The sequence below is a fragment of the Sarcophilus harrisii genome, chromosome 5 (assembly GCF_902635505.1).
Source record: "Sarcophilus harrisii chromosome 5, mSarHar1.11, whole genome shotgun sequence".
Taxonomy (NCBI): Eukaryota; Metazoa; Chordata; class Mammalia; order Dasyuromorphia; family Dasyuridae; genus Sarcophilus; species Sarcophilus harrisii.
The window spans coordinates 12,515,069-12,586,088 of record NC_045430.1 but is presented as its reverse complement, the minus strand read 5'-3'; the positions used below and the strand labels follow the sequence as shown (position 1 = coordinate 12,586,088).

Here is a 71,020-nt window from a genome sequence, read left to right as displayed (position 1 = left end):
TGGATGAACACCAGTGCACCAGGGGCTGCTACGATCCCACCTGGAAGGGACTTCTGTGATCGTGGGATCCCAGTCCCGGAAAGCTAGAAGGGATGTTAGAATGTCTAGTCCAATCCCCTCATTTTACAGATGGGGAAACTGAGGCATGGGGAAGTGACTCCCCCATGTTATACGGGTAGCATTCAAGATGGGATTCAAATCCAGAGAACCCGTCCTCTATTCCCACTTTGATCCAACCCAGCTCTGTAATGGGCCAAGTACCTAATGTGGGGGATGCTGGGGCTGGGAGCTGAGGGGGAAGCAGAGACCGGGGAAACACGGTCCGGCTTCAGGGAAGGTCTGACTTAGTAGGGGAGCACAAGAGCAGAGACTGAGTGTTCATGGGAAGGCCCTGGGAAGTCTGGGAGGACTGACAGGAGCTTCCAGAATAGGTCCCACCTGAGGGTTGGAGGGAAGATTTCAACTGGAGGAGAGTTGGGGGGAAGCATTGTGGGTCAAGGACTCGACGGGAGTAAAGGCAGAAAGGGGGAAGTGTGGGACAGTGTGTGGACGGATTTGTCTGAAGTGAAGGGCATGGCCAGGGATGGGGTGGGAGAAAGCCTGGCAAGGGAGGCTCAGGTGGACCGTGAGGGCCTCCACCACTGAGCAAAGGAGGCTGAACTATCTGATGGATCATGGCTGTCATTGAAGAGAGAGGAACAGGGAGATAAGATGGGAGCTGTGGGGATGGGTGAGAAAACTGCAGAGGGGCCTGTCCAGGCAGGAGACCAGGTAGATGACCCTTCTCATCCCCCAGGGCAGAGGGAACAAAGGCCCGGAAAACAGTGGTAGTCATGGGAATGGAACAGAAGGGATGGCTGAGAGGGGTTTTGAATTCAGCATTGACAGGACTCGGTGACTGATAGATGTGACAGATGATTAAGATGAAAGAGGCAAAGCTGACTGGGAGGTGGCTGAGCAGGGGCAGCGTTCACAGAGAAGGGGGAGTAGGACGTCCCTCATTTCTGCCACGGATGCCCAAGACCATCACATCTGGGCTTTACCCATCTTGTTGCCATCCATCCTTCACTTGAGATATCACAGCATAAGGAGCGTTATCCTGGGAGGGGGAAGCCAAGATGGTGGAGTAAAGGCGGGGACTCAGGGAGCTCTCTCCCAAACCTCTCCAAATTCCTTTAAATATCGACTCTGAACAACTTTTAGAGCATCAGAACACACAAAATTTTCCAGGCGAAGACAATTTGGAAGGTCAGCAGGAAAGGTCTGTGGCACAAGGGTGGGAGTTCAGGGCCAGTCCCGGCCCAGGCTGTGCCAGCCAAGCAGGAATGGGCCTTGGGGCCTCTCAATCAGCCGCAGCACCGGCTATTTCTAGACCTCTCAGCCCAGAGACACAAAAGACAACTTGGAAGTTTGGCAGGAAAGGTTTGTCAGAGGGATGAGAGGGCCTTGGGAAGCCAGCAAACCAGGAGTGGGCAGTGGCCGTGGCAGCTCTCAGAGGGAGGTCTCTTTACTAACACTGGGGAGGGACTCTTGTTTCAGTGCATTAGATTTTACAGCTACCGTGGGGTAGGACAGAAAGGAGGGCTGGTGGCAGGTCCCTAGAAGGATCTCTGGAATAAGCTGCACAAAGCTCCTGAAGCTGGGGATGGTGCACCCTCCACCCTGGAAATGCAGCCCTCATTTATTAACAAAGATTTGAAAGTTGAGGAATAGACTGGGAAAATGAGCAAACAACAGAAAAAGATTCTGACCATAGGAAGTTAGTATGATAACAAGGAAGATCAAAACACACACTCAGAAGATAACAAAGTCAAGCTCCTACAACCAGAGCCTCAATGAAAAATAGAATTGGTCTCAGGTCATGGAAGAGCTCAAAAGGAATTTTGAAAATCAGGTAAGAGAGAGAGAGAGGAAAAGCTAACAAGGAGAAGAATGTCTTTAAAAAAAAAATTGGCCAAATGGGAATGTACAAAAACTGACTGAGGAAAATAAGTCTTTGGAAATTAGAATTGAGATGATTGAGACCAGTTCCAATGATCTTGTAATGAAGAGCGCCATCGACATCCAGAGAAAGGACTGCAGGAACTGAGTGGGGATCACAACATAGCATTCTTACCCTTTTTGTCATTTTCTTGCATTTTATTTTCTTTCTCATTTTCTTTCCTTTTTTGATCTGATTTTTCTTGTGCAGCAAGAGAATTGTATAAATGTTTGTACATATTGGACTTAACATATATTTAAACATATATAAAATATATTAGATTGCTTGCCATTTAGGGGAGGGGGTGGGGAAAGAGAGGAAAATCTGAAACACCAGGCTATGCAAGGGTCAATGTTGAAAAATTATCTGCGTATGTTTTGAAAATAAAAAGCTTTAGAAAAAGAAAATTAGAATTGAGCAAATGGAAGCTAATGACTTTATGAGAAATCAAGAAACAATAAAACAAAACCAAAAGAATGAAAAAAATAGAAAACAATGTGAAATCTCTCATTGGAAAAACAATTGACCTGAAAAACAGATCCAAGAGAGATAATTTAAAAATTATTGGTCTATCTGAGAATCATGATTAAAAAAAAAGTATACATCATCTTTCAAAACATTATCAAGGAAAACTATCCTGATATTCTAGAACCATACGGTAAAATATAGGAAAAAACACACTGATCACCTCCTGAAAGTGATCCCCAAGCACACTCCCAGAAATAGTATAGCCAAGTTCCAGAGCTCCCAGGTCAAGGAGAAAATACTGCAAGCATCCAGAAAGAAATAATTCAAGTATAGTGGAACCAGTCAGGATAACACAAGATTTAGCAGCTTCTACATTAAAGGATTGGAGAGCTTGGAATATGATATTCCAGGGATCAATGAGGAGGTGTTCAACAGCAAAACACTTTTGAGGAGGGTCAGAATGAAAGAGAGAATAGAATGAACAGGGGATAAATAGTTAGCAAAAATAACTGAGGAGTGTTATCCTGGTTTGGCTCATGGGCTAATAGTTTCTTCACAGATGCCTCCGCCCCTGAAGGATCTTCAGCTTCCCTGGAACCCATCATCCCAGGAACCTTTTCAGCACAGCTCCCAACCCAAACTCAGAAGCATAAAGACACAATCTGTTTCTGGTAACTTTAATCATAAAAACCAAAAACATCCATATAAATAAAACTGTTGTGTAAAATACAGTTAGTTCTTCTTTCTACTAAATCCCCTCTCCAACCCACACTCAAAAAAATCACATAGAAAACCCAAGACAGAGAAATAAGTTGTACAAATATACAGGGTCCCTGATGACTAAGTAGCAGCAGCCTTGGGGGCCCAACCGGGAGGGCAAACCAGGCCACTGGCGCTCCCTCCGTGACTCGGGAGGGTTTCCAGCCTCCCCCCCTCGGCGGTGGAGGTGTGAAAAGGCTGACCTGGCCTCCTGGAGGGAGGCGAGGAGGAGGGGGGAAGGCCCCCAGAGGGGGTGGCTGCTTCTGCTGCCAGTCTATTTAAGATGCAGTGGGTGAGTAAACTAGGAGGTCACGTGGGGAGGTCCTGCTACTTCCCTTCTCGGGGGACAAGAAAGGGCAGTAATCACTTGTCCGCCCAGAGGAGAGATTCAGTCTTCACTGGCCAGTGAAGACGGCCTGCAGGCAAGGGGCCCAGAGGCGCCACTTGGAGGGACCCCGAGCCTCTTGAAAGGCTGCGGGAAGGGAAGCTGGGAGGAGCCCCGGGCAGCTCTGGGCCCCCCTCCCTTCCCAACTGGCTCAGGCTCCGCTCTGGGGGCTCCTTCCCTGCCCACTGCCCCGGAGCCTGCTGCCCCCATATCCCAACTCTTGGAGTGAGACGGTAGACACTCGGACACACACACAAGCACAAGTAAGGCACCCAGGTGCCAGGGGAAGTGCCCACAAAGACACACAATACACACACGGAGAGAAAGAGAAGGCCCCGGGGCTCCCTCCCAAAGCCAGGGCCGGCCTGAGGCTGCCCTGCCCAGGGAGAGCCGCGGGGCAGGGCCGGGCCGGGAGGGGCTCGGCCTGTGTCAGGAGCACTTCCAGACACACACGGCCAGCGTGCCGCCAAAGTACAGATACAGCAGGTTCTTCACCTCGTGGGTGATCTCGAAGCCGAAGCCCTCGCCGATCACCACGTGCCAGGAGGAGCCGAATTTCTTGTCCATGGTCTCTTTGATCATCTTGGCGGCGCTCTGCGAAGGGCAGGCCGGCATCATGCGAGGGCAGGGCAGCCACGGAGGGCTCCCCAGCCCCCCTTTCTACAGCCGGTCACCCGGTTTGATAGAAAAGCGCAGAACCGTGAGGCTGCCCGGAGGCCCGTTGGGGGGGAGGGGAGGGAAAGGCACTGGACCTTTCTGTTTTCCTCCCTGGCCGGGCCACGGGCCTGTGTTGACCCTGCCTGCCCATGGACAAGGTGAACCAGCTGGTTCTCTCGGGGATCTTTCCCTTCAGAGCTCCCACCCACGGGCCTGTGGTCCCAGTCCCCAAACCCTCCCCAGCTTCCTGGTGACTCTGAAGAGAGGCTGGCTGCCACGTGGGGGCCCCCGCTGGGCCCGGCATTGGCCAGGGATCCCCGAGGTTACTGGAACTTGCTTCAGAAGAGCCTGGCTCCAAAAGCTACCTGAGAAAGAGCCTCTCTCCTTTCCCCCATTATCCCCACCGCCCACCTGAGAGCTCAGGGGCCCAGCCTCCCGTTGGGGCCCTTCAGGGACAGGTACCTCATTGTTGTTGGAGTACTTCTCACAGGCGGTGACACACAACTCCATGGTCTCCAGTCTCATCTCCTCTGGCATGTCCGAGTGCTGGGGGAGGAGGGAAGGACAGACAGACAGAGCTCAGCACAAGATGCTGCCAGGCTGGGCCAGGTTAAGCCGGTTGGTCAGCTACTCTGAGCACAGCTGGGGAGAGAAAGCCCCAAAGCCTGTCTGCAGAGATGATGCAGGGAGAGCCAGTGAAGCCCTGTGGGGAGACTGAAGCAAGGGCTTCCTGATTCAGCCAGGGTCACAGATGGCCGAGCCAGGAGCCAAGCCCAGCACCTCACCCATAACCTCTGAGCCCGTCCTGAATCCTCCATCAGAATGGAGGAAAAATCTCTCAGCCCTGAGGAGGCTCCCTGGAGACGGAGAAGGGGATGTCCCTCAAGGTCGTTCTGAGAGGGCCCGTCCCCAAGGCTGCCCTTTGAGTGGCCTTTCTCCTCCTCTAGCACAACTTACTCTGACCAGAGGAAAGATCTGTAGTCTCTTGTAATCTGCGTCATCCTTCTTTGTTTCTTCTCCCATGATCCTTCCACTGTGAACAGCTGATGAAAGAGGAGCACTCCTGGGGAGGTGCTAATGGTAGCAATTAGGGAGAACCAGGAAGGCTAAGGAGGCAGGCCCAGCTGTCTCAGAGGCAGGAGAGAATGCTCCCCCCAAGGGGATGCTGCTGAAAACAGGAAAAACCAGACAAAGAAAGTTGATTTTAAAACCACAAATCACAGATTGGAAAGGGGGCAGAAACTCTCTGATCCCCCGCCCCCATCTGAACGCCTCCACCGTCCCTTCCCAAATGGCCAACTTGTCTGCAGATCGGAGGATGATTCAACACGAGATGCCAAGGCCCGAGGAAGAACATACTGAGACGCTGCTGTGAGCCCACGCTCTGAGGAGACAGAGCTTGACTATCAGCCAACGGCACTCTAAGCACAGTCTAGGTGTCAGTATGGGACAATTCATCAAGGAACAAACAAGCCTCCGATGTGCCGGGCACCGTGACTCCACCGGGAGACTTGGTCCTAATTCCTGTTGGCAGAAGCCATGGGCAAGGAAGAGCAACTGGAAGTGCAGCTGGCTCTCTGGTGAACTCTTCAGCCCTCCTGGTCCAGCTGGACTAATGGGGGTGCTAGATCTGGCTCCACCGTGGGTGTCTGTTAGTCAAGTGGGGATAATACGACCTGTCCCGAATGCCTCAAAATAAGGGCAAAATGAAAGAGTGTATGTGAAAACATAATGGAATCCTGGCAGGCAGGGGAGAGACCAGAGCTCTATCTCCAGCCCCATCACTTACCCAACTAGGGGATCTTGGGAAAGTATCTTATCTGGGCCGTATTTGTTAAAAGAGGAAGCTTGACAATATATCTTTAGAAGTCTCTTTCGCCTCTAATGCACTCCAGAATTCCATGGTTATGAACAGCAGGAGCAGCAGCAGTAATACTTATCCAAATGTTTCTTTGAGTGGACTGACCTGCATCATCTCCACCTTCTTCATCAAAAATGTTGCAATATATATTGGATTTAACATATATTTCTACCATGTTTAACATGTATTGGACCACTTGCCATCTAGGGGAGGGGAATGGGAGAAGTGGGGAGGGGAGAACTGGAACACAAGGTTTTACAAGGTAATGTTGCAGAATTATCTATGTATATGTTTTGAAAAATAAAAAACTTTAATAAAAAAAAAATGTTGTGACAACCCAATGGAGTCTTTTCCTTAATCTCACTATTATTGCTCATGGGTTCTTTACAATAATAATTCCTGAAAAATTGATACATACATGGCATTTTATGGTGACAAAGCACCTTCTCTTTCTAACCCATCCAGCTGCCATCCAACCCATCTCTGTCCTCCCCTTCACTGCTAAATTTCTTGAAAATGTCATCTACACTGGACGCCTCCACTTTCACATCTCTCATTCTCTCTCTGATGTTTTACCACCTGGCCTTTTCAGATTCCCTTTTCCTTATCTCTGCAGAATCACACTGTTGACCACCTCGTGTGATTCAATGCCCTCTCCTCATAATTCTGGACTCATTTAATAAATCTGGACTTAGCGCTTGCATTGTATCCGACTCTTCTCCAAGTGCCACTTCTTCACTTCCATGGTGACTCCCTTTCTTTTCCTCAAGCCACTCCTGGGTCCTTTTCTCTCTTTTTGCTCGCCTTTAGCAAATGCTGTTTGGTTTCAGTGACCATCATTATGCAAATGACTTCCCAAACTCTTTCTCTAGCCCTTCTGAGAACTTAAATTCCCATCTGTCTACAGAGCGGCCGTCCCAATGGTACCTCAACACATCCAAAACACAGCCATTCCTCCTCATGATGTCACTATTTCTGCCTGGGATTTGGCTATTATGTCCCTCACACATGATGCCCTCTCTCTCCCTCCCTCCCTCCTTCTCTCTCTCTCTCACATTTCCCAGATGATCAGCTACCAATTCTTCCTGCACAATGTTTGTTGCTGGCTGCTTCTGCTCAATTCCCAATTCCAATTAGCCTCATGCTTCCACCCATCTTTCTAAGAGCCTTCTAGGAGATCTCTCGGCCACCAGTCTTCTCTCCAATCCAGTTTTCATTGTGCTTTGAGACTTATCTTCTATCTGCAAAGATCTTGTCACATCCCTGTTCCAATGATCAGTGCTTTCTATTCTGTTTTCTGAATAAGGACTTCTGGTCGGCATTCCAAGCCCTTGGAGAATGGGGGCCGCCCAGCTCTCCACTCTTACAGGGTCACCCAAGTCCTGTCTAACTCTCTCATTACATTTTAGGCAAACTGGATCACTTTGTACCCTTAGACATCACCTATACTTTGCAACATTGGAGCTTTTGTTCACACTGGTCCCTGTAACTCTCTTCTCTTCATTTGCTCGATTCAAAAATCCTTGGACCTCCATCAATAGCAGTCTTCCCTGTCAGACGTTACACAGCACACCATGTGTAACTCTGATGCTCTTGAGTGCTGTGCTGTATGGTGGAATGAGTTAATGTTCGGGTTCAACTGCAACCTCAAGACACTCAGCAATCTCTGTGTGCTTCCATTTCTTCAGATATAAAATAATGTTGAGTCTGATAATTCTTATGGTTCTCTTCCAATCCCAGGTGGAGCATTCCCTCCATCCACGCAATCTGCAATCCCCTCTATAACTTGGTCTGTGGTCCAGTTGGTGTCAGAGTTTAAACACTGTGAGCATAATGTTCTAAGTTCCAGCATCCTCTCCCTACTATCCCATCAGGTGAGGTCTCTAGAGAAAGATACTGGTCTATCCCTGCTAGGCTGCGAACCAATCTAAATTTTCTATCTTCCCCAGGCAAGCCATACTATAGTCCTACATACAGTAGGCATTTGAGAACTCCCCAATTCCAAGAGATTCCGGCCTTCCTCGCTTTACCCTCGTTGACTTATCACTTATCCTCCATGTTGTTCTAGGTCCTCCACATCTTTCTCCCTCCCTGCTTTCCAGATTCCTTTTATGTGCCATCTTCCCCCATTAGAACAGAAATTTCTAGAGGATATGAATTATCTCATTTGTGTTTGTACCACCAGTGTTTTGCACACAGTAAGTACTTACTTCTGTGTCCCCTCCTCTCCCTCCTCCTCCCTCCCAATCTATGAGAAGTCTCTGAAGTGGCCCAGCCTTCCCAGCAGGAAGGATGCATGGGGTGGGGGCCCACAATAATCTTGCACAGTGGCTAAGCAACTCATTCTGGCTGCGCAAGACAAAGGGTCAACCAAGTTGCTTCAGAAGGGAGAGTTATTAGGCTAATATACTCCAGGCAGGGAATTGATTAAATAGCCTCCTCTCCTCCTTGCTTCCCGCTGACCTCCTGTGCCATGATATTACTTGGCTAATAAAGGACCATCCTGAATGGCTGGCTCCCTCCTGGATGCTCCATCTTCTCCCTGGCAACAAGGGAACAGCCCAGATTGTGCTTGGGAGCCTGGCACAGGGAGGAGGCTTCTCCAGCAGCTGATTCTCTCCTTCTTCTTCACTCACCTGTGAACTCCAAGTCCACAGGCGAGTACCGTCAGCTCTGCTTTTTCTCCGCCAATGCTCTAGGCCAAGTCTTCTGGATGGAGCCCGGGACTGTTGTCTGTGGCCACTTTCAAGGCTGGTAATTTCTCAAATAAAACTTGCTTGACTTGGCTCAGGATTCTCATCTCACCAAAGCTTTTGTCTTCATTCATGTTAAGTCACGTCTCTCAGCCAGTCTCCTAGCTCTTTACCTCTACCTTCCCTTCATTAATAAAGGTTCCACCCAAGACTGACGTCAAGGTTGGCAGCCTGCTGGTGTTCCTAAAATGCTCAGGGCCATCCAGACATCTGGATACTGGGTATCCTAGGAAAGAAGGCATTGCAAAGATGGCAGCTTCCGTTTCTCCTCCTAATAACTCAGATTTGCTTATATTTAGCATGCCAAAATGTTGATCTCACCACTCTAGGAAGTACAAGGTGCTACTCTTACTATCTCCTTTTTAAAGACAAGGAAACTGAAGGTCAGAGACATTAAGGGCCTTGTCACACGGCTGTAAAGAGGGTGAACTCCACTTTCTTCATCTATAAAATGGGGTCGTTGACATGGGCTCTATCTCACTCACAGGAGAGTTGTAAAGAAAGCACTTTGTAAAACTTTAAAAAAAAGTGTTGTCAAGATATCAGCTATGATGATGATCGATACTCCCTGATTTTGGGCAAGTATCAACTTCTTTGACTCAGTTCCTTCATCTGTAAAATGGGAATGTTATGCTTTTGCCTCACACATTGATGATTGACTTACTGACCTTAGGCAAGTATCTACTTCTTTGACTTAGTTTCTTCATCTGTAAAATGGGAATGTTATGCTTTTGTCTCATGCTGGTACGAAGATAGCACTTTCTACACTGTCAAGTACCTGGGATAAAAAGATCAGGCCATGATAATAAGATGGAGTCATTTATGACTTTCTTTCAGTCCCACTGAATGATACTGGATTTAATTTGGTTTAACAAAACAAAACAAAATTTCCAGTAAAAATAAACTTAGGCCTCCACACAGCACCAAGGTGAGAAAAGGAACTCTCCAAAGCCCTTTGGGTCCTTCTGTGTAACTAGTTCTTATGGGCAGAGCAGGCCAGAATGGAATCAGGTCAGGCTTAAAAGAAAGCACTTGAATAATTTAAAACCTAACCGCAGCCCTAATCCCCATTACTTCAGGCTCTCCCAGAGCCAGTCTCGACAGAATCCATCACTGTGCCTGAATACCAAGCCTCCATGGGTCCTCATCTTCTCTCCTTTTGATCGTTCTCATTGACAGAGTCTACCCCAGGAGCTCTTTCCAACAATCCTGGCAATCAGTGCCCCATAGAAAGGCTTCTCCTAGGCAACAGGAATCAGGAGATCAGACTCTACGAATCTCAGACACTTCAAATTGAAATCTAGCTCTCGTAATTGGGGAGATGCTTAAAACACTGCTTAGTTTTGTTTCAGAGAAACATCGGGCAGACAATATTGCAAATCAGAACTGTTAGAGGAGCTAAAAAGGACCTGGGATACCCAAACATGTAATAGAAGCAGCATTTATTAGGCACCATTTGTGGCAGAACACACAGACCACCTACTTCAATTCCATCAGAGAACAGGAGAGAGAGCAGAGGCTTGGGGGTGGTGAGCACTAGGCAGATACTCAAGTACCCAGCAAGGGCCAGAGGGTGAGCAGCCCCCAGGGCTTTTGGTTGCCCATCTCTGGTTCTCATTCAGTCATGTATATATGGCAGCCAGAAATGAAATGCTTCTATTTCAGAACAGCCTTTCCTCCATTTCTCTCCATTCACCCCAGGGCCAGGCAGCAAACATACTCAACCTCACTGACCATTCTTAACTATGAGAAGAAGGATATTCTTATATTTAGATCCTTAGAAGCTCTTGGAGCACACTGTCAGCACACACACACACACACACACACACACACACACACACTCACTCTCTCTCTCTCTCTCTCTCTCTCTCTCTCTCTCTCTCTCTCCCTCTCTCTCTCTCTCTCTCTCTCTCGCAGAACTTCCAGAATCTCTAGGAAGTGATAATCTGATCCTTAAATAAAATACAGACAAGGCTAGCCCAGGTCCATGTCCATTCTCGTCCATCTCCCTGGAACCACATATTCTTATACACAAACCCATAATTCCATCTCTGGCGATATGTCTCCTCCCCTCTTCCCATCACCCTCTGATTAAACATTAGGGGATGCAAAGAAACACAGGACATTAAGGTTGACACACCAAGGGTTCTTCAGAATTTCAGGATCCAGACAGAGTTAAGCAAAAGATGACCTTCAACTGCCAGTTACTAGTACTGGGCAGTTGGAGGAAGGGGGATAACAGGACTACCCACTGCCATAACTGTCCCCTTTACATCATCTTTTTGAAGAGCATAAACAGTTGTTAAACAGATGATCGGTAGTTCTACGCCCCTGTGCTGGGGTGAGGTGAGTGAGAGCAGTCTGAAGTTCATGCTTTTCATATGCAGTCTACCACTGCGTCAGAAGGGGCTGCCCCGGGAGCTATGAGGTTTCCTCTCCACTTGCTAGTCTGTAAGTCCAACATAGATGACCACTTGTCAGAGATCAAGGGAGCATCAGTTTTGAGAGGGACTTTATTGGGGATCTAGACCAGGGATCACTAAACCATACTTAAAGATCCCTACCAGCTCAGGTACGCTTTACTCTGGCTCAGGTCTCACCCCCAGGAGGCATTCAATGGGCCACATCAGTGACATCTCTGGTCTAGCCCAATTCTCTCATTTCACAGATGGAGGACAGCAATGGCTTGGCTGTGCCGATTCCAATTCCAACACTTTCCACCGAGGCAGAGCAGTCTGCCGAGGGGCAGATTGGGCTGGAGGACATCTGAAATCTCTCCTAGCACTAAAACTCTGGGAGGTTGGGGGAGCTTCTTCCCTCCTTCTAAGTGTTCTCCTTCCCTAGTCAAATACCCTCCCTGGCTCCCCACCCCATCCTGCCCTGTGCTGCCTCTTCACTCCCAGAGCTGCCTCTCCTCCACCTGCTTTTATCAGAACAACACTGATTGGGCACAGTTATGTGCAGGGCCCTGTGCCTCCCCACTCATGGCCTGGTGCACTTTCCACTGCCCACAAGCTCTGCTTCTTATGGTTACTTGTATAGAAAAGCCACATATAACCCAGACACAAGGTAGACCGTGATTACGGGAACTGGAGTAAGAATCAGGAAAAGTACAAGCCAAAAGCACAATGAGGATTCATAGAAGTGGCGTTATGGCCAGGCCTTGTGAGGTGGAAGGGTGGGGAGGGGAGAGCATCCTAAATGCAGATAAAAGTAGAAGCAAAGCTCTCTGACAGAGGGAGACCACAGGGGAAAGTCAAGCAGATGCACTGGGTTTTTTAAACAGGCAATGGGGAGCCCTCAAAGGCTTCTGGGTAGAGAAATCACATCATCAGAGTGATGTTTGGGGATGGATTCCAGGCAGAGTTGGGGGTTATTTTGACAACAGATCGGAGATAGGATGAGGACCTGCCTTCAAGGGATGGCAGGGGGACAAAAAGAACATCTTGGGGAAGGGGTTTCCTCTTCAGAAATGGACTGGATCAGATGGTTTTTGAGATCTCTTCCAGTTCTATACTAGCTTCCCCCCACTCTGCGACTTCCCTCATGTTCCTTTGCCCAATTACATGGAATTGATCACTACTCTTTTCTCACCTGCTTTCTTCGGTCTTAGCGTATTATTAGCATTAGGATTATTTCCCCATGGTAGAAACAACCATCTCTTCCCCCTGTGTACCAAGGGCATACAACACGTATATGGAAATAAATATGTGAAAGATACATACAATGTACTTCGGAGTTCCTAAGAACTTGGTGAATTAGGATCACAGATTTAGAGTTAAACCTTATAGGCCACTGAGTTCAACAACCTGACTTTGCATATCGAGGAAGTGAGGCACAGAAAGGCTAGGAAAATTGCTCAGTCACAGAGCCAATAAGTAGCTGGGGCAGGATTTTGAACCTAGCTCTCGCTGACTTCCCAGCATTCTCTCTCTTCTACCTGCCTGCTGAAGCAGGTGGCCCTTGGGCTGATCAAGACAGTTACCAGGGATTCTAAGAAGCTGGCAAACAGAAGCTAGAGGGGACGGGTTGTACAGTCCTAGAAACGGGGGGTGGGATGTTGTGGAAGGGAAAACGGTTAAGTAGGCCAGTCTGGCTCAAAAAATCTGTGAGGGGGAGTGATGTGTAATCTGCTGGAAAGACAGGCTGCAGTCTGACTGTGAAAGGCTTTAAATGCCAAACAGAGAAGTTTGCATTTTATTCTCAAAGTAATAAGGAACCTTCTTGAGCCAATAGTGAGACTGGTGCTCAAGGAATATCAATTTGACAGCTGTCAGAAGGATGGACTGGAAGGGACAGAGATCGGATACAAAGAGACCCATTAGGAGGCTCTGCTGAAAGTCCTAGGAGTGGGAGAAACTGAACTGGGATGGCTGTGGTGTGAATGGAGATGCAAGAGAGGTGCTAGGGGAAGAATCAGTTGTATTGACAACTGATTGGATACGGAAGGTAGTAAGAGTGAAGCAGTATCTTCAAGGCTTTGTAGGTGGGTCACTGGGAGACTGGTAGCATGTACAGCAGGAATAAGTCAGTCAGGAGAGGTGGACTGGGGGGGAAAGAATATGCTCCATTTTGGTGGGTTGCATTGGAGCTCCCTAGCTGACAGGAAGAGATTCAAGCCTCCTACTTGAGGGAAATGAGAACTGGGTTTGCAGATCAGAGTCTTCTGCAGAGATGATGGCTGAACTCATGGAAATGGATGGGATCATCAAGAGAGACAATGGAGAGAGAGAGAGAGAGAGAGAGAGAGAGAGAGAGAGAGAGAGAAGAGAGCAGAGGCCAGAGGCACAAGGAGAGGGAGAGAATGCAAGAGGACGGGATAGAAATGAGGGGCTGAACAAGGGAGGAGGGTTTATTGGATGAAATGAATTAGGCAAAAACCACAGCGAGGGCATCTTTGGGGAAGGCACCTAAGCAGCGCTCTGGACCCACGAGAGTCTCGGGGCCATGAATCTGGAGTCCGAAAAGCGGCTAACCCGCCCCTCGTGTCACAGCCGAGGAAACTGAGGCACAGAGCGGCGAAGGGGCTCCCGGGGGCGCACGAGCGACTCGCCCCGCAGTCCGAACCCGGCCACGGATCTGGGGACGGGCGGGACGCTGGGGGGCTTCTAACCCGCCCCTCGTGTCACAGCCGAGGAAACTGAGGCACAGAGCGGCTCTCCCGGGCAAGCGGCCCTGGCCAAGTCGGGACCCGGGCCGCGGATCGGGCGCCGGCGGGCCGGGCCCCGACGTTTGCAGACCGGTAACTGCGGCCCGCCGAGGGGCGGCGCCAAGCCGGGGCGGTCCGCGGGCGGCTGGGGGTGCGGAGGGTCCCCCGGCCGCCCGGGCCGGGCTCAGGGTCGGCGGGCGCCGGGGCCTTCGAGCGAGGCCCCGCAGCGCCGGGGGCTCCGAGCCCGGCGCCGTGCACGTCCGGGGCGGGGGCCGGACACGGCCGCGGGGCGCCCTCCCCCAGCCCCCCGGGGCCGCCCTCACCTGCTCCCGCCGCCGGGGCCCCGCACCGCTGCAGCCGCCACCCTGGCGTTGTCAAGGAGGGAAACAAGATTGTCTTAGCAACCGGCACAGGAAGTCCCGCCCCCGAGGCGAAGCTTTGGCAGAGGCCTGACGGATTACTGGTGTCCGGGACTGCCAATCATCCGCATGGGTCCTCGACTTAGAAGGCCGACGCTTAGAAAAGGGGAAGGGGAGGGGCTTCTCTCAGAGCTGCCCCGGCGCGCCTGAAGAAACGGGCGTTAAGTCTCCAACTTCCACTAACTTCCACAGCCCTTTGTTCGGAGCGTTCCTTGCGCAAGCGCGGCCCGGGCCCTGCCCTCAGAAGGCGTTCCTATAGGTCCCTGAGCTCGGACCTAAAGGACTCGATTCCGAATCCCGGCTTTCTCCCGTGCTGGCCCCGAGGCCCTGGCGGGTCTTTTAACTTCTGTGGCCGCCGTGCGCTGTCATCTGTAGAAAGGGTCTCTAGAATGATCCACGGTTCTGGAGAGCAGCCGGGCACTGCGCATGCTCCGTGGTCGGGCGGCTCTCTCCCGGGTCCGGTCCCAGACGCCCTCAGGGCGGGAAAGGGACGCCACGTGCGAAAAGCAGCCGCCCCGGGAGGGAGCCGGGAGCCGGCCGAAGCAGCGGCGGTGTGCGAGGCGGCGGGCCGCTAGCGGCCTCTGAAAAATGACGGGCCGGCCGGTTTCCGGAACGCCCGGAAAGGGGAGCGCGCGGGACCCGGAACCCCGCGGGTACAGCGGCCACATGGGCGACGGGCCAGGCCCGGCTCTGAGCCATTTAGTGATTCCAAGCGCTTGTGAGGAGCTCCGGGGGAAACGGCGCCGGCGCCCGGAGAAAGAGCGCTGGAGGCGGCGCGCGGCCTCTATATACCTTTTTTCTTGTTTTTTTTTTTCTCTCATGGTTTTTCCCTTTTGTTCTAGATTTTCTCCCCCAACACGGCTCATAAAAACGAATTTATGTGTATAACTATATATATATATAAAAGAAACAACAAAGGAGATAAAAAAGAAAAAATAAAAGATTTGTGTATATAATATGTAATTTTATATACATAGAATCTTAAATATATATATATATGTGTACGTATGTATTTTAAAGGGTCTCTAGACCCTTCCAGCTCTGCCCTGGGTTCTTTTGATCAGGGCACGGGCTCCCCATCCAATTGAACCTAGAGTGTGCACGACATGCTTTCTTAATGCAGTTTTCTTGCTCGTAGAATGTAACGATTCTACCCGTATGGAAGCATGACTAACCCCATGACATGGGGGACCAGGAGGAGCACCTGGAGTGATTTACAGGGAGTCTGCTCCAAGAGGCTCGTTCCTTGTGCCCCCGCGCCCCAGACCCTGCTGCTGGGTTGCTTAGTCCTGGTTCCTCTTTTTCTTTTTTCCTCACGCCTCCAATTTCTTGGCATTTTAGTTGGCGAGGAGACAAGCTGGTGCTTCCTGTAGGTGACAGTGGCTGATGATGGTAGTGGTTGTTCTTGCAAGTTAGGCACAGAGTGGACGTGGTGGGGCTCAGCTCCATTTCCGTGGCTTTTCAGGTGGTGTTTAATACACTTAGTTCTGGGGTTCTAGGGAAACAGCAATCCTGCTTCGGGTGCTGGACCCAGAGTCAAGAAAACTAACTGGCCTCGGGCACTTACTAGCTGGGTGGCCTGGGCAAGTCACTTCTTACCCTGTTTACCTCAGTTTCCTCATCTGTAAAATGAGCTGGAGAAGGAAATGGCCACCCCTCCTGTACCTCTGTCAAGAAAACCCCACGTGGGATTACAAAAGGGTTAGACGTGACTGAAAAAAAAACCTGCCTTGTGAAGACAGAAGGATATAGAACGTATTAAACATCAGCATCATGTCAGGACTTGTGCGAAGATCTGGAGCATAAAGAAAGGCAAAACTACTAGTATCTACTTTCTAATGGGGGAGACGTTATGAAGGTACCCAGGTACATACAGTGAAATCTCTCCCCCAATTCAGTAATGTATCAAATAAGTAATTGTGTTACAATATGTGCATGTATGTGTGCATCTATGTGTGTATATATGTATGTGCCTGTAAATGCACACACACATACATGTATGTACTATTGACACAGTTATACCCTTAATTACGATCGCCTACACAGCGAAGTTACACAAATAAGATCCGAACTCACATGGATTATAATTTCACTCTCCAGACACTCCCTAAACTCTAACTTGCCAGACACAGATGAGTAGTTATCACTGGTCCAATGGAAAAGTAGGAATAATACGGTAACTTGGTATTAGTTTGGAGGTCAGAAGTCCTAAACTTGAATCTTGACTCTGACACAGCCTTCCAGCCATGGAGTACCTCCCAGGTCTAGTCACTCTAATACTGAGGGCACTGCTCACAACCGATGGTTCTAAAGTGCCAGAAGTATCACAAAGCATTTTATGTACATTAATTATCCTAGAAGGATTTCTAGGTTTCCTCATCAGTAATGGATGACCACTTGTTAGAGATTATAGGTTCAGAGATTTGGACCTGAGAAGGATCTTCAAGGGGCATCAGAGACTTAGAACCTAGTCCTATCTCCTCAGATTTGCAGCAGGTTCTCCTCTTCCTCTCTCTCTCTCTCTCTCTCTCTCTCTCTCTCTGTCTCTGTCTCTCTCTCTCTCTCTCTCTGTCTCTCTTATATATATAGATATATATAGATCCCTTGAATTTTTGAACCGTGTTTTCCCAAAGTCTAGGTTATGCATTGGGTTATGTCCAATCTGTACTCCTTACATCATTGAGCTTCAATAAATGAATAAACAAGCTTTGTTCTGGGCACTGGAACCATAAAGGCAAAAATGAAATAGTCCTTGCACCAAAGGGAATTAGCATTGTACAATGCAATACTACAGGTCGTCTCTTGGATCCAAGTTTTTTCTCATTTCTACTTTAGCAACCAATGCCTTGTTCCGGGTCAAAAATCCAAGTCCAGAATAGCAGATCCCCTCATCAAATCTTTCACCTTCTGAAGGATGGAATTATCACTAAAGCTAGTTGAGAAAGTCCTCAGCTCCTCCGCTTTAGCCACACACACAGAACTCCAACATGTCCAGATAAAGTCCCCTGCTTCCATGCCAGCTTGGGGTCTGTTGCCAGAACTCAAGATCTAATTATCACTTCTGGCTGGGTCTCTGTAACACATTCACTCTCTCCCTCACTTAGCCTTCACCCAAATGATCCCCAAGGTGCTTCTCTCCTTCCATTTGATGGATTTCTTCCAAGGAGCAGAGCTCTTAGATACACTGACTGCCCCCATTATCTAATGTGTTCCTTTTCAATAAGTCTATCCTTCTATCCAGGGACTCTGGGACCTGCCATTTCCCTTATTAGTTTCTTTGTTGTTGCTTCTGCATAGGAGTTCTTTCACGATATTAATATTCCTGTGGATAGAGGCATTCAGATTAATTCTCACTAAAGTAGAAGTGATTCCTTCTTGTTGAACCCATCAAGATTTCTAGCACCGATTGACTAGGGAATGGGAATAGTAGAAAGGAATATTAAAAGGGAGAATAACGGGTTTAAAAGGGGAGAGCTTGGAAGCCATATTGCTAGGACATAAAGGAGTTGTGATTGGAGTTAAACATGACTTTCCTTCTTTCCTCAATCTTAAACTACTTTAAAAGAAATATCTTTATGAGAAGGGAAATGGGGATGCTGTCTGCGTTTCCTGAACCACTTTTTCTTTTCTTTTAAAATACGTTACAAGGGGGGACTCTTCAGGTAAAAGGGATATATTCTGAAATGAAAAGGATATAAAACAAGATATTGACATATTTTTTAAGGAAGGAGGTAATAGTGTCAATCTCTTGCTTCTTGGTCAGATCTTTTGGTAAATTTGGGTGTTACCTTTGAGGGATTTGGCAAAGGGCGATGGTTAATGTGATGGTAGAAACCAGGGACCATTTCACATGAGAACTGGTGGGATTTCACAGCTTACTTTTTAAAAAAAGGAAAGTCTTCAGGTTGGAAGAGGGCTTATACTTATTCTTTCTGGCTCCAGAAAGCAGAATGAGAATGAGATAGGTGGAAATCACAAGAGAACAGATTCCTTCAAGGTTTAATGAAGCTTCCCAACAGTTACAAAGAAGTGGAATGGGCTGGTTTATACAGGAGCACTGTTTAAGGAACTTCGATTTAAGGAGTGGGACTAAATGGGTGTTGCTGTATTGCTTGATCACTTCTGAAATCATAAGAGATTAGATTTAGAGCAAGAAGGATGGGAAGCTTCACCTTCATTTTACAGAGGTAACTGAGGCCCAAGGAGATTTGCTTACAAAGGTAGCAAATACCAAAGTAGGATTTTAATCCACTTCTTCCTAATTGAATCCAGAGCCAGGGCTCACTCTTCTATTTCATACAACTCTTAAGATCCAAGAGTAGAGTTTGGGGTTCACCTTTGCGAATGGGAGGCCCTGAATGTAGATCAAAGAGAAAAGGCAGCAGGATATTCCAGTACTGGAGTAGGAGGCTGGATTCCTTGGATTTTATTTGCCTCTTTACTTTTCCCGCTCCCAAGGGGAGCCCTTCAAGTGGTCCCTTTGTACTCTGAAGTGAAGAATTACAAGAGGCCACGTGGAAAGAGCTGGAGTTTACTAGTTGTGTGACTGGACAAGTCTGTTCTTCTTTCTAGATCTCGGTTGCTCATCTGTCAGTTGAGTATGATAATTTTTTTTGAGTCAATTGGGGTTAAGTTACTTGCCCAGGGTCACACAGCTTTGAAGTGTTAAATGTCTGAGGTCAAATTTGAACTCAGGTCCTCCTGACTTCAGGGCTGGTGCTCTATCCACTGCACCAATTAGCTGCCCTGATAATTCTTGAATGGCTTTTACTTCCCAGGGACATTTGGTGGAAGAAATACCTTGAAAAACCTGTGTATGACATTAAAGAAGTAAATGTTCTCTCTAAAGTCCCTTTCAGCTATAGGTCCATGATCTGTGTGGAGCAGAGGCGGAATGGGGTTGTCCTTGGGAGCACGCATCCGGAACTTCTGGAGACTCTAAGTCCTCGGTGACTCAACGCTGGAGGCATTTGTTTCTGGCCATATGGTATTCCAATGCCAAAAGGAAACGGTAACGCCTGAGTGGTCCCTTGCCCATCCCCCATCTCATGACATTGATAGAGGAGACAGGTTATGGCATCAGAAACAGGGCTACAATTCTCCCATGTGATGAGCAGGAACCTCTTTTATTTGACAAAAGCATGTGTAGGAGGGCAAAGGGGCAGGGTGAGGATGCACTGGCTGTCTCCCATTACTCTACTTCTGCCTTCCCCACCCTTCCCCCCAACCAGGAATCATGAGCTCAACTAGGTGAGCCTATCCCATAGGTCTTTGCTCAGCTTTTTATCTCATTTTGATTCATTTTGTGTTTCGTTCCTGATTAGGCGACTGCCCATCAATCCCACAGTGGGCATATGCAGGATTACAGGTGACTGGGAGTTCCAAAGGTCTAAGGAGAAAAGCAGGTGAGAGTGGTTGACTACGGCAGGTGCAAGAGTATGGGCAAAGTTGAGCAGGAAGTCCAGAAGAGGTTTGGTTTGGAAAGGAATGGAGGTGAAATGTAATCTCTTTAATCAGCAGGCTCACCAACTGCTTCATGGTCTTGTGAATGAATGAAGGAAGGAAGGAGTGAGCGAATGAAAAAGCATTTCTTGTGCCCTTACTACGCTCATGGCACAGAGCTAAGCTCCGGGATCCAAACCGAAAAGCAAGACAGTGTATGTCCTCAAGGAGGCTCATATTCTAATAGGGAAAACAACACATAGAAGAAAGTCCAACTGTCATTAGATGTTAAAATCCTGTGCTTGTAGTTATGTGTGAATCTTATCCTGCTAATGCATACTTATGTTTTTAAAATTTATTTAAATACACATTGCATTATGAATCATGTTGGGAGAGAAAAACCAGAGCAAAAAGAAAAACCATGGGAGAGACAAAAAACCGAAAAAAGAAGTGAACATGACATGTATTGATTTACATTCAGTCTTTTAGTTCTTTTTCTGGATGCAGATGGCATTTTCGGTCCAAAGTCTATTGAGATTGCTTTGGATCACTGAACCGCTGAGAAGAACTGAGTCTTTCACAGTTGCTCATCGCACAATCTTGCTGTTACTGTGTACAATGTATTCCTGGTTCTGGCGTATAGGTTTTTAAATATTTAGTTTTCTCATGTTTGTAGGAGCAAACACACCTAATTCACGTTATATACCGAATTCCTTTTTTTTATTCTGCTCCCTTCCACCACTTTTTGGAGAGGACCCGGACATGAGACATAATCTAATTTAGGAAGAAGGAGTGGGCTTGTGATTTCATTGACATAGAACTCCCTAAAAAGGAAACTTCCTCTGCCAGTGCAGGTTGGCACTTTTTTTGGGAACTAGTCCTGGAGACTTGTTCTAGTTCACAGGGACACTCGAACCCAGGTTTATCCAAGATAAATTCTTCATCTGTCATGTGACAGAGTTTTTTATAATTTGTGCCTCTGAGCCACAGAGCTGAGTAACTTAATGAGCCAATGAGTGTAAGAAAAGGGAAGTCTTTGTATCTTGTGTTGTGCTCCAAACTCAAGCCTCCACAAAGGCAAGTGCTCCACAACTCAAGTCACTTTCAGTCTGGATGTAGAACAGGGGCTCCCCGGTTCTGGTGGATCCAGTCTTCTGATAACAAAAGTGCCTTTGTGTCAGCTGCCTCCCATTTCTAGACAGTGCTCCCTCTTTACCTTGTAAAACCCCAAGTTTAAGCTTAAGTGCCACATTCTACATGAAGGTTCCCCCTTCCTCCAGGCTATTAATATACCCTTTCCCTCAAATTATCCTGAATTTATTTTGTATAGACTTGTATATGTATATGCATTTTTGTGTGTGTGTGTGTATATATATATATGTATATATATATATATATATATATATATATATATATATACACACACACATATCCACAAAATGTATTTTGTACACATACATGTATTTTGTATGTAGCTGGGTAGTAAAACTAATCTTCCTCCGAGTGGGAAGAGACTCTGCAACTTAATCGCATGAATTCTGGGAGATGTAATCGCAAGCAGCTAATGCTGATTCCTCTCACCTGGAGAGAAATTATTGTGAGAGGTGGGCATCTATCCAGAGGGTTGAAAGAGGAATGGGGGTCAAAATGTCAGCTGGAGGAGGACAAGTGAGCTTAAGATGAGCTGGATGCATGTTTAAATGGACACCAAAACTAGGAGGTTGAAAAGATGGCCAGAAGAGTTAAGCCCCTGCCAGTTCTTCAGAGCTGCAAGAAAGGCAGTGGTTGAGAGAGCTCAAGCCTGCTGAGTTAGCTCTGACCTGAGGCTGAGAAAGGCAGAGATTTGATTTAGCACCACCTCCCTGCTTCTTCCCAATGATGGGGAGCATTCACGCCAAGATCCTCTGTGAAGTTGCCTGTAATTCCTGATTTAGATAGTACTTTAAAAACTAGGTTACTGTGGTTAAGAACTACCCTTTTTAACTGCTTTTGATTCAGACATGTGGTTAACGGCTACAGAAGGGAGGAACAAAATTGGTATGGGGGGAAGGAGGAGAGACAGAGACAGAGACTCAGAAAGAGACAGAGACAGAGATATAGAGCAGAAAGAGAAAAAGAGAATGAGAATAAGAGAGAAACAATGAAAATGAGAGGAATAACAAGAAAAAGGAGAGAAGAGGAGAATAAGAATAAAAAATAGGAGAGAAAAAAGAGGAGAGGAGACAGAAAAGAGAGAAGGGAGGGAGAAATGAGAGAATAGAGAAAGGATGAGAAAGAAGAGAAGTGGAGAGAAGGAAAGAAGAAAGAGAAAGAAAGATTAAGAGAAAAGGGAGAGGGGGAGTCAGAGATTACTGTTTTTGTCTAGTTTGGTGGGGTAGTAAAGGAATGGACCTTCATGCAAAGGCTGATGGGGAGCTTGAGCCACATGAGGGAAAATCTCAATGATTCTTTTACAAGAATTTCCAAGATGGTGCTAGGATCTTCTCTCAGTCTAGTGTGAGTTTGGTCGCCATCATGGCATGGAGGGTGGTTTTCTGCTGTTACGGAATGATCTGGTGGGAGGAATTGAGAAAAAAGGGCTCTGCATTGCCTTCCAGATGGTGCTTATGATGAATCTTCCAACTCCCAGAACACTTTGGATTACATTCCTCATTCTGGCTCTCCCCTTGCCTTATTTTCTGATTTTGGGCAAGTCACTTTACTCTTAATGCCTGTTTATTCTTTTGTAACTTGAGGCTAATTTTGTTTATATCAGGTATAGGGGACCTTTCTAAAACAGAGATTGTGTGTGTGTGTGTGTGTGTGTGTGTGTGTGAGAGAGAGAGAGAGAGAGAGAGAGAGAGAGAGAGAGAGAGAGAGAGAAACAGAGACAGAGAGACAGAGAGAGACAAAGACAGAGAGAGACAGAGACAGAGATAGAGACAGAAACACAGACAGACAGACAGACAGAGAGACAGAGAGAGACAGAGACAGAGAGAGACAGAGACAGAGATAGAGACAGAAACACAGATAGACAGACAGAGACAGAGACAGACACACAGAGACAGAGAAAGAGAGACAGAGCCAGAGCCAGACAGAGAGAGAGAGAGAGAGAGGAAGGTGGACTCTGGTAGTCTGGAAAAACCTTTAGACTAATTCTCAAAATAATATTTTTAAGAAATTGAAGGAAATAATAAATTCCAATTATAAATTAATGAAAAGAAAGGTGTGATTTTTCTCTCCCATCCAAATTTACGAACCCTATGAAATCTATCTATAGACCATCCCCTGTTCTAAGACTGTAAGATGTAGAGGAGGTGATAATGTATACTGTAGGGCTTTCCTCACCTGAGAGTTCCCTATCCCCCAGCTTCTTAAATTATAGCTTGCAACACTCATATGGAGTCTCATAATTGAATGTGTCATGAAATTATGATTTATTATCAGTAACTATTGATTTGTATACCTGTTGTATATACCATCCTGGAGCCTGGGTCATTGCACACAGTAGGTGTTTGGAGGTTTGTTATTAGTGATATTGGCCCAAGAGTGGGGGTGTAGACCTGGGAGGAGGGACAGGTGGTGCTGGGATGGGCAGGTATTTGGGGCATTTGCCCACTTTGGTCCTCCCTCCCAGCCCCAGCCCCAAAAAGAAGAAGCAGGAAGTAAACATCACATTTATTGTCAACAATCAGATTTACCAAACAAAAAAAAGAACCACATGTTAATAAATATGGCATCTCTCTCACACACACACACTCGCACACACACGTGTCGTGGCTCATGTCACAGATGTACAAAATAGGGTGATGGGAGGGGGTGGGAAAGAGGAAGAAAGAGCAGCGTGGAGGAGCCAGGGCGTGGTCTCAGTGATGGGCACGAGAATCACAGTGTTGCACAGCTCAAACACAATTGTCTCACAGGCTAAGTCCCATGGGTGGTGCCTGTGGAGACACCTCCCAATGGGGGTGTCTGGGGGGTGAATAGAGTCACACTCAAGGAGAGGGGGTAGGGCTTGGGAGGAGCCAGAGGGCAGCAGATCAGGGACAGGGCAGGAGTCATCTAGGACAATGGGACATCAACGGGGCCAGGTTTTGGGGAGGAGCACAGGTATGGTTGTTGAAGGTGAAAGCCTTTCCTTATCTCCCCACTCCCACCTTGAGGACTTATGTCTCAGAGAGAAGGTGGAAATTTGGTTCCTTGGCCCTTTCTGATCCTGATCTTTGCAGAGTTTAAGGTAGGACCCACCAAGCTGGTCACATCCCTGCTTGCCATGGCACAAGGGCCCACAGGGAGAGAACCCCTCAATCTGGTAAGAATGTGGGGGTCTCAGAGGAGATGAAGGGGGAAAATATAGAGAAAAATGGCTCAGAGGGGGGAATTGCTCTAGTGACAGAACAGGCTCAGTCCTTCTCTTTCTGGAAGGATCTGAGACTCCCTATTTTCTTCAAGCCTCCCTATGGGGCCAGCCTTGGATTGCACCATCTTCCTCTGTGCTGCCTTCTTCCTGTATCCCATACTCTTGGGAAACTTGAGGGGCTGACATAAGTCACCCCACTTTTCTTTTCCCAGAACAGGTGTGCATCTTTTCCCGCTTTGTTCTTTTTCACGTGGGGATGGGATAGGGACAGAATCCATACCACGTAAATAATTCCAACAATTCCCTTTCATCTGACACCTGTCAAAAGGATGGCTGAGCTGGGAGTGTTCAAGTCCCTTTCCACTCAATACAACTTAAGTTCTTTGAAGGCAGGAACTGTCTCCCTTTTTATCTGTCTCCTCAGCACATAGCAGGCACTTCATCAGCACTTGTGGATTGATGGGCTGCTTTGCACTCTCAAAGAAATAACCACCTCTGCTATCTGCCCTCGAAGGACAGAGTCAGGAGAAAAATTTGGGGACAAAAAGGATTCAGATTTGGAAAGATCCTGTGATCTCAGGTTAAATATGGAAGAAATCTTAATCCAAGGAGCATTTAATCAAGTGGTATGTGGTCAGGCCCTAGAGAGACAAAATTAAAATTAAACCCTTTTGCCCTCCAGGAGCTGACATTCTTCATGTAGCCTGAACCCTTTAATTTACAAATGGGGAAACCAAGGTTGAGAAGGATCAGTTGATTCTGGTACAGGTGAGAAGTAGCAAAGGTGAGCCTTCACTCCAATCCATCCTTCCTTCCAGAGTATGAAAGGGAGTAGTTCTGGCTACTCTAGGCAGTAATAGTAACCGAGTCCTTCTTGGACATGGGGCTGAGGAAGTGATGTCCTCAGAGAACTTTCCTTCTTGAACAGAAAGGCACAGATGGAGACACTGAGAAAAGGGTACAAGTCCTAGTCCTAACCTTGACCTACTCCAAGCTCGAAATTTCTCTTGCTTTCTTTTCCTTCCTTCTCTGGGAGGCTGCACTGGCAGCTGGGGACTCAGCCAAGAGGGGTGAGGATCAGACACTGCCTAATGCATTGTCTCGGTAACAAGGCCGGAGCCTTGAGCATAACTCAATTTAATTGGCTGTGACCAATGGCAAACATCACAGTTCTGAAATATCATCCTTAGGTACTCCTCTTCCGTACACGATTGTCACAAAAGCTTTATTTTTCAAGAAGGGGGAGGGGATGTTCTGGGTTCTGCTGTCACCACGGCAACAAGACATGGCATTATTGATAGAGCTCTTGACCCAGAGCTCTTGCTGACGTCACCGACCGTTACCAGGGCAACTCAGGCCTCTGCTGCTTCTGGCTGAATAACGACCATGACATCACTGGGTCTTTGGGGAGGGTGGCTATAATCCGGTGGTGGAGAAAAGAGGGGAGGAATGTTTTCTGTTCTTGAAATTCAAATGAATTGGTGAAGAAGAGGCTGCAGAGCCAGGGGATCTTAGAATAATGACAACTAGGGTGAAAAAAATATGGCAGGGCCAAGTGTCTGCCTGGGGGGGGGTCAGAAGGGAAATAAGACTGGGGGACACCAAGAAATGGGGAGAGAAGACTAAGCTTTGTATTGCTTGTGATTAGTCAAAGTACAGTCAGCCCCTCAGCAGGGTTCCTTTGTGGCAGGGTCCCTGGATTCAATCAGCCTACCTGCATTATGCATTCTTCCCCATCAATGCCTCAGTTTCCCTTGTCCAGTGGGACAGTGCCGCGGAGGTGCTTCCCAAGGGAGGCGGGAGCCAAGGTTTGGGGTTATACTATAGATAAATATTTTCCTGTTGCTAGGCACTCTGGTTTCTTAAGATCACCATTTATCCAAAAGTCTGCAGCTTCATGAGTAGGAAAAGGAACTGATCAGCAAGTTTGAGTGTGAGCCCTGATATAACCCCAACTCACTGTTAGACCTTGGGTGATCTAACTCATTTTGGTCTTTTCCCTTTTCTATAAGGCAAAGGATGAAGTTCCCCAATCAGCCTTTTGGCTTCCCTTGAGGGGCCAGCCCCAAGTGAGACCACAAGACCATGGGAGATCTTTGTCACCTCCAAGATCCTAGATGTGGATTTAAGGTTCTCTAGTCTAGTCCTACTGTACCTCTACATCCTCATCCTGTACTACTTCCCTTTAGTCACATCAGGCCATATTAATCACCAGTCTACAAATTCATTTCGTCCTTTCTCCATTCCTTTGCTCCTGTCCTTCCTTCTGCCTACAATAAAACTTCATCGCTCCACTTTTCACTCGTTAAAATCCTCCAAGGCCCAGCTCAGAAACAATCTCAGACCAATGCTCCCAGCACCTTATTGAACTCTGTCCAACAAACATTTATGAGATCTCTGCTGTGTGCAGGACAGCAAGGTACAAAGCCAAAACAAAAAAGTCGTTTCTGTCCTTAATAAATTGGTGATGCTTCCCTTATTACGGTTCACTTAGTTTATTTTTCACTAGAGATATTTGCATATATATTTCCCACCTTCTAGACTTTATCCTATATGAGACAAAGACTACATCTTATCTTTACATCTTCCCCCCACACTTAACACAGCGCCCTGTATATAGCAGGTGTTTAATCATTGTTGGATGAATGAATGGATGGATTCTCTCATGGCATAGAGATGAAGGATTGGGATCCCTTTAAGACAAGTCCAGAACCAATGGGGTCGGCCTAGGGCTGAGAATAGAACAGACTTTGGCCTTAAAAAGAGCCATGGCCTTTTCTCCCCCCTCCCGGAGCTATCCAGGGTGCTGACCAGACTTCTGCCTCAGGCCGGGCTGCAGGGAGCAGAATTCTCTCTTTCACAGCCAGACCTCAAATCTCTGTCCACTTCAAAGAGTTCTCTCTTGACTCTGACAACTTCTGGCATCTGCCCTAAGTAAGTCCGACCTCTCATATCTGATAGATCTTTGTGTTGTAAGATTGTAGGTTTTATGAAGGTGGAATCTATGTCTTGTGTAATCTTTAAATCCAGACTTTGTGTGCTTTGTACAGACAAGATGGTTGGAAAATTTCATTATTAGCGATGTAATCGGTTTGAGTAACCCCCATCACTATCACCAGATTTCAGTCAAGTAAAGAAACAGGCCTTTGAGGAAGATAAGACAAGGATGTCGCCCACTACCACACCTGGAAGTTATGTCGAGAAGCTGGCACCCTTTCCTATTACTCAGGTACCTTCTACATGTTTGCTCAAGTGCTGTATCGAAAAGAGCTGGCTCTGAGTGATCGATTATGGCAAGAGTTGGGTGAGCCTCTTCCAGATGAGCTTTGTAAAACACAGGTTAACTTGATATATTATTGTCTTTGAACTGAGGGGCAGCATCACTCTAGGTTATCCCCAGACTTCATGGTAGGATGCTAGTCTCCAATTCTTGACCTTACCTTCCCATTCAGGAGGTTCAAGGTAAAGACTTTGGAAGAGCCCACTCCAGACTGATTTCAGTGAAAGATCCCTTTCCAATCCAAAATGTGATCATCCTGTGGTCTACCTGGGGCTCTACATGTACTACTTCCCAGTTAAATATAGGTCCATTTTGAGTCAATCTGGAAACTCTAGTTTTTCTGAAGAGGGAAACATGAATGATTTGACCCTAAACAGTAAGATGGATGCCAGTCCATCTTTATTTCTTTCAGTAATGCTAATATTCCTCACATCAAGATATTAGTCTAGACCATGGTGGTTTCTGTGAATTTAGGAAACGTTACGAACCACAATTTTGTAACACAAACCAGCATACACATATGGGCAAAAGATGAGCCAATAACTAAGGAGATAATAACTAACCAAATGCCTTTAGGCCAGACACCCTAGTGCCTACTGGGGGGCAGGACACGGTCTTATTGTACACTGAACACAGTAGAAATTCTTTTGCCTGATTTTTAAAGTTCTACACCACCTGGTACCATCAAACCTTTCCATCCTAATCTCCTAATACTCTCCTCCATACAGTCTATGTGTCAGCTGCTTTGGATAGCTCTCCATTTGTTATACATGGTAACAGTCTTTATCCTAAGATTTCTTCCTTTCCCTCCTAAATCCAATGAATTCCTAACCATCTTCTGAGACCCTACTCAAACGCCAGCTCTAATATTTTATTTTATCTTGTCTGTTGTACTTAACAGCTGATATTGTTTATTATGGTTATCTGTGAGTCTCCTTTCCCTGGTAGACTATAAACTTCATGAAAGCAACGCTCCCAAACCACCTAGCACTGGACAATATACATGGAAGGTACTCAATAAGCTATTATGGGACTGAATTGAATGTGACTCCCTCAGACAATTTCCCTGTCCTCTTGCCATGTATAGTGAATATGATGTATCAAAACTATGGTGTCCCCAGTTTGTGTCTCTCTTCCTCCCATATGAGGTTTCAGATGGACGTCTTTCATATCGCTTCTAAAATAATCTTCCTATTGCTTGGGTATGACCAGGTTCTTTAGCTCAAAAACATTGTTTCCCAGTTGCTCACAGAAAAATATATAATCTACTTAGCTAGACATCTTGGCTCTCCACAGTGCATCTCCCATCTACCCTTGGTTTTATTTTCCACAGTTTCCCTTTATATATTCTACAATCCAGCCAGAATGGAGTCGTTGGGATTTCCCACTGCATCTCCATGCATCCACATAAGGCTGTGACCAATTAGACAGGATGAATTTCCTCTTAGTCTTTGCCCTTTCTTTGAGATCCCTTGAGATCTTTGAGATTTCCTTCAAGAACTATCTCAGACACCAACTCTTCCATGAAGCTTTCCCTGATGCTCTCAGCTGAAAGCATCCTCCCCCTCCTCAAATGTTCTTAGATCACTTTGTCAAGAGAGACGATGATAATAATGGCAACCTCCCTAAAGTCCTGCCAACTGACCGACAGAATGACAAATGCCCTGCATTTCCCACAATGACGGACTCAGTGCTAGAACTACCCATCCCTCTTTTTTCTTGCATACATTTCAAGATTCCTCTGAACTCTGGATGCTAAAAATCAGAAAGCTAATGCCCTCTCTGTTTTATTATATTTAGCCTCAAAGGAGGATTTTTTCCTAATACACCCTCCGTAAAGTAGTTTCTTCCCACCACGCCCCAGTTCCTTCTATGTAAAATGGGGGGAAGATTTCATTCATTCATTCTTTGTATTCATATCCCCAGTGCCTGGCACCTAATAGGCACTTAATACTTACGATAGATAGACAGATAGTAGATGGTCTAAGGCCTGAGGCAGCTTGTATCTCCGTTATTCAATTTAAGTGGCAAAAAGAGCTCTTCACCTGGGAGCGGTTCAAGCCCACAATCAAGCCCACATCCCCTTTTTGGCTCAAGATGGGCTTATAGATACTGATAGATAGGAGGCCCCGCTCAGGCATACCTGTGGATCCTGGCTGTTATAGGTCCTTGAACTGGACCTCAGAACCCTGCCTTTGACTTCTGTCTGGTCTAACACCCTTCAAGTAACAGCCTGGGATGCATGGTGACTGAGAAGATGGCAGAGAAAGTAGATGCTTACTTGGTTGATTTCAGGGGCACTATGAAGGGAACAGACCCTAAGTCTTGACACTCTGGTTGAGTGATGCTTGAAATCCTTTAGAGTTATGATCTGGTATGAAGGCAGATCTGCCTGGGATGGATCCAGAAGGAAGAGGGATTTGACCAAAGTTACAGAAAAGCCCTGGACCCTGATGCACCAATTCCTGTTCCTATAAATGCTTGGTCCAGTGGGAGGCTGCATCTGTTGGCAGTGCTCAAGGGAGCTCATGGGAGTGAGCTCCTTGGGAACGGAGGGATGGGGGGGGAATGACCCCTCCAGTGCTCGAGGCAACATCCCCTGCACCACACAGTGGTGATGCTGAGACACCATCTGATGCTTTGTGATGGGGGGGATGGCAAATGAATGGAGAACCCAAGGAGGGAGACAGAGTGGTACCATAGGAGAGGCAGCTGGATATGGAGTCAGAACTAGGATTCAAATTCGGGCTGTGCCATTTACTACGTGGGAAATAATTTAATCTCTCTGGGTCAAATTCCATCTGTCAAATGAGGGGTTTGGGCCAGATACTAAAATCGCTTCTAGATCTGAATCTATGTTCAATCATTCCTGACATGCCTGACTTTCTGTGACCCTCATTTGGGATCTTCTTGCTGGAATGGGTCGCCATTCACCTCTCCGATGTATTCCCATTTTACAGATGAGAAAACTGAGACAGAGTTAAGTGACTTGTAAGTGACTCTACTGAGCCACCTAGCTAATCTTATGATCTTGGGACTCATGATTTTGTCAGAGGTGAACTTGAGCTAAGCTCTTTGGGCCTCAGTTTCCACATCTGTAAAATGGAGAGATTGGACTTGATGACCCCAAGTTCCTTTCATGTCTGCCTCTATTCTTAGAATAGTGAGCTCAAGCAAATCACTTACATGTTCTGAGCCTTAGTTTCCCCATTTGTAAAAAGAGAGGATTGGAGTAGATGGACTCCAAGTTCTCTCTAGTCCTGATCTGTTCTAAGCCTCCATTCTGGTCGGTTGTGAATTCTTTTACCCTTAGGTAGAGACTCACGCCCGAAATGAGTGAACCCGGCGGCGGGCATTGTCATGCTTGTTGTCCCTCTTCCTGTCCCCGCTTTCACCAGCACTCACCCTACACTTGACAGAACAAGCCACAACTGCCGAGTATCTCCAGATGTCTGTGCCCATTCCCTGGAGCATTTGGGAGAGGGGGAGAAGGGGGGAAGGAGGGAAGCAAAGATGTCCACAGTCTAGCAGGGAAGGGGGAGGGGGAGGAGCAGGTGGGGGTTAAAGGGAAGGGATGCTGCCTACCCTGTGCTCCCCTGGGGAATGGCTGGGGAGGAGGAGGGGAGGCTGGGGCTACGGGTCCTCCTCCAAGCCTCATGCCTTGGCCTTGGCCTTGGCCTTGCTCTTGCAGGAGTCAAAAGCCATCTTGGTCGCGCCCCCGAAAGCCTCCACCAGCTTGTCATCCCAGGGGATGATGTTGCCCACCAGGGGGGAGGTGCAGTTGGCAATGCCCAGGATCTGGGCCGGCGTCAGGATGTGATCCCACAGGTTGAACTGGGCAATCTCGCCCACAAAAGCCTGGGTAGCATCAAACCGACCGCCCAGCGTGTCCTGGTGGGAGGACCGGGGGGAGACGAGGAAGAAAAAGGAGAAATGGGGGGAGGGAGGAGAGAGACAGATACAGTTTCAGTTAATAAAACACCAGCCCTGGTACCACTTTTCTGAAGTGGGCCACAGGGGTTCATGGGAAGGATCCAAAGTCAGAAGCCTGAAGACTGGGTTCTAGCCTCAGCCCTGCTACTCACCCATTGTACGAAGGTGGGGAAGGGACCCCCTCCCAGATTATCTGTAGAACGAGGCTGCTAGACTAGCCCCGGAGCCCCTTTTAGCTCCGACACTCTGTGTTCTAAGGACCCCCAGCTCTGACATCTTCATCTGGTTTCACAAAAATGGCCAAGATGGAGATAAGCAAGCTACTATAAGTCAGAGTAATTTGGAAAATCTTAGAAAGGGAGCCAAGCTTGGAGGAATCAGCGCTGTCATTATTCATTATTTTAATCATGCAGAGGTTTCCAAGGTTTATCCCTGCTGCTCCTTCCTCTAGAAAGGTCTCTTCTTCCCTCCTCCCCTTCCCTACGTATTTCTACCCTTCCTCCCTCCTTTTTTTCTCCATCTCTCCCTTCCTCCCTCTCTCCCTCCCTTCCTTCTCCCTTTCCTTTCTCCTTTTTTCTCTCCCTTCTTTATCTTCTTTCTTTCTTTTTTCTCTCCCTTTCTCTTTTTCTTCCTTCTTTTCTTTCCTCTCTTTCTCCCTCCCTCTCCTCTTTCCTTCCTCCTTTTTCCTTTCTTCTTTCCTTTGCTCTTCCTTTCTTCTCTTTCCTCCCTATCTCCTTTCCTCCATTTCTCTTTCCCTCTTTCCTCTCTTTATCCCTCTTCTTCCCTCTCTGTCTCCCTCCTTTCATCTCTCTTCCTTCTCTCCTTTCTTCCTCCTTTTCTTTTCTTCCTTCCTTCTCTCCCTTGTCTCTTCCTCCTTCTTTCCTCCCTCCCTCTCTCTCCTCCTTCTTTTTTTCTTCCTTCTTTTATTCCTTCCTTTCTCCCTCTCTTTCCTTTCCTCCTTCCCTCCTTTCCTCCATTTCTTCTTTCTGCCCTCTCTTCTTCTTCCCTTTCTCTTTCCCTCCCTTCTTTTATTCTCTCTCCCTTCTTTTCTCTTCCTTCCCTGCATCCTTCCATTTCTTCCTTCCTTTTTTCCTTCCTCCCTCCCTCCTTCTCTTTCTCGTTCCCTCCCTCCCTCCCTCCATTCCTTCCTTCCTTCCCTCCCTCCATTCTTTCCCTCACTCCATTCCTTCCTTCCTTCCTTCTCCCTCCTTCCCTCCCTCCCTTCCTTCCTTTCTTCCTTCCTTCCTTCCTTCTCTGAATTTCCCAGAACCTGAGCCCTCTTCACCTGTTCCTGCCCCAGGATGATGATTCCATGGGGTTTAATGGGATGCCAAGCAGCCAGGTTATCACTGGAGCCACGCAGCTGGCCATCTTGGTAGGCTGACCACAGGCCGTCCCTCGTGGTCCACACGATGCAGATATGGTGCCATCGTCCATCCTTCAGATTCAGTGGCAGCTGGGCCACCTGGAAATGGGCACAAAAGAGCCCTTCATTAAGGGAAGCTCCTGCCCATGGCTGACACTCAGGCGCTGGCCAACTGACTTCAGAGATTCACTGAAAACCTCAGAGCCAAGGGGACGTCAGCGGGCACCCATCCTCCCTGTGTCAGAACCAGTTCTGCTCAATGACATCCCTACAAGTGGTCACCTAGTCTCCAGTGACAGGAACCCGCTACATTTATAGATAACTCATTTCTCTTTAAAGTAAACTAGATTTCTTGTGAATTTTCCCCTTCTATCAACAATTCATTTCAAAAACTCTCTTTTGTATGTATACAGCCTTCCTCTGTAAGGGGCCTGGGTGTGCTTGGGAGGTTTTATCCGTATGGGAGACTTCCACTGATGGATGAAAGGATGGGATAGCCCGCTATTTAGTCTAGAGAATTGCCTGGGACTGTGAAGGGTTAAGTGGCATGTGTCTCAGGCCCAATCACTTATTTAACTGCCTCAGTTTACCACTCTGTAACATGAGGTGGTTCAGACTCAATGGCTCCTTCCAGTTTATATTCTGGGATAATGTTATTTAGAGATGGAAGGGGCAGGATCTGGCACTCAGTGAGCATTTTATAAATACTTGGTGACTGACTAAGTCCCAGACAAGGGAAGGGTTTGAGTTCGCCCAGAAGCAAGTAGCAGCCCTGGAATCTGAACCCCCATTCCATGCTCTCCCCAGGACTCCTGAACCCACATTTTGCATTCTTTCCCTTATGGCCTGTTATCTGCCCCATCTCTGGGGTCTCAGGGGAAAGCTCCAAGAGATGGAAGAAGGGGCTATTGGAAGAACTTAGCTTTCTGTGGCCACTGCCCAGCATCCTCAAGGTGAGCTCTCAGAATGGTGTGAAGGAAGAGTGCACTGGCACAAAATGGCAGCCCATGGCTGGGAACGGAGGAGACAGACCGCGAGCAGCCCCTGCCCGTTCTGAGGGATGACCCTGCGGTCTGGTGTCATCGGAAGCCAGGGTGACTCCATTCTCCATGAGGGAGGACACTACCCCATAACCCCCTGCAGATCAACTGGGGTCTCCTCTCAGGGGGAGGGCAGGTGGCGGCTGAGGGAGCTCTGTCTGCAGGCAGCATGAGAGCTCAAGAAAGACCCTGCAGTCATGCATTAATAGGTGATTGTGGGCCCGTTATTTGGCCTGTCTCTGCCTCAGTTTCCTCACCTGTAAAATAGGCTAGAATCATAGGTTTAGAGATAATTAAATCCAATTCCCTCATTTTACAGATAAGTAAACTGAGTCCTGGAAAGATGAAGATGTTCCCAAGGTAGTCAATATGACAGAACAATAGTACTGCTGTGAGATGGATTTTTGAATCAGAGAACATCGCTTCAGTTCCTGATTCTGTTATAAGTTAACTGTGTGACCCCGGTAAGTCCTTCACCTCTCTGGGTTCAAGTTTTCTATAAAATGAGGAGGTTGAACTGGCTGGACTCTGAGGCTGGCTGGGGGAAAGTGCTTTGAAAGCCCGAGAGCCCTAGGGAAGTGGGAGTTGTTGGCTATGGGGACCTGAGCCAACTTGAGTAGCATGAAGCCATCCCTGCCCCAGCCCCAATGGCCTGCAGTGAGGAGCTGAGAGACTCAGCTTCCAAAGCTCAACAACCATCTGCCAGGGGCACCAGGACCTTAGCCATGAGGATGAACAATGAAGGTGGCCAAGACCAGCCGGCTTCTTCCACCTCCCTCTTCTCTAAAGCCCTGAGGACTCCGTCCTCTGAAAAGTAGAAGCATACTTTCTTCATCCTCCCTAGCCTCAATATTCTGGCCCCATCCCACACACACACACACACACACACACACACACACACACACACACACACAAAACACCCTGATAGAGAGGAAGTAATCCTGCTTTCATGGAGACAAAAAAGGTGACAATTCCCAGAGACCGCGGGGGCCTCTGTTAGCCAGATCCCCCATATCCTTCCCTGGAGACAAGATGAGAGAAGGGAGTCAGAGTCTAATCTTTTTAGATGGGTGTCAGGTCCATCAGTTAGGGAATGGCTGAACAAGCTGTGATACATGAAGATAGTGGAATATTATTCTATAAAAAAATGATGAACAAGCTGAGTTTAGAAAGGCCTGGAAAGGTTTACATGAAGTGATGGTGAGCAAAAGAAGCAGAACCTGGAATAGACTGTACACAGTAATAGCAAGAATGTGCCATAATCCCTATGAAAGGTCTGGATCTTCTCAGTAGTTCAGCGATCCAAAGCAATCCCAATAGACTTGGGACAGAAAATGCCATTTGCATCCAGAGAGAGAACTAAGGAGACTGAATGTAAATCAATACATGCTAGGTTCACTTCTTTTTTCTGTTTTCTTTTCTCTCTTTTGTTCTGATTTTTCACTTCCAACATGATTCATAAAATAATGTGTATTAAAAATAAATTAATTAATTTTAAAAATAAAATAGGCATCAGATCTGGAGGAGCAAAAATAGAATAGAAGGAGACATCAAGGTAGTTGGCTAGAGATGAATGGCAGGGAAGGGGAACCCTTCCTCATCCCTCCCTTGGTCTCTTCCCCCCCAAACCTTTATTCTCTAGTTCCTTCCTTCCCTATCTCCCTTAGGCACCTATTGTGGGGAATAGAGTTCTGAGCTTGGAGTCTGGAAAGGGCTGGCTTTGACAACTAGCTAGCTTTGTAAGCCAGATAAAAGCAGTCTGACCTTGGTTTTCTCCTCTGCAAGCTGGGCATGCCATTCCCTGTTTCACACCCTCACGCCCCATGGAGCTCACCTGGTTCCCACCTTCCTTCTCCACATCTAGTCCTCTTTCCTTACAGAGTCCCTGTGCACTTTTCCTTCAGTCCCAACTCTTCCAGGACCTAGTCCTTCCTCAATCCCTACTCGCATTTCTTGCCTCGGAGCTTCCTTCCTCATTGCTGCATCTTGGAATCCCTGGTACCATTCAAAACTCACCCCAAATGCCATTCCCTCCACTCATCTCCTCTGACTCTCCAGGATGCTAATTCTCTCCTCACCCCCAAAGACTATGGATTTCCTTTCTGTAATGTTGTACTTAATGATTAATGCATATTAAAATGAAATCTCCTTGAGAGTGAGACATGTTTCCCCTTTGGATCTCCAGTGCCTTGTATACGCTGGAATTTAATAAATGCTGACCGAACACTATTCCACTCCCCAATCGCTCACCTTGTCATTGATGAGCAGCTCCATGGGGTCATGCCCCGCCTCCAGCAGCACCATCTCATTGGACTGGCCCGGCACTGAGTAGGAAAAAGGGGTGCCTATCCCCATCCCCCCAGACTTAGACTTCAGCCACATGCAGATGGTAAAGGCGTATAGCTCTGGGAGGGTCCTGCGCACGCGGGCATACATGTAATTGTTCTTCACCGGGATGTTGATCTTGAAGGCATCCGGGGGGCTGTAGGCTGATGCCCCTGAAAACCAGAGGAGGGTAGAAGAGGCAAGAAGAAGTCAGTGGGAGGAGACAGTAGGTCACAGACTGACATAGTGGGTCATGGAATGACTCGGGCAGACTCAGGCTCTATACTGACCCCCCCTCTAAGTGCTTAGATTCCAAGAGTTGGTCTAGGAGTCGCAAATGCCCGTAGTTTACTCTAAGACCCAGTTTGGCCAATCACAGATTCACAGGAGCTCTGATCTGAATGGGATTCAGAGTCATCTCCTGATAAGACTAACATCTGACCTAGAATCTCCTTTCACAACATCTTCCACAACTAGTTCTGTCCAGGCAAAATCCCAGAAGATCTAGGATTATAGGATCATAGAGACCTATGTAAAACTGAAATGTTTTTAGAGCCACTTAGTGAACAAATAATAATTTCTAACATTTATCGAATGCTTTAAAATTTGCAGAGAGCTGTTTGTATAATGCATTTTTATTCATTTTGTTAAATATTTCTTTAACATTCATTTTTTTAAATTTTGATTTCTAAATTCTCTCCCCTGCCTAGAAAGGCGAGGAATTCGATGCTGATTGTACCCATGAAGTCATGCAAACATATTTCCTTATTAGTCATAATATGTTCATATGTTTCACATGCTATTAAATTATTATTATTAATATTAAATCCTTATTTAGTATTAAATATTAATTTATTATTATTAAATGGTTATTAAATGAAGTGAATTAGCTTTATAGAATGGAAGCTCCTCGAGGGCAGACTTTTCCTTTTGTCTCTACATCCCCCTAAATAATGCCTGATATTTAATAAGACCTTAATTATAAATTGATTCCCTAATTCCATCTTCCACTGTCTCATTAGTCTACAACTCTCTGTAACTCCAGGCATCTGGGTATTCTCATTTTACTCCCAACTGGAGAAAGTCATGAAAACTTTGCTGGCTGCAGTCACTATGAGTTCATGTTAAGTGGGTCCTCACTGCTGCACGACAGACCTTTGACTGATCTGTTTCTTTAATGATACACTGCTATTAGCTGGGTTTTATGTTCTTATTGACTCACTCTCACATTCCCCACAGCAGCTGCTCCAAACCTCCTCCTTCAAGTCCCTTCTCAGTGGATGGTCCTCCTTCCTACTTGACTGAGAAGCTCCAGACCATCTGTCACGAGCTACTTTCTCCTTCCTCCTACAGATACCCAAAACTTTTTTTCTATCTTCTCCTTTCCTCCAGCATCTGGAGAAGAGGTGGAGGAACCTTGATAAGACCAGTCCTTCTAACTTGTGTCACAGAGCCCATTCCTTCCCACTCCTCTCCCCAAGCTTCAAATAGCAATTCCTTTCCCCAACCGCAAATAAAATCTCTCCTTCAGCAAGGACTGTTTGCTCCCTACCTACAAATAAGCCCTGGTTTCCTCAATCCTTACCCTGCCTCATGCCTCCCCCCACCTTGAAAATCAACAAGACAAAAAAACACAATCCCAACTTCTCATTAGTCTTGAATTTCTTCTCAGTTCTTGCCACTTACTTCTGCCTTTAGTCCAACCCCTTCCTTTACCAAAGAGGTAACTGAGGCCCAAAAAGGATCAGAGATTTAGAGCTGGAAAGGGTCTCAGAGACCATCTAGTCCACCCTCTTTACGAATGAGGAAACTGAGATCCATGGAAGTTGTGACTTGCCTAATCATAGAGCTAGTATATAAGGTGGGTTTTGAACTTTGCTCTTCCTGTCTACAAATCCAGTGCTCTATCCATTATGCCCCCAAAGCTTTACCCCAGTTCTCCTTCCTTAGTTGAAACAACTCTTTCCATGACCTTCTGATTAAAGGATCCTGGGATTGAGAGCTGTAAGGGATTCTAGATAACACTTCTGATTTTGCTGATGAGGAAACTGAAATCCAGAGAAGTGACATGCACAAAGTCACACAGCTAGCAAATCTCACTAATAGGAGTTTGGGTAACTCTCTCTCCTGTAGCATGTTACCTCCCAATGATCTTTTTTCCCAGTCTTCTTCCTCCTTGTTTTTTTGGCAGCATTTGCCAGTTGGCCAGTGTCTCCTATAATTTATCTCTCTTTCTTTGCCTTCTGGTCTAACCTGGTCTTCCTCCTCCTCAATCACCTTCGATGCACACCAGTAAGTGTGGATATCTCCCTTGACTCTAGCCTCTTCATTAAAAATTTTTTTTTTTGCTTTTTAAAATAGTTTTTTATTTTTAAATACATGCAAAGACAGTTTGCAACATTCACCCTGGCAAAACCTTGCGTTCCAAATTTTTCCTCTCCTTCTCCACTCCCCCCCTCTAGACAGCAAATAATCCAACATAGGTTAAACACGTGCAATTCTTCTAAACATATTTCCATATTTATCATGTTTAGCCTCTTCTCTTTCCTCTCCCCAGGCAGGCAATCTCCTCCAATCTCATGGCTTTCCAGGTCACCTCTATGGGGATGTCTCCCACACTGGTAGCTCCAACCTTGACTTCTCTGAGTTCTAGATCTGAAATTTCACCTGACTGCTTAATAGCCTGTTAGCATCTCAGACTCAACATATCCAAAAGTAAACTCATCACCTTCCTTTGAAAAACAAATGCATTTTACTGCTGTCTTATATATTTATATCACTGACATTTCCCATCATGCCTTTCTTTGGAACACCTTCCAAAAATTCATAAAGAAAATCAAAAATTAATCCATTGCAGAAACCCTGCCTCCGGTCTATCCTATCCCTGTAGTTTCCTATCTCTCTGTCATAGGTGTGTTGCATTATGTCTTCTCCCTACATAGCATTTTTCATTACTCAGTAAATTTATCTTCTTTTCCCAAAACCTTCCCATCTTCCCACTTGCCCTAGTTTTGTTGAGGCCATTCCTATTCTTGGTCACTCCAGCTTGAAACTTTAGACTCATTTCTGACTTCCATCCTCCTCATTCTCTCTCTGTCTCACCAGCTGTCAGATCTTCTCCATTAGATCTCCACAACATCTCTTCCATTTCTCTTCTCTCTACTCAGAAACCATCACTATAGTTCAGGTCTTTAACACCTGGAGTATTGCATGAGCTTTCTAAGTATGGGAGTCTATATCCACTATCCAGCATCCTCTCTCTCTCCATAATTGTCAAAGCAATCTATGACTCTGTGGTCAAGAAGACCTCGTTCAAATCCCCCTTCTGCCATTTTCTACCTTCATGATCCTAGGAAGGGATATCCTCTCCCTTCCCTAGACCTCAGTTTTCTCATCTGTAAAATGAGTAGTTTGGAGCTGGTTTTCTACATCTCTTCCAAGTCTGGATCTCTGAGCCTCTGATTCAACCATCCTAAGGCTGGCCATATTATTTTCCTGCTCATAAAGCTTCAGTGACTTCCAACTTCCTGCTGAATATAATTACAACTCATTAATTTAACATTCAAACTCCCTGGTCTGATGCCAACCTACCATTCTTATTTCTCGTTCCTCTCCTTCCTGTACTCTACATCCAGGCAAACAGCATTGTGAGCTCTTCCCTAATCTTGTCCAGTCTCTTTCCAACTCTAATTCTCCATTAGAATGTAAGCAGCTTGAGGGCAGGAACTAGGAACTAGGAATTTATTTATTTGCTTGTTTGTTTATTACCATTCTTTGTGTCATCAATGTTTAGTTCAGAGCTTAGAACACTGAAGGAGCTTAATAAATGTTTATTGATTAACAGACTAATCATTTGCACAGGATATCCTCACAGCAAGACTATCCTCTTTGCATATGAATGCCTAGATAACTCCATTTTAAAGTTGGGGAAACTCTTAATGTGATTCATAAAGAAATGTGATGTTTTAGGGGCAACTGAAGTCAGCAGAACCTGAGTTCAAATATGACCTCAGACACTTAATACTTCCTGGCAGTGTGACCCTGGGCAAGTCATTTAACCCCAAATAATTGACTCAGAAAAAAGAAGGAAGGAGGGAAGAAAGGAAGGAAAAAAGGAAAGAAGGAAGGAAAGAAGGAAGGAAAGAAGGAAGGAAGGAAGGAAGGAAGGAGGGAGGGAGGGAGGGAGAGAAAGAAAGAAAGAAAAAAAGAAAGAAAGAAAGAAAGAAAAAAATGTGTTTTAAAAATTAATATACATGTATAACCAGAAAAAATAAAACAATAAACAAATAAAGTGGAATAAAGCCTAGGAAGGATAAGTGATGATAGCCATAGTTCATACTCCATTCCAGAGGCTTTTCTGCTAGACCAAGTCCTTTCCTTTCCTGCCCATTAGAACCTAGAACATGGCAGGCACTCTCTCAGTCTCTGTTGAATAAATGAATTGAATCATAACCCTTGCCAGCTCTGCTTTGCTCCTGATTTCCAACATTCCCATGCCATCCCCCAGAGACCTAAGCAGCCTGGGACAGAGCTCGAGCTTGCCACTCTCTGCCACCAAACCCTTCCTTGGTAGTTCCCCTCCAGTCTCACCGTGTTCCAGCTCTGCCACCCGGTCCTGCAAAGCGTTCAGCTCCTTCTCTACCGCCTGTTGCTGCTTGTGGTTGCTGCTGCTCAAAGATGAGCGCTCCTTCTCCAGAGCCATGACCTTGGACAGCAGCTGAGCCTCCAAGGTTTCCATTTGGGTGTGGAGGGGGTCCTGAGACGGAAGGGGCCGGGTTGTAGTGGCTGACACGTTCCCATGGACTGGCAGTTCCTGCTGTATGGGGGGAGAAAGAGGGAGGGAGAAGTCATTGAGAACCTACTTAGGACCACTTGGAGAATTGACACATTTCCTTTCTGACAGCATTGCCGTCGCCACCACCAGCACCCTTCCTCCATCATCATCATCATCATCATCACCACTCTTTTTTTTTTTAACCAATCTGCAAAACATTTTATCTTCAGCTAGTGGTACAGCATACACACCCTCATCCCTTCAGTCAAGAAAGTCAACAAAATGGGAATAATGATAGCACCTCCCTCCCCAGAGCTGTGAGGATCAAATGAAATTAGTTGTAAAGTGCTTTCAGTACTACAGAAGTGCTAGCTCTTATTAACATTATTTTATCCCCACTATACTTTTGTGTGGTAGGTCGCTATTATTCTATTACGATATATAGCAATGGTTATGTTATGATACCTATGTCACGAGTTACATTATTGCAGTGTCTTTTAAAACACTTTTATCGATAGCTTTTGATTTTCCACCATCATTATTTCCTGCCTATATCATTTAACTGTCCCTTATATGAAAAAATAAAAAAGAAAGGTGGGGGAGTAATTTTTCAGAACTATACCCATAGCTCTCACCCTCTATTCCATCATCTTTTTCTTTCTATTTCTTCCAAATCTCTTTCACAGATCCTTGAGCTCTACAATAATTCCTGTGAGGCAGATGGCTTAGGGAAGATTTCTTCCTTTTTACAGATGAGCAAACTAAAGTCGGGAAACCAGAATGTTTTGTCCAAGAGGGCAAAACCCAGCCCAGAGGTCAATTTCCTCTGAAGCTTTCTCTCCCTACCCTTTTTCCTCTCTCCCTCCCTTCCCCTTCCTCTCCTTTTATCTCCCTCCTCCTCTTCTCTCTCATCCTCTCCTTCTCTCTCCCACTCTTTCCCTCTCCCTTTCTGTTCTTCTCTCTCTCTCCTGCTCCCTCTTCCTCTTTCCTTTTACCTCCCCTCCCTCTACTCCTCTACTTTTCTTCCCTTTCCCTCCCCTCTCCTTCCCTCCGTGATTTCTTCCTCTGTTCGAGGGCATAGAAGGCCCATTATCAGCCAGAATCATTAAGAGGATGCTTAATAATTTAGCACACTTCTCAGAGACTAAGAAATCCTTTCTGTGTCTTTCCATCCTTCTTTCCCTCCCCCCACTCCCCATGGGTCCTATGTACTTTCTGGTCCCCAATTTATTCCTCGTTTCCAGCAAGCTGATAGAACTGACATCACTCCAGTAATTCTGACCAGCTGGTGTCTACCCAGCCTAGCATGGTGGATGGAGGCTATTGTCCCAGCTCCAGCCTTGGGATCACATGGGCAGACCCAACTCAGGAACTCAAGGGGGGAAAGGAGGAAGGCACAGAGGGCAACAAGCTGACTTCTTTCTCCTTTGTGATACCAAGAATAGACGAAGGGAGGAGAAAATGAGAAAGAGGGAATGAAATTTGCCTCTTGCTTGGGCAGAATTCAGAGCTCTCTCTACTGTGGCCATTAAAGCAAATAAACAAGCAAAAATACACTCAGACAGGAGCAAGACTAGATCCCAAAGGACAAGCTTCTAGGCACGGTTCCACGGGGACTGAAAATCTCAAATCGTTGCATTTGAAGGCAAAGAATTCAAAGTCTGGTTCTCTGGACAGATGAAGTTGAGGCAGGGAATGTGGAGAGTTCATTTCATTACTGGAAGCAGCAAGACAGAAAGTGATCTAGGAGAAAGGTCAGTAAATCTGAGTATTGCCTTTCCAAGTCATAATTTACTGTGATAGCTTGGGCAAATCATCCCACTTCCTATCTGTGAAATGGTCATAAGATTTCCTCCCCTGCCTCCTTCTCAAGGATATTATGGATGGGGGAAGAGAATAATTATGGAATCAAAGATGTGAATATGGGAGGATCTCAGAAGCTAACCTCCCACTATGTTACAATTTAGAAAATAGGGTAAGAGAGAGGAAGTGATGGGGTTATTTAGGACCTAGACCTAGACCTGAAGGGACCCTCAGAGTTTCCTGTTCCAATCCCACTCACCATCCCTATTTTACAGAAAATGAAGGAAACTGAGATCCAGAGAAGGGAAGAGACTTAGGATCATAGACATCTAGAAAGACCTAAGAAACTGTCAAATCTAGCTCTGTTTTTATAAAAGAGCACATTGACGCTCAAGAGGAGGGTGACTCATCCAAGGTCATACTAGTCAGACATGGGATGGCTCTGATTACAGAGTTAAGGCTGTTTTCTTAGCTGTTTTCTGCCTTGTGGGAGACTATTTTCTAAACAGTGAGCATCATACACCTGTGAGGGGGAAGTGCTGACTTATATTGGACTCCTGTTGAATATTTTGGAACTATGCCCAAAGGGCTATAAAACTGTCCCTGCCCTTTGACCCAGCAATGACACTATTAGGTCTGGATCTCAAAGATATCAAAGGAAAAGGACCTATTTGTACCAAATTTATAGCAGCTCTTTTGTTAAGCTAAGAATTGGAAATAGAGGGAATGCCCATCAACTGGGGAATGGCTGAAGAAATGATGGTTTATAAATGTGATGGAATATTATTGTGCTATCAGAAATACAAACAGTAATTTTGTAATTAAAAACCCCAAAAGGTTTTTGTGAACTGATGCAAAGTACATCGTACACAATAATAGCAACATTATAATAACAATCAGCTATGGAAGACTTATCTATTCTGATTCAAGACAATTTCAAAGGATCTCCGATGAAACATCCTATGCACCCCCAGAGAGAAATTATGAACTCTGAATGCAGTTTGAAGTAGACTTTTAAAATTCTCTTTTTTGCAACATAGCCGATACGGAAATATATTTTGCATTTCCCAAGAAATAATTGATATGATATCGCTTACCTCCTCAGTGGATGGGAGAGGGGCAGGAGGGAGGGAGAGAATTTGGAATTCAAAACTTTTAAAAATTAATGCTAAAAAGAAATGAATAAAAAAAGAGTTTCTACTGGTTCACGTGTACAGATGTTCACTGTTTTGTGCAAAAGGCATATTCCTGAAAATATTGTGTGAGCCAAACCTGCTTCAAAGGCACGTGGAAGGCATGGAATCTTAGAACTGGAGAATCCTGGAGTTGGAAGGGACCTCCGAACCCGTCTGGTTCAATCCCTATTTTTAGGTATGCAGCAAGAATTCTCTTTATAGTAACCTTGACAGAAGGACCGATCTGGCCAATTCTTGAACATCTCCAGAGATGGAGAGCTCATTACTTTCACAAGTTAAAGCTATTACAATATAAACTGACTTCAACTGTTGGAAAGATTCTGTTAATATTATACTTTGTCACTTCCTCTCTTCCCTCTCCCCCCTACCCCCTTCTCAGATGACCATCAATCTACTCTGTATATACATGAACTTGTCCTTTTTCAGGAAGACTGTGAGCTTCTTGAGAACAGACACCATGTTTTTGCCTTTCTTTATATCCCAGCACTTCACACAGTGCCTGATACACAGTAGGTATTTAATAATTGGTTTATCTATCCAGAATTTAACTTTCGGGATATCCCACAAACTGGTGAATGGCTGAACACGTTACGAATGTGATGGAATACTATGGTACTGAAAGAAATAATGAAGGGGAAGGTTTCAGAGAAACCTGGGAGGACATATGGTCTGATACAGAATGAAGGGAAAAGAAGCAAGAGAACAATTTCCCAAATAACAGCAACATTATAAAGATCAGCAACTTGGAAAGACAATAGTTGAAGCAATGCCCAACCAGAATTCCAGAGAACAGACAATAAAATTTGTTTCCTACCTCTTGACATGGAAACAGGCTATAGAATGAGACATATTTTTTGCACATGATTAATGAGGGAATTTATTTCACTTGTCTAGGCAGTTTCATATAAGGGGTTTATTTTTCTTTTCTAATGGGAAGGGAGGAGATGAGAAGGAGGAAAAATGAATGCTTGTTAATTGAAAAAAATGTTTAAGGCTATGAGCTCCATGAGATAAAAGCTTTCATCTTAGAATTAATATCCACAGAGCCTAGCACAGTAGGTGGAATAATTATTTTTTTCTCCAACACTTGTGCTAGCCTTGAGGATTAAAGAAAGCTCTCTTCTAATTCTCCTATTTCTTCCCCACTTAATAGTATCTTAATTTTTTCTCATTACATGAAAAGATAGTTTTCAATATTCACTTTTGTAAGATTTTGAGTTCCAAGTTTTTCTCTCTCCTCCTCTCCAAGACAGCAAACAATCTGATATATGTTACACGTGTACAGTCATATTAATCACATTTCCACATTAGTCATGTTGTGAAAGAACAAAAGGAGAAAGCCATGAGAAAGAAAAGACCAAAAAAAAAAAAAAAAAAAAGATTGAAAATAGCATGCTTTATGGGGCAGCTAGGTGGTGCAGTAGATAGAGCATCAGTGCTGAAGTCAGGAGGATCCGAGTTCAAATCTGACCTCAGACACTTAACACCTCCCAGCTGTGTGACCCTGGGCAAGTCACTTAACCCCAATTGCCTCAGCAAAATAATAATAATAATAATATTAATATCATGCTTCAATCTGTATTCAGACTCCGTAATACTTTCTCTGGATGCAGATAGCATTTTACATCATGAATCTTTTGGAATTGTCTGTAAGTCAATTATGGTTGATCACTGCACAGTAACATTGCTGTTACTGTGTAGAAAGTTCTCTGGTTTTGCTCACTTCTCTCAGCATCATTTCATGTAAGTCTTTCCAGGCTTTTCTGAAAGCCACTTGCTCATCATTTTTTATAGTGTAATAGTATTCTATTTCATTCACACATCACAACTTGTTCAAGCATTCCCCAACTGATAGGCATTGCCTCATTTTCTAATTCTTTGCCACCACAAACAAAAGAGCTATAAATATTTTTGTATATGTGGGTCTTTTCTCCTTTTTTCGATCTCTTTGTGTATAGATCTAGCAGTTGTATTGCTGGATCAAAGAATACATTCATTTTTATATCCTTTGAGAATAGCTCCAAATTGCTTTCCAGAATGGTTAGATCAATACGCAACTCCACCAACAATGCATTGGTGTTCCAGTTTTCCCACATCTTCATTTATCATCATCCTTATCCTATTAGCCAAACGGATAATTGTGAGGTAGTACCTAGAATTGCTTTAATTTACATTTCTTTAGTCAATAGTGATTTAGAACATTTTTTCATATGATTATAGATACCTTTAACGTCTTCATCTGAAAATTGCCTATCCAAATCGTTTGGCCATTTATCAATTGGGGAATGACTTATATTCTGATAAATTTGACTCACTTCTCTATATATTTGAGCAATGAGACTTTTGTCAGAAACACAGATTGTAAAAAATCTTTTTTCTGGCTTTCTGCATCCCTAATACTGGTTGTATTGACTTAGTTTAAAAAAAAAAACTTTTTTAATATAATCAAAATTATTCATTTTGCATTTTATAATGTTCTCTATTTCTTATTTGATCATAAAAATTTCCCTTCTCTTTAGATCTGACAGGTAAACTATTCCTTGCTCTCCTAGTTTGCTTTTAGTATCACCCTTTATGTCTAAATCATGTACTTATTTCAACCTTATCTTGGTATTTGGTGAGATGTTAGTCTGTAGTTAGTTTCTGCCATACTATTTTCCAGTTTTCCCCACAGTTTTTGTCAAGTAATGAGTTCTAATTCTAAAAGCTGGAGCCCTTGAGTTTATCAAATAGTAGATTACTATACTTATTGATTACTTTATCTTGTGTACTTAACCTAACCTATTCCACCGATCCTTTACTCTATTTCTTAGCCAGTATCAAATAGTTTTGAAGATTGCCACTTTATAATTAAGTTTTAGGTTTGGCTTTTTTTTTCATTAATACCTTTAATATTTTTGATTTTTTGTTCTTCAAGATAAATTTTGTTATTTTTTTTAGCTCTAGAAAATGACTTTTGGTAGTTAAATTGGGATGACACTGCAATCCCCCTATTTCTTCATGGGGAGAGGGGAAAAGTTCTCTTTCCTTTTCCTCTACACCCAACCATGATTCCTGTCTTCTCTCATTTGACAATTCTAAGCTAAATCAATTTTTAAAATTGTTATTGGATTAGTAGATCTGCCTAATATCCGTATTTATTGCTATAAAAACCTAATGAAATGCACCCTCAGTTGAAGGGAGGGACATAATTCTATAGTGAAGGTATAGAACCCTAAAAGAAGCTCCCTTAAGCCTAATATCAGGTAATGTTTTGGCTTAGCTAATTCTTGTGGTTAGCTCAATGTTAAGCCCTGTTTCTAGCTAATATTTCTTCACTGTCAATGACACTGTAAATTCAATGCCCTGAGGAAGTAGTTCCAGGTGTCCCACCCCTGTTACAGTTCTTCCCTCAGACCTCACACAGTGCTTTGTTTGGCTCTTTCTGGTACTTGGATTGTAATACCCAGAAGTATATATTCTCAAAGCTAGACAGGACCTTTAGGGTCTTCTACTATATCTACTTCTTTTTTTTTTTTAACTGAGGCAATTGGGGTTAAATGACTTCATGGGCTAGGAAGTGTTTTAAGTGTCTGAGGACAGATTTGAACTCAGATCCTCCTGACTTCAGGGCTGGTGCTCTATCCACTGCACCACCTCGCTGCCCTTCTACTTTCTTTTTATAGATAAGCAGGCTGAGATAGGATTTGAAGCCAGGTCCTTTGACTCCAAAATCCCAGACATGTTACATTTTGCTGCAATGTTCCAATAGCAGGTATTTATTAACTCAGGGGCTAATAAATAGCCTTTGAAAATTGCTAAATAAAAAAAAAAAATCAGTCCTCCAGCAGCCATCCTGGTGATGAACCTCCCTAAACAAAGCCAGATGGGGCCTAGGATAACATCCATCTATACCAGGCTCATCCCTCCAGGCTCTTCCAGGCTCTACCCAGGCTCATCCCTCCAGGCTCAGTCCTCCAGGTGACTAGTCACCTGATTTTTCCCTATGAGTCATTTACCTGTTAACTGAGAGGGTTTTTGGGATGAATGACCCCAAGGTCCTTTCTCTAGCTAGGGTCATGAGCCAGTTATCCTCCATGAGAAGAATCCCTCCACCAATGCAGATTGAAACCCATCCTTGCTTACCCATCACTCATAGCATTCATCCACGACTTTGCCCCATGATATCACTACTAATAATAGCTTACCTTTATATAACATTTTGCTATTACAAAGTGTGCTATATAAATGTCAATTATTAGCATGACTATTAGTCTCATGCTGGTAATATAAGCAGCAGACGCTCTGGGGTAGGGATGGGGGAAAAAAGGAGGCTGAACGGAACATCCCTGCCCTCATCTGTGGGAAACTGAGGCAGAGGCTCCTGGGTTCCTGGGAATCAATCCCCTGAGACCCCACTCCCTCTCTGAGAGAATCTGGCTAATACCTGTTGCAGCTTCCTGTTTAGAGCAACTGTTTAGAACAGGGTTCTTTACCTAGAGTTCATGGATGGTGAACCCTGTTCTAAACAGTTGCTCTAAAAATGTATTTTTTTCCATCCTACTTCAGGGATCCCCCTGAAGTAGGATGGAAAAAAAAAATTTGAATTTTCACTAGTCTCTAACTGAAATTTAGTATTTCTTCCGATTATGAATGTTGGTAACAAACCAAAGTAGCAATGCCTAGGATTTTGCCACTGAGAGAAACCACAGATCTTTTCAGGTCATTTTATAGCTATTGCCGATATCTCGGAATATCACTTAGGTTATTGTCATCACTAATTTGAAATGAGTATGAATTAATTATGAAACTCTCTCGGTCAATTACATTTGTTTTTTTAAAATATTTTAATGTATTTTGATGTAATCGGTTTTCTCTGTAATCTAATGTATTTTATGTATTTCGATGTAATTGATTTTCTCTGTAATCTCATATATTTTATTTTATGTATTTTGATATAATTGATTTTCTCTATAATCTGATATATTTTATTTTATGTATTTTGATGTAATTGATTTTCTCTGTAATCTGATATATTTTATTTTATGTATTTTGATATAATTGATTTTCTCTATAATCTGATATATTTTATTTTATGTATTTTGATGTAATTGATTTTCTCTGTAATCTGATATATTTTATTTTATGCACTTAAAAACCCAGTTCTGAGAAGGATTCTATAGGCTTTCCCAGACTGACTGCCAGGGTTGGGGTCCAGAATCTGAAAGAAGTTAGAAATCCTTGGATCACCAGATTATCTCTATTCCTTCCATCAATAATTCCTTTGTTCTAAGGATCTTCCAGCTCAGAATTCTAAGATCAAATGAAATAATATTCGTAAAGTGTTCAGCACAGTGCCTGGCACATAGTAGGCACTTTATAAATTCTTATTCCCTTGCCTTCTCTGAGGTCTCTCCCATTTCTGGCATTCTCTATGAGATTATAGGACTCTGAGCTGAAAGGGGATCTTGTTGTTTTCCATCTGCCAGACGGCTTGAAGGAATCAAACAATTGATGACTGCACTGGAGAAGGCGAATATATGAGGACCAAGGGTGAAGAAGCCATTTCTTGTTTTTCATAATAATAGATTTTTTTATTTTCAAAATGTACGCCAAGACATTCACCCTTGCAAAACCTTGTGTTCCAGATTTTTCCCCTTCCCTTAGACAGCAAAGAATCCAATATATGTTAAACATGTGCAATGAAGAAGCTATGAGTAATCAGGGAAGGCTTCTGGAGGGGAGGCTGGAAAGGCAGGGCAGGAATTGAGCAGAGGAGGATGGGAAGCTAGGGGAGAAGAGGATAAGCATTCTGGTTCTTGGAACAAGGGGAGCAAAAGCAAAGGCAGATCAGCTATATCTAGCAGGGCAACACAAGTAGTTTACCACAATAATAATAATCAAAGCAATTTCATAGAAATGATCTTGTACCAACAAAAGAAGGGAGGCCGTGGAGGGATGCTCGTCCCCATAGTAGACAGAAGGATGCTGACAGGGCTTAACTAGCTTGTTTAAAGTCTCAGCATCACTAACATTTTAGAGCTAAGAGGAGCCTTAGAACGTGGAATATCTGAGCTGGGTTAGAAGTGGGTATGTTAAGGGGCAGCTGGGTAGTGTCGGAGCGCCAGCTCGGGAGCCGGGAGGACCTGAGGTCTCAGACACTCAGCTCTTCCTAGCTGTGTGACCCCCAGCAAGTCACTTAACATCAACTGCCTCAAGAAGTGGGTGTGTTAGGTCTGGGAGGAAGCTTAGTAATCCCATCCATCAATGGTACAAGGGGAAAGAGTGAGATCCAGTGCTTTCTTCAAGGTCTCTCTGTGGCAGATTCAGAGCTGACACTCTCCCAGAATTACTGGCTTTCAGAGCTGGATGGGACCTCAGAAAACGCATCCCGCTCCTCTGTCATACCTCAGAGAAATGGATGCAACACTTTTTGTAAGACTGAGATTCTAACTCTGTTCTAGGGTCCACCCTGAGTTTAATTTTGCTTGAACCAGATCACCTCATTCCCTCACTTTAAGCCAAGACTGATTGCTGCCCAAGCTTGGCTGGAAGCATGCTCACTACGAGTCTTAGTCAAATCCCCAGTTTTGAGAGGGAAAAGCCCATAATGCACTTTGATTGGCAAAGGTGCAGAGATGGCTCAGCACTTGCTGCTGAGGATGTGTCGGGCTTGTGAAGTCTATTAATTTCCCTCTTGAGACCCTGTCTGCTGCATCCATTGATCTGGAAACCTCACCCACCTTGCTGCATGCTGATGGCTACCGAACACTTATTTCACTTCTGAGCCCCAGAGAACTCTGCCAATTCCCCATAATTCCTCTGCCTGGTCCTCTTTCTAGAAACTCAGGCTCAGGATGCAGACACTCAGCCTCTAAAAAGACTATGGAGATTGAATGTGGATCGCAACATCCTATTTTCACCTTTTTTATTGTTATTGTTGTTTGCTTGTTTTTTCTTTTTCATTTTTTCCCCTTTTTGATCTGATTTTTCTTGCACAGAATGATAAATGTGGAAATATGTTTAGGAAAATTGCACATGTTTAACCCATATTGGGTTATTTACTGTTTAGAGAAGGGAAGGAAGTGGGAAGGGAGGGAGAAAAATTTGGAACACAAGGTTTTGCAAGGGTGAATGTTGAAAATTATCTTTGCATATATATTATTATAATTATATATTTATATATATATATATATTTTTTTTTTTTGATGAGGCAATTGGGGTTAAGTGACTTGCCCACGGTCACACAGCCAGGAAGTGTTAAGTGTCTGAGGCCAAATTTGAACTTCAGGGCTGATATTCTATCCACTGTGCCATCTCGCTGCCCCTGTTTGCATACATTTTGAAAAATAAAAAGCTATTATTATTTTTTTAAAAGAAAGAAATCAACTTTACTCTTAAAAAAGAAACTCAGCTTCTTAGCTGCTCCCTAAACCACCTTGCTGATATAGAGGCTGGATTTGAACCCTGCCTTAGACATTGTGTGATTCTGGGCATGTGACTGGATTTCCATTTCTCTCATCTATAAAATGAAGATAATAATCCCCATATTACTGGCTCCATACAGTGCAGACCAGCTGTAAGGAGAAGGCTGTCCCCAAAGTCGTGGTGCAGTTTGAGCTACTAAAGATTGTGCTTCTGTCTCTCGTGTTCAAAGAGACTAGAAGGCATATGCAGGGGTCTCCACTGGACTAGTTTTCCAAGGTTGCTTTCAGCTATACTAGAGACAGTTTTATGAGAAGGCTGTCCCAAAAGTCCTGGTGCAGTTTGAGCTACTAAAGATTGTGCTTTTGTCTCTCGTGTTCAAAGAGACTAGAAGGCATATGCAGGGGTCTCCACTGGACTAGTTTTCCAAGGTTGCTTTCAGCTATACTAGAGACAGTTTTATAAATGAACATTTTAGGTGTTACTGTCCTGCCCAACACTGAAGTTCCACTCTAAGCTCTATCTAGGCACCAATGCTCCATGTTATCAGTGCCATCCCAGCTCTGAATCTGTGTGTTCTAACAGGGTTTTTTTCAGCTCTGACATTTCAATTTATAATATCCTTCTCAACTCTGGCATTCCCTTTTTAGGGTCTCCTTCTAAGTATCCTCTGACATCTGACACCCCCTGTTCTAAGGCCCCTCCCAGCCCTATTCTAAGCTCCCTCCCAGGCCTGACATCCCCTATTCTAAACTCCCTCCCAGGCCTGACATCACCTGTTCTAAGCTCCCTTCCAGGTCTCACATCCCCTGTTTCAAGGCCCTTCCCAGCTCTGACAATCCATGGTTCCAATATCTCCCTCAAGGCTTACCAGAGTGTATGCTCACATAAGAGCTCTGCAAACACAGCCTCTCAGTGTTGACACCCTTAGCCAGCTCTCCCCTCCCTAGCACATCCCCCGTCACTCTACTCTCACTCATGGGGAGACAAAGAGTCAGGCAGAGTTTCCTGAACAGTCATTCAGGAGATGGCCACTTTGTCCCTCCACCTGCCAAGGTGGGCTGAAGGGCTCTGTCTGAGGAGGAGGTGGGAATGGAGTTTGGGGCAGCCAGAGGCAGGGAGCATTTGGCCAAAGCAGCCTGGGAAGGCCAGTTTATCAGATCCCATTCCCCTGATTGGGAATCTTGGCATCTGGAGGGGACATGGCACGAGACCTCTCCTTTACCCCCTGCCAACTTTCCCATCTGCCATCCCAGTCTGATGCTCACCAGGGTGGGGAACTGACTGTCTTCCAGAAGAGCCCACTCAGAGTTTATGAAAAGATGAGAGGGGGTGGATAGAGAAGAAGGGAGGAGGGAAACAAGCAACACTTTCTCACCACTCACCTACTAATGGATTGAAAATCTGTCTCTGCTTGGCTTCTTCCGGAGCTCCTCCTCCTCCTCCTCTTCTTCCTCCTCCTTCTCCTCCTCCCAGCCTTCCCTCTTTCCCCCATGTCATAAGGGACTAACTAATGCACAATCCAGAGTTTGGGAGGCTCCTTCCTGCGTATGACCAAGCTGGGAGTGGAGAGACTTGGGAACAATGGGTCAGATCTCCAGATCGCCTATGATCTTATCAGTCACCTGGACCTCAGTTTCTTCCATTGTAAAATGAGTGAATTGGACTAGATCAGGGGTTCTTAACATGGGTTTCACAGACAGTGGATAGACTTCGGGAGGTCTGTGAACTTGGAAGGAAAAAAAAAGTACACCTTGATTTCCTTTCTTTCTTTTATGAAATTTAACCTTTCTTTCTATTATGTATGTAGGCAACAACATGATACTGAGAAGGGGTCCCAAGCTTCTCCATTCTGGCTGCCCAAGGGTCCAGAACATAACAAGGGCCTGATTAAGAGTCCCCGAAGAATACTAGATGTTCACTGAGATTTCTCACAGCTCTCTACCTCATATTTTCTGATCAGATGATTGGAAAAGAAGAGGTCTGAGTTAGTATCCTAGCCTTGATGTGTCTTAGCTGGCAACCATAGGCATGCTAGTTTACTGATCTGTACCTCAGTTTCCTCATCTGCAAAATGGGAATAACAAACCCCGGAGCCTTTGAAGCACTATTAAAATAGGGGTGGAGATATTGTGTTGGTCCTGTCACTCTTGTTTTCGGTTTCTTCAGCTGTACAAAGAAAAATTGGATTAAGGGGAGATATTGTGTTGGTCCTGTCACTATGTATGACTTTGTTTTAGGTTTCTTCAGCTGTACAAAAAAGAACTGGATTAAGGGATCATTGGTGAGTCAGTCTGGGAAGCAGGAAGGTAGCCCAAAGCCAAGAGAAAATTAGAATTAAAAAAAAGAATATACGTACACTGGCTGGCGTGATGGGGAGGAAATAAAAGGGAGGGGATGTGTGAGGGAGTGAAAAGGCAGTGGTTGTCCCAGAGAGCAGATAATAAAACCACAGCCCCTGCTCTTAGCAGAGGGAGTTCCCAAGGGTGGGACGCCACACACACACAAGGTCACACAGGCTCCGATCCGGCAGGGTGGTTTCACTTGTTTTACTTTGTTACTGGGAAGAGGTCTGGAAGAAGGAAAGGGAAGGTTGGGTTTCTGGGAATGATAATGATCTAAGAACAAAAGGGGATCAATAAAATGTAGTTTTTAAAATGGAAGAAGAGGGAAGAGATGGGAGACATGGAAAAAAGCTGAATTTAAACTGGTATGGATTTAATACTGAAGCCAGACACAACTGTAGCAGATCCTTCCTTCCCTGTTCTTATCTGCTTTGATTTAAGACTGGCTCTCCCCCTTATCCCCCTCCAAGATCTAACATTCAATGCTCAAATGCAAATAGAGATGGATCCTGGAAGGCTGTGTGTTGATTTAGACAACCTCAACTTAACATTATCTGTCTTGTATTTTTATTTATTTTCTTAAACATTTCCCAATTACATTTTAATCTGACTGGGCTCAATTTGACCCCCCTTGCTCCAGGGCACCTCTCAATTTTGACATTCAACACTCTCCCCATCTCCTATCCCCATCCCTGTCTCTGAGATTCTACTACATATTCTGAGGTCTCTTCCAACTCTAATATTCTTTGTTCTGACATCCCCTGTTCCAAGACTCGTCCCAATCTAACATTCCCTGTTCTAAGCTCGCTCTCAGTCCCTGTTCTAGGACCCCTCCCAGTTCCGACACTCCCTGTTCTAAGGTATATCCAATTCTGATATCCCTTGTTCTAAGACAATCCCCTCCCCCCAGCTCTGACTTTCCTTGTTCTAAGACCCCTCCCAGCCCTGATCCTCCCTGTTCTAAGGCCCCTTCCAACTCTGTATCTCTATGATCCTAGGCTCTTGCACATAAGACCTTTGGCCAGAAAGGACAGTTGTTCTTTTTCCTGTTTTACAGATAAGAAACTGAGGCTAAGAAGGGTGAATACCTTGCTTGCCCAAATGGTCATTAAGCACATCTGGGACTTCCAAGGTCAATAACCCAAAGGGGCTGCTTCTTAAGGTAGTGATCTCTCCATCCCTGAATGTGTCTGAGTGGCTAATGGATACACCCCACGGGTGAGCCTGCAATTCCGGCTGGACTCGATATCCTCCAAGGTTCCTTCCAGCTCTGGCAGTGTTGCTTCTCAGATGCTTTTAGGCCCTTGGCTGGCTGCCCTTCCATTCTTTACTAGTCTGTACTCACTGACCTCCCCTGGCAGAAGCCCTGGGACTGGAGACTTTTCTAAGACAAATAGAGCCCTGGGGAGCAGATCATAGTGAATAAGGGAGAGCAGAGTGAGTAGCAGCAGCAACTTCCCAAAGTACTTCCAAGCTCTTCCCTCCCAACTGCTCTGGGAGTCAGGGGGCACAAGTCTTTTTCACTTTCTGGTATGGATAAGGACACTGATCCAGGGCTTCCCGGTCCAAGTTCTTTCAGCACCAAGCTTCCAGATTTAGAAACAAAGGGTGCCAGAGATGGGAGGAAATTCGGAAACCATGAATTATAACCTCTTCATTCTATAGGGGAAAGGTCCGAAGCCCAGATCGGGGCAACAACCTTCTTTGTTTCTAGTCTCCTCACATCCAAGATGGATGTTTTCCAGGGAGATTCACCATGTTCAGATCAAATCCATAGATTGAAAAGGCATCTCAGGGGACATCTAATTTAACTTCCCAATTTTACAGATGGGAAAACCGAGGCCTTAAAAATGAAGTGACTAAGCCACCGAGAGTAAAACCAGGAGCAATCAGTGGAAGTCACAAAATGGAAAAACTGGGAGTGGTGTAGGCAAGGGATCTCAGGGGCCATCTAATTTAACTTCCCAATTTTACAGATGGGAAAACTGAGGCCTTAAAAATGAAGTGACTAAGCCACCGAGAATAGAACCAGGAGCAATCAATGGAAGTCACAAAGTGGAACATTTGGGAGTGTTGTAGGCAAGGGTGCACTCATAGGTTAACAAGTGACTCTCAAAAAATGTGTCCATGACACACTTTGGGGGGGCGTTCTTTTATTACTTTTATTGTCAGTGATATAAAACTGCAAATTATTATGCACAGCTTGCTATTCTTAAATATCTAATAAAGTTCTTATGTAACTTAAAAAAATAGAAAATGAAATGACTTGCTCAAGATCACACAGGTCGAAAGTAACAGTCGGCATTTGAATCCAGATCCTTTTAGTCCAAACCCAGGTAGTTTTCTCCCTAACATTGCCCAGGTCACAGATGCACCTCCTCAAGCTAATCTTGGAAACGCAATATCTCCCTTTCTTTTCCCCTCCACATCTCCCTCCCCTTTCCTTTCTTGCTCGGAAGCTCTGGGCTCCTGGCCTCAATCTAATCAAGGTTGGGAAGGGGGAGGGAGGAAAGGGGAACAGAGAGGGCCAGATTGATTTCCCCTGCCTAGTCACCCAATTCCAATTTGGAACTGTAATTAAAAGAAGATGAATGGGGCCTCTTGGAGCCCAGACCTCGCCAGCTCAGGATAAATGGATGGGTGAGGGAGATGGCGCGGCGGCGGTGATGATGGGGCAGAACGAAGCTGATCCATTAGAAAGGCGGCTACAGGAGCTGCCGGGACAGGGGCAAAGAAGCCTCAGACATCCCACCCCTCTCGTCCACAGGGGGTCCCGGAAAAACATCAGTCTAAGTTCAGAAGTCACTGAGTCCAACGTCATCATTTTAAATGAGGGTATCTCATCTAAACAAGAGGGAGAAGTCCCTGACTTTATGGACACACAAGTCAGTGGCAGAAAGGGGCATCTCTTAGCACCTTCCCCCACATTTCTCTTTTTTGTCATTTTCCCTCAATAGCTTCCCCAAATCCTCATCCCCAGCCCCTTTGATAAATTATCAAGTACTAATTTGTTCTCAAGCTTCCCTCTGTGGCTGCCTCTGGTAAGTCAGAGTTAAAATCACCAGGAAAACAGGTCATGATGCAAGAGGAAGAGAAAGAAGAAGAAAAGAGTTACCAGCCCTGAAGTCAGAAAGACCTGAGTTCAAATCTGGTCTCAGACACTTAACACTTCCTAGCTGCATGACCCTGGGCAAGTCACTTAGCCCCAATTGCCTCAGGAAAAAAAAGGGAAAGAAAAGAGGAAGGAAGTGTGGATGACACCTGCTGGCTCTATCCCACAGTGATCCATATCCACTAGACAGTGTTGGGAAGATGCTGGTTAGGCCATCCATGGCGTAGTGGATAGAGCACCGGAGCTTGGATGTTCATTGTGTTCAGTGAGTGACCTCATGCCTTGGGGACTCAGTTTTCTCATCTGTGAAATAGGGATGGTGACAGTCCTAATACCAAATTCTCCCCAAACCATTGTGAATTACACTTGGCAAAATTAACAAATGTTAACTTTTGTTATTGTAGACAGGACCCTAGCACTGCAAAAAATCTTAGGGAAGATCTGTCCAAGCCTCTTATTTAGAGGCTGATTTGCCAAGGTCACACAGCTCATGAGCAGGAGAGCTGGGAGATGAGCACAGGCCCTCCAACGTTCAGAAATTTCTCCATGTGATACCTTGACAGACAAGGAAACTGAGGCCAGAGAGTTAAAGGGAGAAAGCGGGGATTCAAACCCAGATCTCCCATCTTTTTCTCTTTGTGTTGCTGCCCCCTCGCTCCCTGCCTCGGAATGGCCAAACGGGATGGGATCCGTCTGTGTCCATCCCCATAGCCATGGCACGGTCCCTTTCCAGGAAGTGAGCATGCGTGCAGCCCAGTCCCTGGCTCTGTTCCTTCCCTGGCAACAACCTCCTCCCTTTTTGCAGCAAATTTTAAAAAATAAATCAAAGTAAAATCAATAGATCTCAGAAAAATCTCCTCTAAATCCCCTTACTGGCCACACTCCTCTTCAGATTTAGCCGAGTGCTGGAAGCCTGGGGGAGAGAAACACCCCGATGATTCAGCCTGTGGCCCCCAGGTTATACTACCCAAGACACACTCAAGGTCAAGAGCCTGGGGATCAGATTATTCTTATAATCCTAAAATGTGGAATATCAGGAACACACGAAGTCAGAAGGTAGAGGGCCCCCAAACTCTGCCAGGGAAGCATAGTATAGGAGAAGAAGTGGATTTGGAATCATAGGACATGAGTTCAAAACTCAGCCCTGCTATTTAAGACCTGTCATTTCTCTGGGCCTCAGTTTCCCTATCTGTAAAATGAGGCTGGTGGACTCTTGGACCTCTAAGCTCTAGTAAAATGGAATGTCAGAACTGGGTGTGTGGGGGGGTCTTAGAACAGGGAATGTCCCAGTTGAGGGAGACCTAGAACAGGGAATGTCAGAGCTGAGAGGGCTTTCAGAGATCCACCGATCCAGTACTCTGATTTTACAGAGAAGGAAACTGATACCCAAAGAGCAACAGGGACCTTCTCAGGATGGCACGGCCATCCTTTCTTTCCTATTATATCAGAAAAATTCTGCTGTGATGTACTTCTACCGCAAGGTCAAAAGTCAGAGAATGGCCAAATCTCAGAGGAGGAAGGGGGATGCCAAAGGCTCTCTGATACTGAGCAGGGTTCCCTCAACAACCAAAATCAACAAAGGGCCATGAGATCTCCTGGGAAGTCCCTTCTCCTTCAGCTCAGCTACCCAGGAGACCTTCGTTCCAGTTCTAGCTCTGTGCCTCACTAGGCATGTGTCCATGGGAAAATTAAGTCACTTTTCTGAGTCTGTTTTAATAATCCTCGCCTTTCCTACCTCAAGGAGAAGGGGATGTTATAAGATCAAGCCTTACCCAGCATCCCTTTCAGAAGCAGAACTGAGCATATATTCTGGGAGGCAGAGGTGACCAGAGCTTCAGACGGGAGGTATTGTCTCGTGCCAGGGTCCTAGAATTATAGACTTAGGGCTGGAATTAGAATGAGGGGCAGTGGCCCCTCTCACTGAGTCTAATCTTCTCATTTAACACAAAAGGAAATTGGAGAGATTAAGTTATCCTCCCGATTAGTGAGATTCTGAGGCAGATGCACACCCAGGTCTTTCTGACTCTAAGCCCAGAGCATGATTTCCAGCCTAGAATCTTTCTGAGTCTAATCCTTTTCACCCCTATCCAGACACTATAAATCCCAATCTAGAACCTCTCTGGGTCTAATCCCTTTCATCCCCTATCCAGACACCACAATTCCCAACCTAGAACATCTCTGAGTCTAGTCTCTTTCACCCCTCATCCAGATACCATGATCCCCAAGCTGGAACATCTCTGGGTACAGTTCCTTTCACCCTCTATCCAGACACCATGATCCCCAATCTCAGACTTCTTTGGGTCTAGTCCCTTTCAGACAAGGATCCAAATCCTGACACAGAGAATCCTAAGCCCAGTATATCCTAAGTCCTTGGCATTTTATGGACCAACTCTTCATGCCCTCTCTCCAAGGCCCTTATTCCTGCTTGAGAAGGGAGGTAGACTTCAAGGGGGTGTCCAGAAAGAAGTCCAGATTTTGAATCTGAAAACTTAGATTTAAATATTGTCTCTACTACTTCGCACTTAACTGTGTGTTCTTGAGTAGATAATTCTCCTCCCTAGACCTCAGTTTCCTCATATGCAAAATGAGAAGGTCTCTAAAGTTCCTTTCAGTTCAGTCATCCTTCCAGGTTTCACGAGGATTTGACCAAATAGGATTTCGGGCTCTGGGGGCTTGGGGAAATCCAGGCCAGAGTCTCAGTTTCCAGCATTATCTCTATTACCCATTTTCTGGTTCTGCCCATTGCTAACGCCCCCACATACAAGACACCTGCCTCGCACTTTCAGGGAGCACCGTTACAGGATAAGGAGAGAAGAGGCAAGTCGGGACCGCTCTTGTGGGGAGGTAGCACTGAGGTCCAAAGCTGGCCGAAGTCCACCGTGACCATCTACCTGAAGGGACATGACATGGGCAGCAGGTCCCGCTGGGAGGGCCTTTCCAAGCCAAAAGCTGAAGGTGTTGCCAAGTGTAGGCTGGGAAGGAAGCCAACCCCTTTCCGGCTCCATTATCTTGGGATGCCCAGGAAGGTAGGAGAGCCAAGCACAACCCACCAGTACCATCTGCATGCTGCATGTGTTGTGTAGAGTGAGGAGTAGGAGAAAGAGAGGAAAAAAACCCATTCTCTGTCTCCATTTCCTTTCACTTGGGATTTTGGGTGTTGCTCATATTTCCAAAGAGGCATCCAAGTTTTCAGTGGTGTTCACTCATGTAGGTACTTTGGCAGGACCTGTACTATACAATCATGGAGTAGAAAGCCACTTGCTGAATATACAGAAACAAGGAAGGGCCCACCTACTCCGTCTGGGGACAAAGCCTTTCACTCTACAATGAGAGAGATAAGGAGTTGCTGTTTCTGGGTGTTTACACGGCCTGTCCCCTTGACACGGCCATGCTGTGTCTGGAATGCTCTCTCTCCTTACCTTGAGAAGTCCCTAGCTCCCTGTAAGGTTCGGTTCAGGGGCCTGAATAAGGCCCTTTCACATCCTTCTGTTCTTAATGCTTTTGTCTCCTCCTGTTGCTCTCCCACTTCCTCCTTTTCTTCCTCTTCCTCCACCTCTTTTTCCTCTTTTTCCTCCTTTTCCTCCTCTTCCTCCTCCTCCTCCTCCTCCTCCTCTTTCTCTTTCTCCCCCTCTTCCTCCTCCTCCTCTTTCTTTTTCTCCTCCTCCTCCTCCTCCTCTTCCTCTTCCTCCTCCTCCTCCTCCTCCTCCTCCTCCTCTTTCTCTTTCTCCTCCTCCTCCTCCTCCATATTACTTTGTATCTGTATCTATACACAGGAAAATACAAACTTCTGAGGGGCAGCTAGATGGCATAATGGCTACAGCAGTGGCCCTGAAGCCAGGAAGACCTGAGTTTAAATCCAGGCTCAGACACTTAATACTTATTAGCTATCATTTGATGCCAAATGCCTCACCTAAAAATTAATAGAATAATAATAGAATAAAATTAATTTGAATAGAATAAAATTAATTAATATATTTATTATATAAAATATATAATTAATACAAACAATATGTATTATTATATATAATAAATAAGATATAGAATATAATATCTGGAGGGTAGAAACTAGCTCCCTTTTGTGATTGTATCCCCGGCACCTAGAACAATGTCTGGGACACAGTAGAATGTAAGTTCTCAGATATCGTGTATATCTAATAATATCTAATAAACCCTTGTTAAATACCCTCGATTCCTTCCTGGGCTTTCAACTTTAAAGGACCATAGGAATCACTTAATAATAGTAATCATAATAATAGCTCATTTTTCCCCCTAGGGATTTAAGATTAGCAAAGCATTTTAAAATGTCATCTCACTGGATTTTCCCAGCAAGTCTTGGGAGGCCAAGGGACTATTGCTATTTTCATTTCAGAGATGAGGAAACTGAGGCAGAAGAGTAAGCGCCTTGCCCAGGGTGAGGAGCATCTGGAAACAGATCTGAGCCCAGGTGTTGAGCCCAGGTGCGAGGCTGTGATACCTAGCTGCGCCCCGAGCCAGAACCGTTATCTGGAAGAGCTAAATCGTCTCCCTGCAGAGCTCGGTGCCTCGTACAAAGGAAGAGCTTAATCAATGTTTGTCAGATTCTGAAGCTTTGATTCCCCAGCCGCCCGCCTGCCTATCTAGAAAATTGTCAGGAATTACAGAAGGTTTAAACTGCAGATCTTCTACTTAACCCTGGAGGCGGGACTTTTCTTCCCCCATTTGATATAGGGCTTTCTTGACATGAGGCTGGTGGTTCCCCAAAAGTTTACTGAAATGAATCCCAGCAGCACAGAGGCAGACTTGGAAGGGGCCTTGGAGACCGTGCCTTACTTTTAAAAGGTGGAAACTGAGGCTTATTGTGACTTGCCCTAAGGTGCCAGTCAGGAGTGAAAGCTGCCTCCTCTGGCTCCAGATCCCATTTCTGATCCTCGAATCCACTCAATTGACTGTAGATCAGAGACCGCTGGGGGTAAGGGGCTGGGGAGGAGGAGGGCTGAGAGAGGGGTGGAAGGCAGCAGTCCTAGGGAGGGCTCATGCAACTTTACATTCTGCCAAAAGCTTGCAGGATACCCGAACTAGGAGGAAGCTAGTCCGGGTTCCTGCGGTATACAGAGGAGGAAACTGAGGCCCAAGGAGGCAAATTACTTATTCAGGGTCTCACAGATTGTGGCAGAGCTGAATTCAAAACCTAGGGTTTAGGTTCCCCCCCCCCCTTTACCACAATGATAGATTAAGGCAAGGTGGGTGTGTCTCTTTATCAATAGCAGGATAATAAATTATTCTCAGAGGCAGTCCACCTCTCCTGATTGCTGTGACCAGTCGTTTGGGGATCTATATAAATGGCAGTTCTTCCCCCTTCATTTTCCTCCTGCGCCCGTATCTTTTTTTTTTTTTTTTAAAGGGATTCTCTAGACCCGAACCATTTACACACCGCCCCCCTCACCCCCCGAGAGGCCATACTGGGTGCGGAGAGAAGAAATGGGGAGAGATGTCCCTTAGCCACAGGCAGGAGGCTGGAGGCAGCAGCAGCCCCTGTGAAATCCGGGCACAGAGCCCAGCATTTCTCGCTCTTAGCTCCTTCTCCCAAGGGGAGGGAGGGGTAGTGGCTGGCTCTGCGATCGCTCAGCGACCAATGAGGGCAGATTTCTCATCCGAGCCCCTCTGGGGAACTAGCAGGAACCCCGAGCTGGGACCCTTTGGGGCCGGGCTCCGCCCGATCGGCTCTCCGAGCAGCCGGGTGTCCGTCTGTCCCTCCGGGGAGGACAAACGGGGCGGGATGGAGGAATGGGATTTCTGTATGGAGGCTGTCCTTGCGTCTCCTACTCAGTCCTACACCAGCTGTCTTCCAGGAGAAGGGAGTTAGCAGGGGAAGTCCCCGGGCACCCCGTGGCCTCCCTCTGATCCGTGTGGGATCCCGGATCTCTGAGGACCCAGAACTAGCCCAGACCCTAGAGATCTCGCCCAGCCCCCTCCCCCCATTTTTGAGGAAAGTGAGACGGAGAGTGGGCTGGGGGGCACTTGCCCAAGGTCACAAAGCGGTGAGAGGACTAGAACCCTAGTCTCCTGGCTTTCCACGCACCCTCTTTTCACTCCGCACCCCGAGCTCCCTCTGGGCACCCCTTAAACCCGCACGCTGTTTGCCTGCCCTGCGGGGCTGCGGAGAGGGAGCGCTCTGCAGACCTTGGAGAGCTCAGGCAATTCCTCCGCCAACAGGCGCTCAGCCGGCGCCTCCTCCCTCTCCCCTCGGCGCTGGGCGCAGGGGATACAAAGACGGGAGCGCGCCGGCGGTCCCTGCCTTGCGGGAGCTCCCGCTCCGCGGCCCGGCGAGGCTCCCCGAGCCCCCAGCCCGAAGGGGCGGCCGCTCACCTCGATCTTCTCGATCCTCTCCTTGAGGGCGCGCACGGCCTCCTCCAGCTCGCGGACCACGGCCGGGGAGTCCCACGCCGGGCCGTCGCTCATGGTGTCCTGGCGGCCCGAGGGCCCCGGGTCCTGGAAGGGCAGCTGCAGTCCGCTCTCGCAGCGGCCCAGCTTGCCCGTGAGCTCGCGGATGGCCTCCTGGTCGGCTCGGATCCGCGCCTTCTGCTGCAGCGCCGTCTGCCGCAGCTGCTCCGCCGTGCTCTGGAGGGCCAGCAGCTCCTCCTCGCGCTGCCGCTGCTGCTGCTGCTGCTGCTGCTGCTGTCCCGAGCCCGGCCCGTCGCCCTGCACGGCGGCCCCGTCCGCTGCCGTCGGGCACTCGGTGGCCAGCGGGGTGCAGAGGAAGCGGCTGAAGAGCATCGGGTGCTGCAGCGGCCGGGCGCTGGCCAGCAGCTCGCCGCCGCCGGGCAGGGGCAGCTCGTGGGGCCCGGCCGAGCCTCCGGGCCCGTGCAGCGCGCTCAGGCTCTGCTCCGGCCCCGGGGGCAGCAGCGCCGCGGTCCCGGCGCTCGAGTCGTTGTCGGCGGCGGCCCCGGAGGGCGCCCGCGCCGGGCTGGCCGCCGGGTGCACGCTGGCGATGATGCACACGATGGCACCGAGGAAGGCCAGCATGCCCGCGGCCAGCAGCACGGCCAGGAACTTCAGGGTGGCGCGGGCGGCGGGGGGGCCGCACGGCCCCGTACACGCGGGCTGGGGAGGAAGGGGGACACCGACTCGAGGAGTTGGCGAAGGGACTGGAAGGGAGCCCGGCACGCGGCTGGAGCTGCTGCTACCGGTGCCGGGGCCACCGCCGCTGCCGCCCGCCGCTGCTGCCGCCGCCGCCGCTCCCGCCGCAGCTCTGAGCCCGGCTCGGGCTCCGGGAGGGAGTGGGAGACTGCGCCGGCCCCGCCCCTCTCCTCCCCGCCCCTCCCCTCCCCTCCCCAGCCCGCTCCCGCCCCGCTGGCCAGGCCCGCCACCCCACAGCCGGCCCCCCGCCCGGAGCCTCGGTGGTCTCTGAAATGGGAGGGGGAACCCCCACCGGAGAAAGGGGGAGAAGCCTCGCTACCAAGCGCAGCCCCCCCCCAGTTCCGGACCACGGGGGGAAAGGTGACATGGAGCCATCTCCGAGCCTTGGTCGTCCCCCTCCCCATAACACAGTGAGATTTCCTCTGCACAGTCATCCCCTTCCCTCTCCGTCACCCCGAAAGGCGGAATGAACTGGCACCTGCCGAGAGTGCTTTGCCCCCAACGCCAGCTCTCCTTTCCCTTCCCGGGGCTTAGAGCTGGCTTCTCTTCCAGGATCCGAAGGGCCGTGAGAGGCCACCAGTCCAACCTTCTCAACCTATCGCAAAGAGGGAGTTGGCTCAGGGGGTCTCACAGCTAAAGCGTCTAACGCTAAAGCTCCTGACTCCAAGCCTCTCCCCCTAACTCTCCCCCTGTGGGCACCCCAAAAGGGAAAAGGCCACTGACAAGTCTTCAGGGACCTTCCCATCCTCATCCTAGCTCACCACCTTTCCATAACACTGGGGGGAAAGGGGAGGGGCGGACATTCATATGGACTCAGGGTGCCTTATCTACACTCTCCCCTCACTCCCTCTGTCCTAAAAATCGACATTCGTGTATCTTCCGGGATCCCTGCTCCCTGCTCCTTCTGGCCAAAAGGATAAGGAAAAGACTGCTGGGAAGGAGAACTCTTCTTCCACTCTTATTCCATACTTCCCTTTACTGGTGACATCTCTACTCATCTCCCTGTGTCCTTCCCGAGCACCCATCCTCATTCTTCCCCAGCTTCTCCATCGACTACTATGGTAGCCAAAGAGCTGGGGACCAAGCCATAGCTGCACTAATGCCCTCGTAGGCTGGCACCCAGCTATCACCCTTCTGGGGAGAGGAAACGGAGGCAATCCTCTCCCATCCTTCAAGGCCCAGATCAATCTCCCATTTCACTAGGAATACCCTGACTAATAGAACAATAGAGCTTTCCAAGCAGGAAGGGCCCTTTATATAAGAGCTCTTCCTTTTACAAGTGGGGAAACTTACTCCAAATATGTTAAGACAGCAGATTGGTTTCCTGGGGGCCAACAGGAAAACAGTGTGAAGCTGATGGAGGCTGGGTTCAAGCTTATTGTGTGATCTTGGACAATTACTTCCCTTCCTGCAGCCTCAGTTTCCTTTTTTGGTAAAATAAGATGGAATTGGATGATCTATAAGATCCCACCTAGCCCTGAAAGTCCCAGTCCTATGAACCACAATGATCACGCAGTGACTTCTCAAGGCTTAGTGTAGTGCCGGACACATACAAATCCCTTCATATATATTGATTGACATCAGAAAAACCAGATTGAAACATTAAAAAAAGTTTTAAAATACAGACATTTAAAATACAGAACAAAAAAAAAAAAAAACCCTGTAAAATAACATACATTGATTACAACAATTTATGTGGAAAGAACATTGAATTGAAGCTGATGCTTATGTCTCTTTAAGACCCAATCTTGACATTTCCTTTCATTAGTTGGAAAAGGGGGGAACTATGGTTGCAGAATGTTGCACACTCTCTCAAATTCAGTTGTTCTTGGCTAGTTTTGCTCACCTGTTTTCCTTTGTTATATGGGAAGGATCACTGGAGTTCAAAAGTGGCCATGATGTAAAAACTAAAGATGTCAATAAAACGTTTTAAAGTTTCTATTTATTTATTTATTTTAAAGACACATTGCTTTACGAATCATGTTGGGAGAGAAAAATAAGAATAAAAGGAAAAACAAAAACAAAAGAGAAATGAACCTAGCATGTGTTGATTTCCATTCAGTCTCCTTGATTCTTTTTCTGGACGCAGATGGCGTTTTCTATCCAAAGTCTACTGGAATTGCCTTGGATCAATAAGACTTTTTATGAAAAACAGTACAAGCCAGTCCAAGATGTGTGACAAATAGCAGAAAGTTCAGTGCCAGGAGATTTCAGACAGTAAGTGTTATCTATAGCTCAGAAGAGAGAGAGTTCAGCAAGGGCTGGGAGCACTAGCCCTAATGCTTGGAAGGATAGAAAGAATCTGAATAGACTGGGGCTGGGAGGGAAGATGATGTACCAAGAATTTTCAAAACAGTAATTCTAAAATACTTGAAAGTGCTTTGCTTTCTTAGAAAGTTTAGAAAGTACCCAGCGACCTTGCTTATAGCCGTGATTGCCTTGGTACATTAATATGAGAAGGATCTGGGACTCTGTGCATATGAGGGAACTCAGTATCTTTGAGAAAGCAAATATAATCTATTTATGCCTTAATAAATAAACCGGGAGGGGCGGCTAGGAGAGGCAGTGGATAGAGCACCAGCCCTGAAGTCAGGAGGACCCGAGTTCAGATGTAACCTCAGACAGTTAACACTTCCTGGCTGTGTGACCCTGAGCAAGTCACTTAATCCCAACTACCTCAGCAAAAACAAACAAACAAACGAATGAATGAATGAATAAACAAACAAACCTGGAGAGTTGCCTTACACACATTTTGTGATGTGCCCCGGGTTACAGAATTATTATATGTATTGAGTGAGATCTGATCCCAGGTCTTGGGTTCAAGCACAGCATCCTATCCACTCTTTTGCCTCTCCAATTCACCCAGTCCATCCCCACTTCTTCCTCCCCTCACCCAGAGTTCTGTCATAAACTTCACAATACAACTTGACCCAATGGTCAAAGTGACATCTGAATCACAGATGGTTGAATTTAAAAGGAACTTCATCGGGCATTTAGTCAAACCTGTCTGTACAAGAATGGGGACCCCCCCTTCTCCATGTTCCTGTCAATTTAATCCTCTAGTTTCTTGATCTCCAGTGACAGGAAACTCACTACCACTCAAAGCATCTTATTCCACTTTGGAGTGACTTCAGTGGTCAGAAAGTTTTTATTACATTAAGCCCAAGATTACTTATAGCAACACCATCACATTCTGCTCATAGTAGTGTCCCTGGGGCCCAAGAGAATCAGTGTAACCCCCTTCGTTATAAAGCCCTTCCAAAAAGTGAAAATTGCTGTCATGTGCCCCATCTTCTCTTCTTCAGGATAACCATATTCAATTCTTTCCATCTCCAAACTCTTCCCCATACTTAATTTTTTCTGGATTCACCCCAGGTTAACAAGTATTTTTTTATTAAAGCTTTTTATTTTTTCAAAACATATGCATGGACATTTCTTTAACTCCAAGCCCAGGACGCTATCACACCTTCCTTGCAATACCTTGTGTTCCAATTTTCCCTGCTTTCCCCCACGCCTTCCAATATATGGTTAACAAGTATTTTTGAAAAAAACAAAAACACAAGTATTTTTGGTGTAGGTAAAGAGAGACTGGATAAGTAGTCCATACATTAGAGATGCAGAAAGTTAGTTACCTGGGACACGGAGAGGCAAGACTGGAATTCAAGGCAAGTTTATTGTCCTCTCCAGAATCCTGCCACTGACTTACCCACATTGTTCCAAAAACAAGTGCCATGAACTGAACAGACTATACCAGATAGAGTCTGCACAAGGTAAAGTGCAGTGGAACTCATTTTATTTTATTTTATTTTTACTTTTTTTTATTGTAGCTTTTTATTTACAAGATATATGCATGGGTAATTTTTCAGCATTGACAATTGCAAAACCTTTTGTTCTAACTTTTCCCCTCCTTCCCCTCACTCCTTCCCCCAGATGGCAAGTTGACCAATACATGTTAAATATGTTAAAGTATATCACGTTATTTTTTAACATGATATCTGTCTTATTGCAGATTCTAATCACTTTTTGCCTTTTCTGGTGAGGGAATACCCATGAGGAGCTTGTGGTGCCCTAAAACCTTCAGATCTTTTTCAGACCAACTCTCATCTGGACACCTCTCCTCCATTTTATAACAATGTGAACTCAGTAATAACAAGGAACTATTCTAGCCTATTTGTGTCCCTGATACTTGGCTCGATGCATGGTTCATAGCAAATGCTTAATAAATGCTTATTGCCTGAAGTTGATTGTTTGAACCTAAATTCACATTTACATTTCTTCTGGTTAAAACTGATCTTATTAGATTCTGTCATTCATTTTCAACAACTTTGGGTACCCTAGCTCCTTCTGTCAGTCAGTCTGATGAAGTCTACAGACTCCTTCTAAAAAATAATGTTTCTAAATGCAGGAAATACATTGGATTATAAAGGAAACATCATATTAAAAAACCTATTGAAACTTATTATTTTAAATTAGAATTATCAAAGTATTAAAAACAAGTTTATAGACCACCCCCCCCCCCGAGGTCTGATAGCCTGGAGAGGTCTTTTTGTGAACCTTCACTTTGTTATCCAATGTTTCAGCTACTCCTGACCACTTCATACAAATTTGCTAAGCATGTCAGGGCAGAATTTGGTAATTCTAATCTACCCTTAATCTACAACATATCTTTCCCACATAAAACCAGTAACTTCCCACTACTATGTAAAAAACACAGTTAAACTAGCCTTCTTTACTAGCCTCCTTCCATTAACCCTATTTATCCATTCAGGACAAGAAAACACAATTACAAATTGACAATGATTCTCAATAAATATGTTCAATCTAACAATAAGCAGGGGAAATATATATATATAAGTATATATACTTCCAAGTATAGTAGTCAAGAAATCTGAGTTCAGAGTTAGTCAGCTATCAGGAGGTCATAATATCAGATTTAGGACAGAGCAATCCCAGCCTCAGAAAGTTCAATGGAAAGGATCTTAAATAGTTTACATTTTATAGATGAGTAAATGGAATACGCAAAAGCCAAGTCCCATCAGTCACGATGCTAAAGTAAATCTCCTAGAATTTTTGTTTTCTATCTCACCTCACTGATCTAGCAACAGGATTTAGGATAAGATTCCATCTGACCTAGAGATCAAAGGACAAGTGATTTAACCACTTCCATCCCCCCAGGCCTCCATCTCCACAGCACATAAGGATGTAGGCACCAGGAGGCAGGGGATCCTCAAAACCCTATTTTTGTCAACCTGTCCACCATTGGGCAAGTAGAGGTTTGGGCCTGGGGGTACGGAATGGATTTAAAGGGTCTCTGAAGCAGGGTCCTGGGGGTATTTCTGCCCCTACCTGCCACATTCATGCTTCAATAGGCTCAGCTTCTTCACTCTCTTGTAGCATCCTAAAACAATCTATCCTATTACAACTCCCCCTCCCCTCATACCCCCTCTCCCACCCCTGCCTTCGTACAGAAACTTTGGCTCTGGCTCTGGAGATGGACAAGAACAAATCCCACCTGACACTCATTGACCATGTGATCTAATGAAAGTCAATCACTACAGAATCCAGTTTCTTCATCTGTAAAATGAGGGGGTGGGCTAGATGGTCCCCAAGATCCCTTTCTGGTCTGGAGCTAAGATTGGGTGACTTGGTAACTTTAGCACTTAGTACAGACAGAGGTCCACAGTACACTGAACCCTCCCATTACTCACTAGGACCAACAGAAGCCTATTTGAACCTCCACAGGTTTAGTCCCTACAATAACATGGGACCATCTCTGCCGACCCTCCCTGGGGGGTTCCTGGCCCCCATTTCCATCTCCTAGAAGAATGGATTCGTGCATCCTTCGGAGAAAACCTGCCCTTCATGTCTTCCATATGCCTTTGTGTAGAATATTAATAATACCATCTCGGTACAAAATGTTCCGCTGCTTTTCTCCAGGGGAATAAGCCTTGTATCCAGGAGACTGACAAGAGGCATTGAGCAGTCCTGAGTCAAACAATTTTTCAAAGAATGGTAGCTTTAGAGAAGGTTAAATAGAAGCCAGCATGTCGTGAGGGTTGTGAAAAGAACACGAGGCTGGAAGTCAGAACAGCGGGGTTCTGGGTAGGGCCAGCTCTGCGTGTGGCTGCTGAGAGCAGATGCCCACGGCATAGGCTGGCAGGCCCCCTGCCCCAACCCTCTCCCCACCGACCTGCTTCCTGCCTGCCAGTCCCCCATTAGCCTTTTCGCCCTTTGGACCGAGATGCTCCGATCCCCAGGCATCCTCTGAGAAAATGAGGATGTAAGGTTTGTAAAGTAGGAATGTTGAAAGGTAGGAGAGGCTTTGGAAAAGGAAGAAGGCTGGCAGAGGCAAGGGGGCTCATTAGGGAGATGCCTGCTGTGGTTTTGGACGGCCTCTTTGGCTGTGCAATGGGGGCCACAGGGAGGCTGTCCTCATTCCACATTGAAGCCTTCTCTTACCTGCTGACCTTAACTATCCCCACTTCAGGGACCATCAAACTTGCATCTCCATCCCCGATCTTTCTCTCCCAAGTTCAACTCATCTCCAACTGTCCCATAGACTATGCTCTCCAGGCTCTCGCCAAATCCTAAGAACCAGACCCAGGATGGTTCCCAAAGTATTATGTCTGCCCCTCTCTCTCTCTCTCTCTGTCTCTTTCTTTCTCTCTCTCTCTCTCTCTTTGTCTCTTCTCTCTGTCTCTCTCTCTGTCTCTCTCTGTTTCTCTGTCTCTGTCTTTCTCTCTCTGTATCTCTCTGTGTTTCTCTGTGTCTCTCTGTCTGTCTCTGTCTTTCTCTCTCTCTCTGTATCTCTGTCTCTCTGTCTCTCTCTTTGGATGTAGTGATGAATTTTACTGATTTTTTTTCTTTTAAAAAATTCTTTGTTATATAAGATAGTTATGGGAGCAGGGAGAAGAGGGACATGGAAACTTATAAGTGATATGGAAACAAAAATGTCAATTACAATGTATTTTAAAATGTTTATTAAATTGATTTATTCTTCCTCTTCACCATCCAGGTTTGAAATGTCAGGATTAATTTAATACAATCTTCTCACTGAAACGCAACTCCCACTTTCCACATATGCCTCTTCCTTTGGCAACAGTCTAGCTTACA

At 45.9% G+C, this 71,020-nt stretch overlaps 2 protein-coding genes across 4 annotated transcripts; both read right to left on the bottom strand.

Moving 5' to 3' along the window:
- Positions 1-3,110: 3,110 nt before the first annotated feature.
- On the bottom strand, positions 3,111-14,812 carry DNAL4 (dynein axonemal light chain 4). Of its 3 annotated transcripts, none has more exons than XM_031938124.1 (4): positions 14,337-14,812; positions 5,208-5,415; positions 4,713-4,796; positions 3,111-4,187 (listed from the first exon to the last, which is right to left on the bottom strand). In XM_031938124.1, exons 2-4 carry the CDS (start codon positions 5,271-5,273, stop codon positions 4,023-4,025), a joined length of 315 nt encoding a protein of 104 aa, XP_031793984.1. In that variant the 5' UTR covers positions 5,274-5,415; positions 14,337-14,812; the 3' UTR covers positions 3,111-4,022. The 3 variants fall into 3 exon arrangements, with proteins under 3 accessions (XP_031793984.1, XP_031793983.1, XP_031793985.1); XM_031938123.1 differs by having other exon boundaries at positions 5,208-5,418; positions 14,337-14,810; XM_031938125.1 differs by lacking the exon at positions 14,337-14,812 and adding an exon at positions 9,533-9,644 and having other exon boundaries at positions 5,208-5,418.
- Positions 14,813-23,519: 8,707 nt separating this feature from the next.
- NPTXR (neuronal pentraxin receptor) lies at positions 23,520-67,619 on the bottom strand. Its single transcript, XM_031940128.1, has 7 exons — positions 67,614-67,619; positions 64,386-64,502; positions 63,137-64,174; positions 40,748-40,973; positions 36,083-36,330; positions 32,712-32,891; positions 23,520-31,384 (listed from the first exon to the last, which is right to left on the bottom strand). Exons 1-7 carry the CDS (start codon positions 67,617-67,619, stop codon positions 31,148-31,150), a joined length of 2,052 nt encoding a protein of 683 aa, XP_031795988.1. The 3' UTR covers positions 23,520-31,147.
- Between the last annotated feature and the right edge of the window lie 3,401 nt (positions 67,620-71,020).

Bases quoted from the DNA above. Each gene is read 5' to 3' on its own strand.
- DNAL4 (XM_031938124.1), bottom strand. From the start codon at position 5,273: ATGGGAGAAGAAACAAAGAAGGATGACGCAGATTACAAGAGACTACAG. The intron at 4,797-5,207 runs GTAAGTTGTGCT...CTCCTCCCCCAG, and splicing joins AGATCTTTCCTCTGGTCAGA to CACTCGGACATGCCAGAGGA. The intron at 4,188-4,712 runs GTACCTGTCCCT...TGCCCTTCGCAG, and splicing joins AGTACTCCAACAACAATGAG to AGCGCCGCCAAGATGATCAA.
- NPTXR (XM_031940128.1), bottom strand. The intron at 40,974-63,136 runs GTGAGCGGCCGC...CCCCCCATACAG, and splicing joins AGAGGATCGAGAAGATCGAG to CAGGAACTGCCAGTCCATGG. The intron at 36,331-40,747 runs GTGAGACTGGAG...TCTGGTTTTCAG, and splicing joins GGTGGCAGAGCTGGAACACG to GGGCATCAGCCTACAGCCCC.